The following is a 72,089-nucleotide window of genomic DNA, read 5'->3' on the forward strand; positions in this document are numbered from 1 at the left end:
GGTAATAACTATCAGAAAATGTCTACACTTTTCTGAATCCCTCTGTAGTCACTACCTAAATGGGATATCAACAAAGAGAATGTTTGCATTGCTACCTCATACACAACAATTGATTTACAAACTGTAGTGATATTTTTGTTTCATTTCAAACTTAAGAAGAAGCACTACAGTTGAGGTTTCTATGATTCATAAAAGTCCCAGTTTTTATGGGGTGTGCTGTATACTCTAATTTTTTTGGAGATTTTTTGTAGAAATGGTGTATCTTATATTCAGGCCAGTATGGTACCCGTTTCCATCCTGTTTTAAGTCTTAATTCAAAATATTTATCTTTCTTTTTCCAATACCTGATCAATTTGAGAGAGATATTTAAAACAAAAAATAAGCACTAGCAAGTATGTTAATTTGCTATTGTTAAAACTTTATCTTGTGCATGTTCTCTACAATTTTGATATGACACCACCTGCACTCTTATCTTGTTGCCAGTAAAAAGTGAGTAAGTAGGTCATTAAACTCTCTCTCTCTCTCTCTCTCTCTCTCTTTGTGCCCTCCCCCAGCTGTGTGGTAGCGTCCTCTGTGTTGCTCTGTTGTTTCAATTTTTGATGGTCCTGTGCTGTGAAAAGTTGAGGTGAAGTGTTCATTCTTAAATAAATAGTGTGTATCAGCTATTTTCTCCTAGGATCAGGTTGTCATTGCTGTGTTCATTGATGTAAAATGACACTTTTTTAACAGTTCCTAAAAGGTGCACCACTTCATTGACACTTTTGCTCAGGTGTAGAGCATATTGGCCAGACTAATTTACATGTTTCAGCTTTACACTGTATGGTATCCTCTTTTTTAAAGGCCTATTATCTTTCTTGTGTGTGACTTGTCCAGAGATTGAAAATGTTTTATTTTGTAAGTTACCAATCCAGAACAGGTTTCTGTCAATTTAATTCTTCAGGTTTTTCCAGAAGTTTGCTGAAATTCTCGAGTTGTCCTTTGCACAGTCAGACATCATTGTCTTACTCGCGTATTTCGGTGACATTAGTTGTTGCTTTTACAAAGTGCTACTTGAGACTGATCATCAGATGGAGCAGGTCTGTAATTTGTTCCCTCTGCCTTCATGCTTCATCTGCAATCTGCTCTGACAGACACCATCCTCGGGTATCCGTGTTGCGTGATATTTCGAGTGTCATCTACACTCACGGGCACGATTCTTGTGTGTTATGTTTTCAGTCCAAGCTGGTTGGTAGAATTCTGTTTGCAGGCTGTCCCCGTTTGGGGACAAGGATCGGCAGGGCATGAAACCCTAATCTTTCATCTTTCAGTTAACTCAAGTGTCGAGTGTCACTTTTTTCATGTACTGCGGTTACAAATATAAGAAAATACAAAATGAAAATTTCTCAACATAGTCATGTTTCTTTTCAGTATGTTTCTCAGATCAGTACACTGCAATGTAAATATTCCATTAAAAGAATATATTTTTGATTGCTTCTTCAGTCAAAGATGCATTGCCTTTTTGAGTTAACAATCAATGTCAAATCATTGTCCCTCAAACAATCATGCAAGGGTTTGACAACGTGAGACCATGGCTTTATGGAGGATCACCTAGAATTAGCTGCCGTCTTTTCTGACATGATTTTAAATCAATGCTATCATCACCGTTTCTTTTGCTTAGGGTTTTGAGTCTAGGAATGATGCAAACAATCAGCAGTTTATTTCTTTCTTATGTGATCTTGTTTTCTCCTCCCTAGCCCCCTATCTTCTTTGATTTGGTAGCCTTGAGCAAATTGAATATTCCTGATTTTGTTTGTATTTATTAATCTGTTTGTGCCTCTAATTCTTAAAAGACTTCATTATGACAGTAATACTCTGAAGCAGCAAATTTGGGGAAAAAGAGCTGCATTCTTTTATGCTGTTGTAAAATGGAGGAACTGGTTGTAGTTGGAAAAAAAATCTGCCTTTTACAGCTGCAGATATTTGTCATTTATTTTACGTAGCCCACCCATGATCTACAATCAGGTCTTCCTTTTTATGTTGTATTTTTTATAAGAATGTTGAAACATAGATGATTGTTATGCATCTTTGCAGCACCTAAACTTGAATATTGTACTTAAAAATGTTATTGTTGTCTTTTTTAAATTAAATTGTTATGTTTAAGAAGTGAATTAAATAATTGTTACCTGTGACATAATTTTGTAGCAGCTAAAATTAAATGCTGGTCTTCAATATTTTAATTGTTATAGTTTGGGGTATGATTGTTGTAATTAGAAAATGAATGTGTGCCTTGTGCACTATGTTGTTACAGTAATTTGGAGTTTATTTTGTACATCATCTGGTGTAAATTATAAGAATTTAAGCAAAAACTTCTGTCTCTCAACAGCTTTCTTAATAACACTATTCCAGTAACTGGATATGCATATTGAAATATCTGTGTTGTATATTAGATTCTATGACCTGTACTGAGGCAATATTTTGCGGTTGCAAATTTTCTTGACTATTATTAAGTGTGTGTGTGTGTGTGTTGCTTATGCCCTACATACGAGTCCTCCAAGCTACTGATGATCTGACCAATGTACGACATGCCAAAATGCTACGGCTGCATGGGGAGATACAATTAAATCCCATCCCCCCCCCCCCCCCACCTCTCTCTCTCTCTCTCTCTCTCTCTCTCTCTCTCTCTCTCTCTCTCTCTCAAAGATCGGCAGGTTCAGGAATCTAACACAGAAAGAATTTAATCACGGTTTCTTTTTCATCTCTATCATACAATGTAGTCCAATTTTTTGCTTATACAGAAATAACATTTTGTGATTTATGTTGTGTACTCTTCAAAAGATCTAATGATGTCCTCATTCCTTTCTTATAAACAAAACAAGAAGAAACTGACAATAATTGTCATTAAAATAAAACACAGAACAGTGTCTCCATAGCATCAATGAGCACATCCTTTCAGCACCTTTGACCCAGGCACTGAACACAGCAGCGGTCAGTCTATGACTTGCAGCAGGTGAATCCCAGTCAGCTGCATTGCTCATACACCCCACGTAAATAATAATAAACAAAATCTAACAATACACATAACCAAGGCTTGATTTGTGACAGTATACCGCTGATGACGAAAAAAATTACACCCAAAGATTTTGAGATGTGGTACAATAGAACTTTTGCTCTAGTTGAAGCGGTAAGACACAAATGTTGTATTCACACTGTTAAAAAGCTCAGAAAAGTGTTATAACTTTTTCAGAAGTCTAAATCAAACTATGGAAACTCTCGGTAGGAACTTAGAAATATAGGAAATGATAGATTGCTACTTACCATAAATACATGTTAAGAAGTCTATTTTTTTTTCTTTTAACAAATCTAGCACTGCATATTACTGCCAAATTAGTCATTACCTATGATTGCCCCAGTGGCAGAAGTATGTGTAATAATGTCAAAACTTTTGTGACACTACACACTAGGAGAAGCTCAAGTTTCAGAAACATGTTGATTGCATTCTTGATGATGCTATCTACATGTTCATCCACACTCTGCAAACCACTATGAAGAGTATGACAGAGGGTACATCTCACTGTACCAGATATTAAAGCTTGTTCATGTTTCCTTTCCTCCATCTTGTACTTCAACTTTTCTTCCTTAAACTTATCCTGTTTCTAACTACTCTGATTTGCTTTTGTGGTTAGTGTGAATTTAAACTCAGTTGCCATAAATATCTAATATGTTTTATTGAACAGTGAATGGATTATTTTATATTTCATCTAATGCTGTTCTGCTCTTTGTTATGGCACAAATGGTGTTCCCTACTTTTGTGCAATTTTCACGCAACTTGAAAAAATGGTGAGATAAACAACTAGCTTCATGATTTATTTATGTTTTGAATGTACCACAAATGTTTTGAATGTAACCAAAAATGCTTGTTGTTGTAAAATATACTTTCAACTTGCCTCCTTCACTAGCTGAAAACCTTTTTAGTTTTTTCATGTTACCCCTGATGTCTTCTTTTTGGTTGATTCATTTATGATAACATTTTACTGTCCTGAGTAGTACCTGTGTATAAATATAATTTTATTTTTATTTTTAGTGATGTGCGTTTTTATGTGCGTATTTTTCAGTCCTGTGTAATGTGATTCTCTGTTTAATGGTATGGTTATGTTGTCTTCAGACTTAAAGAATTGATGTAGAAATTTATAGTTTTCAGCATGTGGTTCAACAGATCCTTATTGTGTTCCTAAATTGGAAAAGTCCTAAAAACAGAAACTATAAAATAACTGTATAGAAATTTTGGACCACCATTGGTTAAATATTTTATTACCAACCCAAGAAATAAATTGGGAACAATGTGCAGCATCTTATTCAGTGTAAAAGAAAACTCAAATTTAGTTAAAAGTGGACCACTTGAGTTTGCTAAAGGCATAGAATCGTGTGTTTCTAGTGTTCTTAAATGCATTCAAAACCCTCGAAAAGAACAAAAAAGTAAGAGAATATAATATTGAACTTACAGGCCTAAGTCTGAAAACAACATTATAATTGTGTGTATTTGGTTTTGTTTCTATGCTGTTGACATCCTGTACTGTTGATTTTAAATTATATGTGAGAGTTGATGTTTGGAAGCTAAGTGCAGGAAAGAAGACCATGAAGTGAAATCCACCCTTTATGTTCTCAGTTGGCGAAGAATGTGGGCAAAGAACTGGAAATCTTTGAGGTACCAAATGGTCAAGGGCTGTGATATTGCCCTTTTAACGTCACTTAAAGTAGACATAGTTCTCTTAGTCCCAAGTGTAAGACAACATTTTTGGTACCTTACACTTTCAGTGGTTTCCATTTACAATTTCTGTTTACAGTGCTCATCATCAAATGTTTTGCTGTTGTTATTTGATTTCATATAAATAACATAGAGGTAGTTATTTCACATACTATTATGTTTCTGATAGCTTTTTCTCACAAAGCATACTTTAGGCTCATATTTTATTGTAAAATATTTAAACTGACAGACATATAGACTTACATTTTCTGCATGTCTTCTGTCACCAGTTTCGCCTCTAATATTGACTGCAAAGCAGAAGTGATCAGCATAGAAAATGATGGAGTGAGGGCGGCGAGGGGGAGGGGGGGGGGGGGGGGGGGGAGAAATGTAATATTGAAACTAAAATCAAGAAAGAGAGCAGTCAATTGAGGATACAATGAAACATTTGGGACCTCATTAACTGCAGGATCATTGTAGTAGAATAGAATTGTATAAAAGATTACTGCCAAAGAGAAGTGTTAGAACTTCAAGTTTAGCACATATATTTAGGAACAACACAACAACACATATAAGTCACTGAGTAAGTTGACCTGTGTACAAGTCGGCATTCGATTCAACACTGAGTTTCAGTCTAGCGGCCGCTGCTCAGCTGGCTGCTTTGGTGGTGCAGCTGCTGCATGGCTGGCAGACAGTGCCGCACGTAGAGGACGTGTGTAATTGCGCGGCAGCACTTTGAATAATCGGTGAGTCACAACACTTTTCCCCCCTTTGAAATTGTTGCACTGGTCTTGATGGAGGTGTCCTGGAGATGGCTAACGTCCATAGGCGTTGTTTGACTCACCGTAAAGTCTCGAGGAGTAGGCGTCCCGTACGGACGGAAGTGTCCCCGATGATAACAGGTTGAGATGACAGGAGACGTGGGCGATGTGTCGGCGTCCGTTGGAGGAGGAGGCGAGTAGATGTACTCTGACAGAGGATGATCCTCCGGTTCCTGCATGGGCACGTCTCCTGGTGGCGTCCGTTCTGGTGCTGGCATCGCGATGACGGTGAGAGGGCTGCGTTGTGAGTATTGAGAGATGCCAAGATCCCGAGCATCAGGTAGAGCCAAAGGTGGTGTGGCGGCATTGGGAACAGGCATTGCTGGCACCCGAGACCGAAGCTGGTCCGAATGACGCACTGCAACACCCGTGTCCGTCTGGATTTCATACAGGCGTCTGCCACAGTGTCGTAAGATGTGGCTCGGGCTCCTTTTTGGCCGCCTGCCATATCCCCGTAACCAGACGACATCGTCGGCGGTGAACCGGCCAAGGGAAGGCACCCTCGGCCGTGAGGAGGGAGGCCGCAGAAGATGAAGTAGCGTGCGGGGCTGTCGCCATGTAAGAGCTCAGCCGGGCTGTGATCGCCCATGGGGGTGAAACGGTAAGACACCAGGAACAGGAGAAGCGCATCATCAGCAGCAGATGAAGTCAGAAGTTTCCGCATCTGAGCCTTAAATGTGCGGACCAGCCATTCAGCCCCACCGTAGGATTGTGGATGGAATGGCGGGGCCGTGACATGAGTAACGCCGTGATGAGCACAAAAATCTGCAAAGTCGGAAGAGGCAAATTGCGGACCATTATCAGTAACAAGAGTAGAGGGGAGGCCTTCCAAAGAAAAAATGCGGGCGAGAGCACTGGTGGTTGCCGCGGTGGTAGGTGACGTGCAACGGACAATGAAAGGAAAGTTAGAGTAGGCGTCAATTACAAGGAGCCAATAAGTACCTAAAAAAGGTCCCGCAAAGTCAGCATGAATGCGCTGCCAGGGCTTCTCAGGCGAATGCCTAGGTGACAAAGACGACTTCGGGGCAGCGGCCTGTGACGCACAAGGGCCTCAGGCAGCGACCATGTGTGCAATTTCAGAGTCGGCGGCAGGCCAGTACACATGACGGTGCGCTAGAGATTTTGTGCGAGACACACCCCAGTGCCCCTGGTGAAGGAGGCGCAAGACCGCAACACGCAAAGCTGCAGGTACCACAACACGCGGCGAAGCATTGTCAGTGGAGAGGAGGATAACACCATCCCTAGCCGTGAGGCGGTAGCGCAAAGTGTAGCAGTTCCGCAACGGATCAGAAGTCTTAGCGGATGGGCGATCTGGCCAACCCTCCTGAATACAGCGTAAAACCAGGGAGAGGGTAGGGTCAGAACCCGTAGCAGCTGCCAGCCTGTACCCAGTGATGGGGAACCCGTCCACAACCCGCTGCTCGGCAACATCCAGGTGGAAACACAAAAGTTCGTCCCTATTGAATGCCTGATTAGGACCCATGGGAAGGCGAGACATAGCATCAGCATTCGCATGTTGAGCCGTTGGCTGGAAATGAATCTCATAATTGAAACGGGACAAGTAAAGAACCCAACGCTGGAGGCGGTGTGCAGCCTTGTCGGGAAGTGACGTTGATGGATGGAACAAGGAAACAAGTGGTTTGTGATCCATAACAAGATGAAATTTTGAACCATAGAGAAAAACACCAAACTTATGAAGAGCATAAATAATGGCCAAAGCTTCTTTCTCAATTTGAGAATACCTTTGTTGGGCATCCGTGAGCGTTTTGGAGGCATAAGCGATGGGTTGTTCCGAACCGTCAGAAAAATGGTGTGCAAGGACTGCACCGACCCCGTATTGAGAGGCGTCTGAGGCAAGAACAAGATGTTGGCCAGGTCGATAAGTAGCCAGGCATAGTCTTTAATTTCCGGAAAGCCGCGTCACATGACGCGGACCAGTGAAAAGGCACGTTTTTATGCAACAGGGGATGCAACGGCTGAGCCACCGACGCCACAGATGGTAAAAACTTGTGATAGTATGCTATTTTCCCCAAGAAGGCCTGCAGTTCCTTAACAGACGTAGGGCAAGGAAGATCACAGCGACAGTGTGTTGAAGCAGACGAATACCATCGCGAGAGAGTTGGAACCCAAAGTACGTGATAGATGCCTGAAAAAATTGTGATTTCTGAAGATTACACTTAAGACTGGCAGTCTGTAAGACATTAAAAAGTGTGCGGAGATTTTGAAGATGTTCGTCAGTGGTGGAGGCAGTGACAACAATGTCGTCCATGTAATTGATACACCCAGGGACAGGGAGCAATAATTGTTCCAAGAATCGCTGAAAGAGGGCAGGGGCGCTAGCAACCCCGAATGGCAAGCGTTGGTATTGATAGAGGCCGAAAGACGTGTTAAGGACCAGAAACTGCCAGGAAGCAGCGTCAAGAGGAAGTTGATGATAAGCTTCTGACAGGCCAATTTTAGAAAAATACTGTCCTCCAGCGAGTTTAGTGAACAGTTCTTCAGGACGGGGCATAGGGTAAGTGTCGATGAGGCATTGAGCATTTACAGTGGCTTTGAAATTGCCACAGAGACAAATATCACCATTGGGCTTAGCAACTACAACAACAGGAGAGGACCACTCACTGGAAGTGACAGGAAGTAAGACCCCTGATGCAGTGAGACGATCCAACTCCCGTTTAACCCGATCTCGAAGGGCCACAGGAATGGGCAGAGCCCAAAAAAACTTAGGCCGAGCAGTGGGTTTGAGCGTGATATGAGCTTCAAAGTCGTTCACACGGCCTAAACTGGGAGAAAAAAGGGACGAAAATGTAGTCGACAAGGAATCCAGTTGAGCATAAGGAATAGCGTCAGAGACAATATTGACAGAGTCATCTATGGAGAACCCAAAAACGCGAAAGGCATCGAAACCAAAAAGATTTTCTGCGTTGGCAGAACTCCAGAGATGGGAACTTGCCCTTCAGTATATCCTCTCTTCTCGTTATCCGCCAGGCCTCAACCTCTGCTAATTTCAAGTTGCCGCTACTCATAGCTCACCTGTATTTCAACAACATCTTTGCCTCTGTACTTCTGCCTCGACTGACATCTCTGCCGAATCTCTTTGCCTTTACAAATGTCTGCTTGTGTCTGTGTATGTGTGGTTGGATATGGGTGTGTGTGCAAGTGTATACCTGTTCTTTTTTCCCCCTAAGGTAAGTCTTTCCGCTCCTGGAATTGGAATGACTCCTTACCCTCTCCCTTAAAACCCACATCCTTTCGTCTTTCCCTCTTTCCTGATGAAGCAACCGTTGGTTGCGAAAGCTAGAATTTTGTGTGTATGATTGTGTTTGTTTGTGTGTCTATCGACCTGCCAGCGCTTTCGTATGGTAAGTCACATCATTTTTGTTTTTAGATATATTTTCCTGCTTGGAATGTTTCCCTCTTATTATGCGTTCAGTTAACTAAGTAGAAATCAGTAATATCTTATCTCAGTGAGGAACTTGAAACTTTCAGCACAGGTCAGGAGCATGTAGAGGTGCTCTTCCTCTACTTGAAAAGAACAGTTGACCACGCACTGAGTAGATAGGTTCCTAGTAGAACAGTTCATAATGGGATGGAACCTCCATGGTATACAGTCACTGTAAAGAAAACTTCTAAAGGAACAGAGATTACAGCATAATAGGTGTAAAACAAAGTGTAGGATTATAGATTGAGAGACGCTGGATGAAACATGTTTGGCTGTCAAGAGAGCAATGCATGAAGCCTTCAATGACTACTGTAGCAGAATATCGTCAAATGACATTTCACAAAATCCAAATAAATTCTGGTCATATTTGAGGGCTGTTAGTGGCACAAAAGTTGGTGTCCAGTCCCTAGCAAGTGAGACAGGAACTGAAATTGAGGGTAGCAAAGTAAAAGCTGAAATTCTGAACTCGATTTTCAAATGTTCCTTTGCAAATAAAAACCCAGGAGAACTGCCCCAATTCAATCCTCGTACACTGAAAAAATGAACGAAATAGGTATTAGTGTCAGTTGTGTTGAGAAACAGTTGAAATCATTAAACAAAGCTCCAGACCCCGATGGAATTGCAGTCAGATTCTATATTGAATTTGTGGCTCTTCTCACTGTAATCTATCCAAAAAACCTTACCTAGTTTTTGGAAAAAGTTACAGATCACACCCGTCTACAAGAAGGGTTGTAGGAGTGACAAAACTACCATCCAGTAGCCTTGACATCAATTTGTTGTAGATTCTTAGAAAATATTTTGAGCTCAAACATAATGAGGTATCTCGAACGGAACTACCTTCTCGAATCAACCAGCATGGTTTTCAAAAACATAGATGATATGAAATCCAACTCTCACTTTTCTCACATAACTTGCTGAAAGCGTTGGATCAAGGCAACAGGTAGATAGTGTTTCTTGATTTCCTAACAGTATTTGATTCTGTTCCACACCTACACTTACTGTGAAAAGTACGATCATATGGGGTATCAAGTGAAATTCGTGACTGGATTGAGGACTTTTTGATAAGAAGGACACAGCATGTTACCTTGGATGGAGAGTCATCATCAGATGTAGAAGTAACTTCAGGTGTGCCCCAGGAAAGTGTGTTGGGGCCCTTGCAGTTCTTGTCCATTAATGACCTTGCTGTAAATCAGGATTTTTGCAGATGATGCAGCTATCTGTAATGAAGTGCTATTTCAGAGAAGCTGCATAAATATTCATTCAGATCTTGATGAGATTTCAACATGGTGCAGTGATTGGCAACTTGCTCTGAATGTTTAGAAATGTATAAACTTAATATCCTGTGACTATAATATTGGTGAGTCACTGTCGGAATCTGCCAACTCGTACAAATACCTGTGTGTAACACTTTGTAGGAATATGAAATGGCATGATCACATAGGTTCAGTTGTGGGTAAAGCAGGTTGTAGACCTTGGTTTATTGGTATAATAATGGGGAAATGCAATCAGTCTACTAAAGATATGCTTACAAGTCATTCGTGTGACACCCCCCCACCACCCATAGACTATTGCTAAAGTGTGTGGGACTTGTACCAGATGAGACTAGCAGGAGACATTGAATGTATACAAAGAAAGGCAGCATGGTCAAAGGTTGCTTAATCCATGGGAGAGTGTCACAGAGATACTGAAGGAACTGAAATGGCAGACTGTTGAAGACAGGTGTAAACTATCCCAAGAAAGTGTATTAGCAAAGTTTCAAGAACTGTCTTTAAATGATTACTCTACGGATATACCACCCCCCCCCCCCCCCATATTGCTCTCACAGGGGTCGTGAAGATAAGATTAGAATGATTACTGCTCACACAGAGGCATTCAGACAAATTCAGACAATCATTCTTCCATGCTCCATACACGAATGAAACAGCAAGAAACCCTGATAACTGGTACAATGGGACTTACCCTGTACCATGCACCTCCTGGTGGATTGCAGATTATAAACGTAGATGTGAACTGAAAGTCTCTTACATGTGCATGAGGGAAACATCTAATCACCTTTATTTTACCAAGACAAAAATTATGATTTACTAAAGTTTCAAACCTTGACAGGAAATAATGGATTAGGCTGCCCATAAATTATAAACTAACATTATTGTGATGATGGAAAATCTCATATAAAGACGTGAAACAAATACTAACAAAGAGATAGAGGGGCTGGCCAGTACAGCCAATAGATACACAAAACATAACAGAAAATTTCCGTATCCTAGCTTTTGGAACTTTGTTTCTTCATCAGGGAGGAGAGAGAGGAAAGAAGGGGAAGAAGAGAAAGTGGATTCAGTTACTCACAACACAGGTTATGAAGCAACAGGGTAGAGGTAAACAGGGAGGGTAGCAAAGATGGAGGCATGGGTGTATACTCTACAGTATGTCAACATGTTGCCTTGACCTGTTTGATCACCAGGTCTGGCTCCAATTCAGTGCACACGGGACATCATCGAACAACTCCAGTGTCTCCCAAAAACAGCATTAACCATCCCTGTTTTGATGACAATGTGAAACAGGCATGGAACTTCATCCCACAAACTCATATCCAGCACAATGCATGCACGTTTGCATGCTTACATTCGGGCAGTTACACTGGATTTCAATGTATTAGTGTATCACATTTGCAATGGTGTATCTCGCACTTATATTATCCTGTGATCTTGCAACGTTAATCACTTAAATAAGTTACTTAGACATATATGTTCCTGAAATTTCATAACTCTACATTAATTACTTTTTGGTGTTGCAAATTTTTTTTTTTTTTTCAGTGTACATGATGACTACAATAATACATTATAATGTTTCTCCAGTGGTTTCAACATTAACTTTTTAACAGAAAAGATTTTGCTTACAGTTCATTTTTAAGTTAACATTTCTAAACTTTTTAACAATCCATATTAAAGCTAGCAATAGTAACTATATTAGTAATTGCTACTGTAAACAGTTACACATATGGACATCAGTTTTGAATAATGGGTTTTGAGTGTAAATAATGTTTTATGTAAGTGTTTGCATTGATACTTAAAATTAAATGTCATGTATGGAATGTCCACTGTTTTGTTGGATCAAGTTATTTACGAACGCGATGTACTGTGTTCTTCCATTAGAGAATCAGACTGTATTGTTTATCGGTTTCATTACAAAATGCTAATAAGCTTTTAGTTAGAAAACCTTCTATAACTAGAATTATTAATATGAGAAAAATAGGAACAATGAAGGAACGGAAGATCAGTTGCAGAAACAAGAGTAGCTCTGAGTTGCAAGAGTGGTCGCTTTTCCCATACATGTAATTAAGTGGCATTATCAATACTATTAACGTCCCCATGTCCTGCCCTTCTGTTCCCCCTTCCTATTAGACCATATATGCCTCTGTTACTGTAATCGATATGTAAGCAATATTTATCACATGACCTTTTTTTGTTACAGGTTGTAATAGTTGACATTGCAGCTTTTGAAAATGGAGCAAGATGTTGTGCCCTCTTTCCTATTGGAGTGTTTCTCTGTGATCAGAATTGGAGGCAGACAATTCACTTGAACTTCCATTGCTGTTGTTGATGTCTTTGAATCATGTTGTTTCTTTGTGATTAATAAAAAAATTATACAATCCAATGGTTTCTTCACCTTGTCTTTAAAAATTCCAGACCTAGTGTTCAAACACATATTTTGAGAGTTATGCATCTGAGCATTTTTGTGGAAAGTGCGTTTCACACATACTTTCAAGATAAATTGAATAATGACCCCCATTTTGTGTGTTGGGGAAGATAATTTGATACAGCTAAATGCATATTCAGGTACACACATTTGCTCGTGCCTGAGACAAAGTGATAGTGATTCAAAGGAAGAATCCACTACTTTTTACCTACTTTCTGAATAACTCGTACTTTCGTCAGAAATGTCACAATGCAAAGTTGATTAGATAAAGCGACAAAAATGAGAGCAAAATATAATTTGAATATCAGAAAAAATAACCAATTAGTGTTTGTGTAATACTTTACGGCAAGCCTAAAATTAATTTTTAAGCATTGGCAAATCTGGGATGGAATAACAATAATATGGAATTGGATAGCTTTCTGCTCCCCACCTAGAGGAGACACTGAGTGGCAGACTGGCACATTGAAGGAAGATTTTTAGATATTAGAGAGTATGGGGCAGTCCTCATCTAGCAGGTGTGGTGGTGTGAGGCCGGGGTGGGAGCAGGTAAAGGCCTAGATATGTGAGACAGAGAGACTAGCAAAGGTTTAGGTAACGGAGTTTACGGGAGTGAAGAATATGTCGCAGCTAGAGTTTCTAGGCTTCATTCCTGTGGCCCCACACCTCAATGCCCTCCCCTGCTCCCATTCCAACCTCACACACTATTACGTCCCCCTAGTACACCTCTCTCTGTCTTTCCACCTCCACACTCCCAACCAGCAGAGACTCCCTATGCTGAGGTGGGCTCTGTCCATTAGATTACACTCGTAAGATAAAAATAAACATTATGCAGCATGAAAGAATTATCTGTGTGGGATGGAAATATGTAGATGTGATGTACGTGCACAGACAAAAAAAAAAAAAAAAAAATACAATGTCAGAAAAATTGAATGATTTATTCAAGAGAAAGAGCTTTACAAATTGAGCAAGTTGGTCCACCTCTGACTCTTGAGCAAGTTTGGCATTGATAGATTTGTTGGATGTCCTACTGAGGGACATCAAGCCAAATTCTATCCAAGTGGCGCATTGTATTGTCTAAATCATGAGCTGGTTGGGTGGCCCTGCCCATAATGCCCCAGACATACTCAGCTGGGGAGAGATCCCGTGACCTAGCTGGTGAAGATAAGGTGTGGCAAGTATGAAGACAAATTGTGTGTGGGCAGGCATTATCTTGCTGAAATGTAAGCAAATGATGGCTTGTCATGACGAGAAACAAAATGGGGTTTATAATATCATCAACAGATGTCTGTGTTGTAATGGTGACACAGATGACAACCAAAGAGGTCCTGTTATGAAAAGAAATGGCACAGTAGACCATCAGTCCTCGTTGGGCTGTATGGCAGCCAGCAGCCGGGTTGGTATCGCACTGCTATCTGGTGTGTCCCCAGGCACGTCCCTGGTCTGGAATTGCATTGACTGGAATATAATTGGCTTCAGTGATGAATCCCACTATGAACTGAGCCCCAATGATCAGCACAGATGTGTCTGAAGACGCCCCAGACGGTGGGATACCACCGTGAATGTCACATCCCATACGGTCCAACTACCAGGACTGATGATCTGGGGTGCGATTTCTTTTCATAACAGATCCCTTTTGGTCAACAGACGACTATGCTGTAGGGGTGACATGGATGTCACCCCTACAGCATAGTCGTCTGTTGACAATACTGTACATCCTATTTTGTTTCCCTTCTTGGCAAGCCATACATTGCTTACATTTCACCAAGATAATGCCTGTCCGCACACAGCTTGTCCTCGTGCTTGCCAAACCCTACCTTGGCCAGCAAAGTTGCTGGATCTCTCCCCAATTGAGAATGTAAGGAGCATTATGGGCAGGGCCGTTAGACCACCTCGGGATTTTGACTATCTACAGTGACATTTGAATAGAATTTGGCATGATGTCCCTCTGTTGGACATCCAACAACTCTATCAGCCAGAGCCAAGCTTGTATAAGGGCCAGAGGTGGACCATCTCATCCAATTTGTGATGCTCTTTCTCTTGAATAAATCATCCAGTTTTTTCTGAAACTGTAATTATTTTTCTGTCTTCACATGTATGTCACATTTACTGATTTCAGCCCTATTTGGTATTTCGATAATTCCTTCAGTACCTAAGTGTTTTTTTGAGTATATAGTATCTGACAGTTTCTTTTTTTTCAGTATGCTTGTCTGCTGCCCATTGCCTGCTCTAACTGGTGAGTAGCAATCTGTCCTATTTCATATTGTTAGAATTAACTTTTGACACTTGATATTTATGATGCAAGCAAACTGTTATTGCCACTTGACATGATGGTGAATGGTACTCTGTTAGCCATTGGCACAAATGGATTGACATGATAAAACAAGGCTCCACAGCTTTTACAAACTTTTTGAATGTGATAAATACAGCTTACTGCTGTCAATACTTCTGTTAATTACAATTTTGATCGTTTGTTATTTTCAAGCATACATGTCAGGTGCTACGACACCTTTGAATTACTGCAAATGGACAAAGATGACCAGACTCATTTCTCTTCAGTAGAAACAACTATCGACAAGAGAAGAAACTTAATGTCATTCAAATCTACTTTTTCATTGGTAGAGATCTTTCACTCATGGGATTAGCAGCAGAGATTAAAAAGAAGCAGCGGCAAACAGATCCAAGGCATCCATTGTTTGGAACTCATGTTCTTCCATCACAACTCCTTATAATAGTATCAGCTCTGGAGAACTAAGTCCCGATTCATTTTCTTGTAACAAAATAGACTGGCATTACCTTGCAGTTAAAAATGGGAAGATATACATGAATGTCCTACATGCAGTTTTTTTATACTTGTGCTCTTTGAGTTCCTGTCCTAGAATACATTAAAATATTAAAAAATGTGTAAATTAATCTTTGAAACAATCCAAACCTTTCAATGGAAACCAGGAAAGATTTAGAAACATTATCATTTAAAAAAAAAAAAAAAAAAATCAAGGAAAGGTAATGTAAGGAACAATCAGGGAAAGTCTGCTGTACCCTTCCTGTTGTGTATTGTGTTATTGTTATTCTTAATTTTTTAAAATTTGATAATGGCCATTAAAGACCACGCAGAATAGCAATTGCACATTACTAGAAGCTGCCTTTGCATTCTTCCTCCAACAGCCCGTTGTATTTGCTCAGCGTAGAAGCCTTTAAAGTTGTAACTCTGGTCGGTCTGAGACGCCGCCTAGATTTAATCCAGCCTGTCAAAGATCCCTTTGTCATTCCCCTGAACTACGTCAGAAACTTTAGGGTTGTTTCCAAGAGTATTAAAAATATGTTTTGTCAACCTGACCTTAAAACTTTCGTCTTCCTGACTCGACAGGTGCAGGCAGTATTTCTCGATTTCTGAACAGCTTTTGACTTAGTGCCAGATCGATGCTTATTATCAAAATTGCTACCGTGAGGGGTATCAAGTGAAATTTGTCACTGGAATTGAGGATATTTTGGTAGGAATGACTTACATGTTATCTTGGCTTGGGAGTCATCATCTGATGTAGAAGTAACCTCAGATGTGTCATAGAGAGGTATGTTGTGACCATTGCTGTTCATGTTCATGTACATTAATGACTTTGCAGACAATATTAATAGTAAAGCACTCTTTTCACAGATAGTGCATTTATCTAGAATAAAGTACAGTCTGAAAGAAATTGTACAAACATTCGTCAGATCTTGATAATTTCAAACTTTCTTTTAAATGTTCAGACATGTAATATCGTGCATTTTGCAAAATGAAGAAAACGCAGTGTGGTATGACTACAGTATCAGGGTGTCTTGCTTGGATTAAGTCTATTCATACAATTACCTGGGTGGAGCACTTTGTAGGGATATGAAATGGGACAGTCATATAGGCCCACTCAGGGGTAAGGCAGGTGAAAGAGTTATATTTTTTTTTGGTAGAATACCATAGAAATGCAGTCATTCTACAAATTGTTTGTATGATCCATCCTAGAATATTGCTCAAATGTGTGGGACCCGTATCAAAATGGATTAATGGGTGATTTGAATGCATGCAGAGAAGGGCAGATCAAATGGTCACAGGTTTGTTTGACCCAAGGGAGAGTGTCACAGAGATGCTGAAATAACTGAATTGGCAGACGCTTCAAGATAAGATGTACACTATCCTAAGAAAGTATGCTTACCAAAAGACGACTCTAGGAATATGTTACAACCTTGTAACTATTGCTCCCATAGGGACTGTGAGGACAATATTAGATTAATTACAGCATGCAGAGAAAGATTTAAATGGTCTTGAAACATGAACAAGCTTTAATATCTGGTACAGTGAGATGTACCCTCTGTCGTTCTCTTCATAGTGGTTTGCAGAGTGTGGATGAACATGTAGATAGCCTCATCAAGAACGCAATCAACATGTATCTGAAACTTGAGCTTCTCCTAGTGTGTAGTGTCACAAACATTTTGACATTATTATACATACAAGACTGCAAAGTGGAAAGTGTACATTCCAAGATTGTTTCACACTATGAATGAGGACAACCTGAATCGAAGGATGGAGCACTACGAGTGGTCTGAAGGCATGCTTCACGAAGATGAATGGTTTGCAGGGAAGGTTATCTGGCCTAATGAGGCACAATTCAACCTGAATGGTAATGTAAACTGTCATAGCTGCGTGTATTGGGCTGCTGAAAATCCTCATGTTCACGTGGACAAACATGTTACTTCACTTGGTGTTAATGTGTGGTGTGGTCCGTCATAGTATTGTTTCTCTGACCCATTCTTCTTTGAAGGTACATAACTGGTGAGGTGTATCATATGCTGCAAACATTGATTTTATTAGCCATCCAAGAGGTGTTTGGAAACAAAAGATTTTTACCTACAAGACTGTACTCCGCCTCACCACCACAGAGATATCAGATTCTACTTGATGAAAATCTACCTGGACGACGGATAAGTCGAAGAGGAGCTGTCAAGTGCCCACCAAGGTCACGGGACCTTACAATTCTCAACTTCTACCAATGGGGGACCTCGACAAACAAAGTTTACCAACAGAACCCAGCTACACTGAATGAGATATGAGAGACCATCAAGACATCCTGTGCAGCTACCACACTGGCAACACTGACAGCTGTACTTCAGTCAACAATTCAGCAAAATTGATGTTGCTTGGCTGCTAACAGGTGTCACTTTGAACACACAAAATTATCTCCCTCCCATGCAAGAATTTTGACACTATGCCATTTTGTTCCATCAATATTGACTATCAAAGAGAGTGTACATTTTTCTGGACCCCTCTGTATTACCACTCTCACAGTTTCACTATTTTAGACAATGGGACAGGCACAGTTTTTCCCTAACTAAAGAATATAATTTATTCTTCACCAATGAAGCACAACATTGAGAGAAAATTTTGGAATTCGGTACAGTTACGTTGCAAATTTCAAACTCACAGTTATTCATCTAACAGATGTGCTTTTTAAAGGTACGGTTCATGAAATGCTGCACATGCAATGCCCGGGATTGTAGCAACGGCACTGTACTTTGGGAGGAGAGTGACAAAATACTGACAGTGACAAAACAATGAATGTTAGTGAAGTTAAGAGTGTCTTACATGAAAACTGCAACTGAAAGCTTTGTTTTTGTGTGTAATTTATCTACAGTGTACTACAAAAAAAGTGGTTAAGGGTAAATCACATTTTGAAAAGCTTTTGTAAATGGGCAACTTGACAAATTATTTTTAATTGAGTTTCTCTCTTTTTCGAAATTAAAGGTGCAACTTATATTCAGGCCAAGTTGATGTGTTTATAATTTATGATAACTATGAACAGACTTTGAAATTTGCCTACATCACACCAGGTATACTTAACTTAATTCACTGACCCACACAGATGCTCATGTCCGGTGGAAGTCTCCTCTAGTTCCCCCACTTTTGGCCAGAAGCATTATTTCAGATATCACAATGTCATGACTCACAGCTTTGCACATATCGTACACTGTTAAGGCAGACACCGATACAGCAGTGAGAGCTTCCATCTCCACGCCCGTCTGCCCTCTACACTTTGCCATGCCAGTTATAATCACACAGTTGAGAGCAGAGTCCAGTTCAATGTCCACAGCCACAGAGGATACAGATATGTTATGACACAGAGAGATAAGGCTGGACGTCTGCTTGGCCCCCACAATTCCCGCCAGGCGAGCAACGCTAAGTATGTCACCTTTCTTCAGGCCATTTTCTCGTACGAGTTTCATCAGTTCGGGTCCCACAAAAACCTTTGCTCGTGCTGTAGCAGTACGTTCTGTCACCAGCTTCGAACCCACGTCGACCATTTTCACCCTGCCGGTCCGGTCAACATGAGTCAGACTTCCGGACTGTGCTCCCAAACTGCAGAAACGGCAAGAGAAGACAGAGGGCTGTGCTCTGTGTGTTTGTCTTGTTAGGAGTCCTGCATTGCACATAATGCTTCGGGTACAGGGAAGCAAAAGAAACAGTTTTCTAGATTCAGTCACTACACTCAAATTATGTGACAACAACTGAGACATCTGTGTATCCGACACAAACAGGGGCGAAATATTGGTATCTGAGAAGAAGTACTTTCGAAAATCTTGTTTCTGAAGGTTTAACAACTTCCAACTTTGTGCCTTCACGACATCACTACAGCCATCAACTTCAGTGCCACCTGGAACAAAAATACAAGCTGTAACAAAGAACACTTCATAATCTGAAAATAGGTTAACTACAAAAGAATTTTTAAGCATTCGTGTTGAAACACCCCCGATTAATTCCTTTACTGGATTTTGGGTAATTTACCGAAGCCACCCAACAGTTAATTATTATGATATATGACCGTGTGCTTACTGGATGAAAGGCTATTGGTTGTTCTGCGTTGTTCTGCTGTGGTTTCGGGAGTATTTCAACCGAATGCGGCTGTTCTGAGACGGAATAGCTAATGATTGAAAGTTTGTCTATTGTTAAGTATCACAAAGGTTGCGATGTACAACTGATATATATTTCCTACTAACACACAAATTCTGAGGCAGTTGCTACCTTTGCCTTACACGTCTAATTGCGGTTATCTCTTTTTATTGATTGCTGATTCTCAGTACTTTGTCACACGCCTTGCTGATGGTTAACATTCACAACAATCCTCACTGCAATCCATGGTTGTTGCTGGCTGATGCGGTTGACACGAAACACGTAATTTGGCACTTGTCACTTTCTGTTTCATATCACTCGCGAATCGGCATTAGTGAGAGCCAACCCCACGACGATCAGGGGGGCGTGCTCACTCGTCATACTCCAGTGAATTTTACCGTTTACAACTCACTAGACCACCATTCTTGCCTGTCCTTCCCGCACTACTTCTCACTCGACACTCTGCCATACTACTGCGCACTCAGCACTAGTCTCACTGCCTACTGCAGCGCTCGACAATCTACTCCTGTTGGCTATCGACCTGGGTGTCAGATACTAGCATCTATGTTTGTGGGATCACAGATCCCTTACAGTGTTCAAGACAAGTTCTTTGAACCTTAATGATCTGTGATGATTCTTTTCTTTCGTAAGGTAAGGTCGAAAATCTGTTTTGTCTGCAGAAGTGTGCAATATGAATATTACACAAAGTTGATAGGAACATCTCACATAAATCTCCTCAGTGGCTGTAGATTTCACAATCTTGCAGGAGTGGATACAAGGGGAGGTCATAGCAATGATGATAACTACCACCCACTTCCCAAACAACATATTATACTGGGGTGCCGTTAAGAAGGCAGCAGTGTGGTGCATTCTGTGCAGAAAGAGATGGGGAATGCTATATGGTGCTGTCTGTGTGTTCTCTCTCTCTCTCTCTTTCTCTCTGTCCCATGACTCACATTTCAGCCTCTTCCAACCCTCGTATTTGGCACAGGCCACTGTGTCTGCTTCTGACTCTGCCTAGTAGAATTTATGTGGTCGGAAAGCTATCGCTGTTGCTTTCTAATGTAATACTTGTCATGTTTCCTTTATGCCAGCCATTGTGAACACTAATGGCTAAGTAACCTCACCATACCTAAATGCCTTGTATCGTACACGCACCCCAAAATGCACACTACAGACAGATGTGGCAGAATGACACGATGTCTTTATATTTTTTACTTCACCAATTTCCAAATGCACACATAACTTTTGGAGAAGGAGGTAGCGTGGAAACAGAAGTGTGTCAAAAATGCCAAGGTCTTCCAGCAATGACAAGCTACATGTAATAAAGGACACTTTTCAGTTGCTCGTGCTAGGGTCTGCCCACAAGGACATGCTTTTGGTCTGATTGACAACATTCCAGCCGGGTAAAGCTGCACACCACTGGGTTGAACATACCAGCTGTCAACAACAGATCCGATACAACAACAACAGAAAGAATGACTTCCCGAACACAGTTGGAAATCACTGATAGAAACATTATTCCCCTCATTCACATGTGTTTACAGACCTCTGTTCAGTCATAATGTTTATTGAAATAACGATGGTGAGCACACAGTCTGACAGAGGTCAACTTGGTTGTTACATGATTGTTCAGGTTTTTCCTTCTTTCCTCCTCCCTTTTCTCTTCCCAAAATCTTTTCATTCTTTGACTGTGTTCTTGTTTCCTTTGATATGTACATATTTTCTCTGTTTTCTTCATTCCCTTTACTTCAAGTTTTATGTTCATAATTTTGTTTCTGAATTTGTCTCTTTCATTCATCATTTCCATTCTGATGCCTGAACGTTTTAGCCTTCTTCTATTTCTTGAAACCAACTGGTTTTTTTGGTTAAGGCATTTACTACATCCTAAATCCCTTTGTGAATCTGTCACTGTTCATTGTGTGTATGTGTCCACAGAATGTTAGTCGGTGTTTTCTGATTGTGACTGAGTCTGTCTCTGTGTTCTTATAATTCTCTGGTTGATCTCTTCATCCATATACCATCTCTCTGCACTGCTCCAAAAAATTTTCTGAGGATTTTGCATTGTATTCTTTCTGCTTTGTGGTGCCTGGTCCTCAGATTGTGGTCATTTCTGATGCGAAGAGTGCTTCTGATAATATAACTGTATTGTAGCGCATGTGTTTGCCTTGTACTGAAATGTTTGTTTTATTATAGTGTGTCCATGTCAGTTTGTACACTTTCTGAAGTTCTTTTGTTTGTTCTATGTTTTCTTCCTTCTTTGATCCACCTATTTGTATTGTTGCTATTATATTGAATAATTTAATATATTTTTGTGTGTTTATTATTGTTATTAAAATTGTAGATGTCTGTCGTATGCTAACAGTGAGGTTGCTAGCGAGTTGCATTTTTGAGGGAAGCTTGGTGAGGGGGGTGGAAACAATAACAAACCATCACTCCACCCCCTCCGCAAATAACCAAACCCTGGATGCCAACACATTTGCTCTGTATAGGTGTTTGTGTCCAGAAGTAAGAGTCAATTTAGCAAAAAAAAGCAAAGGAAAGCTTCATGTTCTGGGCCACATCAAAACCAGATGACCAACCATAGTGTAATCCTCTGCAATGGCATCACTGAAAGCAGTATTTTGGCGGGGGGGGGGGGGGGTGAGTCAGCACACCCTGTTCTGGTCACTGCCAGCTTTCTTGACCTCATAGTCACTACGCCTCAGTCCAACAGTTCCTCAATGGGCATCACAAGGCTTGGTGCACCTCGTTCCAGTCCTCCCACCAAGGAAAACCACGGGCAGTACTACGGGTGAGTCACAGCTGAGCAGCTGCCTTCCCCCTGTACCTGCAGTAGCTGCGAGAGGATATTTGTGTTACACATACGCTAAAACTGGCGTAGATGCCACAGGACACTCTTTGGAGTGTCACTAACAAGCACACGCTGCTACACACTTGACAGTGCTAGGTGGCCAAGAGTTCTGGCTCAAAGTTCCTGCAACTGTGGTTGGAACTTCCCCAGTGTGACTCTCCCATTCTTTAATAGGGTATTTCAGTGTCTGGGGCACGTTCACATTGGACAACACTGTCCAGTACAGGCTGCTGTCTTCCACCCGTGCTCTCTTGCACTGTGCATTGCATCTTTCACAAGTGAGTAATAAGGACTCCCCTCTTCCGTATGTACACTAAAAAAGCAAAATTGTCTTTTCACACGAAAAAGTAAAATTGTCTCATATCCACATTCAATGCTTAAAAGTATCCTTATGTCTGGGAGACGGCAGATCCACTGAGCAGATCCCACCCGACGACCCGTAGCAAGACTGCAGCACAAGAGGCAGGAGTGCCATCTGTTCCCTTCAATGTTTCTGTTTTGCTTTGCCACCTATCAGTAAGTGATGAACCAGCTAAATCTGGACTTTGCTGCCACAAATCAAGAAGCAATGGCTCGGAGACACCATGAGCTCATTGTCCAACTGACGGCTGGAAGCAAAGCAACAGCAACAGCAACACCAACACCAGTCACACCACCAGTGAATATACTAGAGAGGCCCTCAATATCACCGCAGTAGTCCTCGAGCTTGAAGTGACAGCTCCGTGGAACAAAGATGGACCTTGGAAGCTGGTGGGTCCAAAATGCAATCAGCAGCATCATACACGAACAACTGAGCCTACTGACTCACACGGCAAATGCAGCGTGCTTTTACCAACACCAGTTCTGAGCATCGGTAATATGAGGGACCATACAAACAATTCTGCAGCAACTCAACTACACAACACTACCCCAGCCGCTATGCAGAACACTACACCGACTGGCTTCCCACTGGTCATAATACACAATTACACTTGGCTCGGCAAGCTAAACAAGACATTTGTAGAATGTCACTCCCCACCATATACCAAACACAAAACTCACAAGGGACCATGTATCACTGTATGTATCCAACAAAACAGATTGCACAAATCTCCTGAAATTCGTCAAAGCTGGGGGAATTGAGTATCATAAATATAGCACCCAAGGGGGGAAAACTCGAATGTACATCGTGAAAGGAGTTGACACCACAACCCTCAATGACATTCTTCATGGTATAATCACAGCTCTCAGCTGGGATTGTGAGAGCATGAGATAAATTCTTGGATTTGTGACACACAGATTGCAGCCAAACTATTTAGTGGAGTTGGACGACACAGCTTACTCCTGCAACTTTCTGACGCAGATGCTCCTGCTTCACATGGTCGTAGTAGAAATATACACACCTCCGTGTGTCCCCCAACAGTGCCACCACTGCCAGCAGTTTGGCCGTGCGGCACCCAATGTGATCTGGCACACGGTGCCGCAAATGCACTGGTAACCGTGTAGCACGACACTTTAAACTTGGTACAACTATCAAATGTACCAAATGTGGAGGGGTCCATGTGCAAACTACAGATGGTGTGCAGCATACAAAGAAGCTCTAAGGTGCAAAAGTACCAAAGACAGACAAGTGGTAACCAGAACAGCTCCAAGACACTCCCCACACCCCAACCAGTAAGGTGTGTAATCTCTTTTACTGGCATTGTCAGTGGAAGTGGATGAACTGAGGATGCACAGAGCACCACAAACTCATGGCACACTCCCACAACAACAGAACCACAACCCACACCTGCAATGCTAGAAACTGCCCCTGTACTGATGACAACACTGCTGGTCCCAGACAACACCAACTCAACTCTGTCTAGGCCAGATTGTGACACTCGCGAGATCACAGAAGACACACCCAAACTAGGGCAACCACAAACACACGAAATGAAACGGAGGTACCCAAAAAACAAAAGAGGGGACACTATCACACCACAACAAATACACCAACAACAGACCAGACAAACATAGGAACACATTCAAAGGAACAATGTAACTGTAGCTCACACTCTTGCCCCCCTCACCACAGCAATAACACAGGTGACCCCAGATGAAATACGAACCATGAATAACACACAAGCCAGCCCATCCAGTACACCAACATAAGGACCACCAGCCACCAACACCACCGCCAACACTTTGGCTGACATAACAAACATTCTCACCACAATCAGAGGCATAGTGGAGACACTATTCCCCACTCATGTGGCTTAAGATCCTCTTGACGCTCTTCATCGTAACACATGCACAAACTCATGACGGCTACACACAGCCAGTGCATGGCTGCTATACAAACTGCTATCACCACACTGCCCACACACTTCCATAGATAATACACCACAAAACACAAACAACAGTACTTTGACCCAGATGCTATTCTGGAATGCAGATGGGATTGGCAACAAAAGGGCAGAGCTAGCTGCATTTATGGAGGAGAAGGGAATCTGGATTGCTCTCATGAACGAAGCTGAGCTCCAGTCACACAATCAACTACTCTTCCCAAGATATTACATCTACTGTACTGACCACCTGAAGGCACAACTGTGGGTGGAACAGCAATCATCATATATTGAGACAAAGAATACACAAATATTAAGATCCCTGAACCTGAAAGACTAGAAGTCACAGCTGTTAGGGTCAAGTCAACTGAGTGAACACTACATTGATATCGATATACAATTGATCTGGTAATATCATAAAAAGCGATATCAGCACAATACTCAACATAGCATAGTGACTAATAGCCACTGGTGATCTTAATGCTAAACACCCTGCTTGGAACTAGCAAAGATCAAACACCAATAGCAAAAAAACTATGCGAACATGCACTGCGCCCAAACTACATTACACTAGTGCCAGCTGAGGTGACACTTAAAACGGGGAACAGAGACTAAATGTGATAGACATTAGATGTGATAGGCATTATAGTCACAATCAACATTGAAATTATACATGATTTGGCCTCACCAAACACCTGTAATACTTTACTTGGAAGAAACACAGCAGTATAATGAATCTCACAGGATACTGAGCTACAAGCATGTGAATTGGGCATTGTTCAAGGAAATGCTTGAAAAGTCATATCCCACAAATTCCCAAAATTACACAAAGCAGGAAACTTGTTGAAGCTGTCAAAGCCCTTACCACCGCCTTACAGACCAGCATACTCCATGGAGGAGAAGCATGAGCTGATGACCAGAACACTAGCAACATCCTTCACACTGAATCTGGCTCCTTCCAATCCAGCACTGCTACTTGAAATGAACCAGGAGGTTACATGGCTTGTAACCCAGCCCAAGTGCAATGTAACAATACATACTGCTACACATGAAATTACACAGGTTATTAAGCACAAAACAGCTAGAAAAGCTCCTGGTCCCAATCACTTTCAAAACCGTGTCACCCAGGAGTTCACGAATAAAGCTATAGAGCATCTCACACATATGACGAATACCATTCTACACCATCAAGACTTCCCTGTCCTGATGTTCAGGAAGCCAGTGAAATACCACTCCCTACCACAAAATTACGGAGCCATCAGCCTGCTGAGCTCCCTGAATAAGATTGTTGAGGAGATGATTCTCAAACATCTTACTATGCACTGCAACACCAATGACTCGCTGAGACTGGAGCAATTTGGATTCAGCAATCACCACTCCACAACACAACAACTCCTCGGTGTAGTAGAACATATTACACACACCCCCAACACCAACAAAGCTACAGGAGCGCTGTTCCTGGTCTTCAGTCATCTACGGCACAATCGTCTCATTCGCAAAGTCTGCACTGCTAGTCTCTCCGACGAGCTCATACATCTTACACACTCATATCTCACCCACAGAAGCTTCAACACCGACGTTCAGGGCAAACAGTCAACACAACACAGTATACAAGTGGGAGTACCCCAAGGCAGCATCCAAGGGCCCCTCTTGTTTAATCTCTACGTCACTGACTTTCCAACTGAACAAAACACAATGGCAACCATCTACGCAGATGACACTACCATCCTAGTGCAAGACTGGAAACCATCAGGCATAATTCGCAACTGCAAACAAAACTGCCTAGCTGGAACGACAGTGTGTTAAAGCAAATGCTGACAAGTGTGAAGCAGTTCTGTTCACTGACAAACCATAACAACTGCACAAACATTAAGTGTTCTGGCACACCCACAAGCTCTGGAATGAAAATTAAGATCGCAAGAGCTAAGAAGGCAGTGAACACACCGTCAGCCAATAGCCCACTGCCAAGGACCACACCACGACGGGAGCAGGCCCCTAGACAAAGAGAATATAAGTGCCGCTCCTGCCAGCCTCGGCCACTCAGTATTTGGACAGGATTAGGACAGTATACGGACAGGCCTAGCACTGAATGCTACAATAACAGTTATTAGTGATCCACAAACTGTGTGTCAAACTTGCACGAACATTGTATATAGCAAAGGACTCGGATTTACACTGCATGTCGCCTATTGCTTGCGACACCATTGTAAATTCCACATTAAGCATTGTCAAGCTTCTTATTTGTAATAAAAACTATTAATGTTATTTGCTTGAATTGTTGTATAGCATTTTGAGAATGCAGCATCCTTTACGCACCCTATACGAGATGAGTGGGCAGGACCCCACATTAAGACTGCAGACAAATAACACTACACACACGCCCAATACGTTTCAGTGTGAAAGTCAAATACTTCAGTGACAGGCCAACTGAGCATATGCAAGGCTCAAACAATGTTACTCTAAGCTCAACAGGTAAAGCACACTGAATAGGAGGGTATCGAGGTCCGTGTACATGATACTGATTAGACCCATGATGATAATTGCAGCTGCAGTCTGGGGTTACGTGGCTCTGACCGCCTGTGCCGCCTACAGGTGATACAGAACGAAGTGCACCACAGTCCACACACACTGTCGACCTTCACAGAGAATACTGCCTTGAGACTCACACACAGATATTCAAAAAACTCACCATACGACTGTAAAGGAACTTGAGACACTCTGACAATTACTTCATTCTTAACCTGGGAAACTACGACCACAACCACGAGTGAAAACACAACTGCTGAAAAACACTTCTATCTAGGGACAATTAATCACCTGTGGACAGCACAAGCTCACAGACAAAATAAACACTGGTGAATCCCTGCATTGCAGCAAAACTAAATGGCATTGCCAGCTGCAAATATCTAGCTGACCAACTGGCAATACAGGAAAGCAGTATTGCACACTAAACATAAACATATCCAACCAAACCACTTTATGGCCAATTGACCACTCGTATAATGACCTTGGCATGTTACAAGTACAGATGCTGCAGGTGGCCCAGGAGACACTCAGGTGCACAGCCCAGGAGTACCCCTCCTCAATAGGACTGACACTCGTAAAGAGTGTTTTAAGCTGCGACAATGGTATCGAGCATCGCACGATACCCAAAACTAACGACAACCTCACCCTTGCATACAGAAAGAAACTGTTACTGCTCTTACTATCTGTCCAGACTATTGCAGAAGTTCTTTTCCTTTGGTGCTTGCCTCGGCACTTTTCTCCCGCTGCCCTTAAAACTGCTACCTTCTGCTCACTTCTCGACCACTTCTATCGCCTCAAAGTGCCTGTATTAGTGGGTAATCCTGCGGACAACATCATGACCCCACATCCTGTGCACTTCTCAATTGTAACGAAGCAAATGGAGGTGATGGTAGAACTTTGGTGATGGTCACCATGTCAGTGTGGGTGTGGAGTAGCTTCACCCTTAAAAAAAAAAGGCATTACCACGAATTGGACCTGGATCCTCCACATAGCAGCAAGATATGCTGACCTCTGAGCTGCTCAAATGGACAAGAGAGAATTTAGCATTAATTGCAAAGTTTGCAACCATAACAATCACAATATAAATAATTTCCATAGAGAATATGCATTGAAACTTAGGGTTAAGAAAACTGTTTTATATTCAGGTGCAACACCCTTTTAACATCTGCCAGCCAACATTAGGAGCAATCTGGAAATCCCCAAATATTCAAAATTAAAGTAAAAAATGTTTTATTAGCCAGTCCACCAATAATTTACCTGGATATGTGAATTTACCTACCTGTCCCACCTCAGATACACAACGCACAAACACTTTCTAACAGAAAACCATATTTAGCCATGCAACATATTCTCTAGGAGCAGACAGGAATGCCTTTTGAAGTGGTGATTCCATCATAATAATAGCCTATGTGTTGGTTCTCCACGGAACAGAAACTACTGTACCGGTCCCAATGTGGCATTGACAGCATAAAGGGCATTGCACAGGAAGGAAGTATATGAATTTATCAGAATAAGTTTAGATGACAGTGTCCTGTGTAAAATTAAATGCCCATTTAGCATGAAGTATTAAATCAAAATAGTGGCAGAGCAGTTTAAGTAGCAGAGCATTGGCTTTTTTTAAGTAGTTGCTCCTCTGTATATTTATAAAAATAAAATGATGTAGAACTGATCCCCTTGAATAATGATTAATGTGAGCAGATTAGTAGTAGATGAAAATGGTTATTAGTAGTTCAGTGGCACTTCTCACTTACTCGTTTTACACCCCTGAAGGCTCTCATCGGTGATGGAGCTGTTGGAATATTACATTTGAATGAATGGCTGAACTCGATAATTTTCAAGGTATTCAATATTCTTGTACAGTGCATTCAAAACAAAGTTATATAAAAATGAAGAGGGATGTGTACTTCATAAACTGGCTTGACAACAAGCACACAATGAAGCAGTATGATGTAGCTTACTCAAGCACCTCAGTTTCGCAGGAGACCATGAGGCAACAAGTACACACATCATGTTTGCTCTCTGTTTTTTATTGCCTGTGCTCGAGCACAGTATGAAATGTATTAATTTTTATGGAGTCAGCTATCCGTCCAATTTCCTTCTCCAGTCTGGGGCTGCTTCCCATCTCTAATTAATTTGTCGTTAACAGGATGTTAATTGTAATATTCTCTTTAATGAACTCATTTTCAGCAAATTGCTAAGCTGGTAATCTTCCTTTCTGTATTGAATAATAATAGTAACTCTGACACTTACATGAAGAGGCATATCAGCAGCAGCGGTTAGCTGTCTTTTAAACTTCATTTGATGCATCCAGAACATTGGAGATATACTGCAACGTCAGTAGGACATATTTACTGAGAAAAATGATACACGACACACTTGCCTCCACTGAACGCATCCACACCCATTAATGTACAGGCAAAAATCCACAAAACCTAACATTCTAGAAGTGGAACAAAATGAATAATATTTTTCAAATACAGTGCTTAAAAAAGTTTCACACTGCCCCCACAGCTTGCATACTTTGTTTTTAACCCATTTGTGGGCACATTTTTTGTAGCAGCCCTGTAAAGTTAATTGTTTTGGTATTATTTTAGAAGTTTCAACTACATTTAATTTTTGATTATTTTATTTTTGTTGTTTAGCATATTATCACAAAAGGTCAACCACATCCAGAGGAGGTACAACATTTTCCCAAGAGCATAGTAAAACAACTAAATTAGTGGTAAGTATGGTCAGTTGGTGGTAAGTATCTTTTCTGCAGTCCAAAAAAGAAATTAATTTTGTGGTAAGTATATTCCCCTTGTATCATGGAAAAATTACTTTGGTAGTAAGCATACTTCCCAGTTTCCTTCAAACCAACATTATTTGGTGGCACATATATTTGCAACTGCTTCTGAAAGGAACAAGTGACATTTAATGACAATTAAAAGCTACATTTCATAACAGACAGAAAGTTCAGCTGGTGCAGCAAACTAACATCAGGTGCCAGGTGCATACAGAGCTCGTATGATGTGTTCTCAGGAATACAGTAAAGAAATACAGTTGATGGTAAGTACACTTCCCACATCCTGTGAAATGGTTAAATCAGGAACTTCTCTCAAAGTATATCGAGCGAGGTGGCACAGTGGCGAGCTCACTGGACTCACATTCAGGGCAACTAACAGTTAAAGTCCATGCATTACTCTCCTGTGGCAACCTGTTCATCTCAGAGTAGCCCTTTCAACCTACAGCCTCAATTATCTGCTGGATGTATTCCAATCTCTGTTTTCCTCTACAGTTTTTGCTCTCTACAGCTCCATCTAGTCCAACCAGACTTAGGTTTCCTGAGCTTTCTCTAAATCAGTACAGGCAAATGCCGAGATGGTTTCTCTGAAAGGGCACAATAAATTGCCTTCCCATCCTTGAAACAATCAGAGTTTGTGCTCAGACACTAAAGACCTCAATGTTTATGGGACATTAAACACTTATCTTCCTTCATTTCTCCTTTCTCAATATTCTTTTGTCTACCAGAAATCACTAAGTACAACTGACTGTGTAATGTAGGTGAAAGCGAACCTGCACTCTCATTTACTTTAGCAGAGTGCACTGTGTCTCCATTTGTTAATGGGACAGTGTGACTCACATGGGCTGTACAGTCTGTCGACCTGCTGCAAAGAGTCACTTAAGGCTTTTACTGGTCATGAGAGATATACTTAGCAGTAGCTGTGTTTCTTTACTGCATTTATGGGAATACATTGAATCACTTCTGCATGCTCCTGGCATCCAGTGATAGTCCGCTGCACCAGTTTACTTTCTTTTTGTTATGAAATATAGCTTTTAGGGCTGTGAGAAGTATACAGCCCACCAAATAACAGTGTTTTAATGGCTCTTGGAAAATATGCTTTCCATCAAAATAGTTTCTCAAAATGGTTTGGGAAGTACACTTACTGTATTTACCCGAATCTATGCCGCACTCGAATCTAAGCCACACCTGAAAAATGAGACTCGAAATCAAGGAAAAACAATTTTCCCGAATCTAAGCCGCACTTGAAATTTGTGACTCGAAATTCAAGGGGGAGAAACGTTTTAGACCACATCTCCAGACCGAAACAAAGTTGGTCCATTGTAATATGAGACAATTTAGGTCGAATGAATGACGATACAGCTACAGTAGTTTGGTGTGTGTGTTAAACATAGCAGTTAAGCTTTACCACGTAGTCATTGCTATGCGTCAAGCTCTCCGTCCGTATTTATACTAGAGAGCCTTTTTCACGTGCTTCGTCTGGTTTGAATTGATTGCTTATTTTTCTTTGATCTGATAAGTGCTGTTCTCTTTGTTATAGGTGTTTCCATCACTCTAAGCTCAAAATGCATTATAGTACTGTGCCATGCATTGTTTGTCGCATTCTGATTATGCGTGTTTACGGCCTGTCGCCGCTCGCGGGATGGCTTGCTTTTGCACACGCTACCGCCGCTTACAATTAAAAAAAAAACAAAAAAAAGAGAGAGGAATCCTCTCATCAGTGAAACAATGGCAAGCGACTGCTATTTGTTGTTACTTACACTGCCGCTTTCTTTGATAATGATCAACAAAAACCATATAATAGACTGCATATTATAGATGTTCCAAACGAAAGTTTAGCGAAAAACTTTCTCCGTTTGAAAATTTTTGCAGACGCCTCTTTAGTGCATTACATTCTGCACAGAAATTAGAGCCATCTTAGGTTTAAAAATCTAGTCAGTTGCCGTGCTTCATTTCTGACTGTATCACTATTCAGCATAGGAATAATACAAATATAAACATGACATGATAATATATTCTTCCGCGTTTGCTGTTGTCTCACTCTAGTTTCGTAGTTTATTAGGAAGACAGGATTTAAATGAGATAGCAGGAAACACGTAGGAATACATGGCAAAATGTTTACATTCGTATTATTCTTATGGTGAAGAGAATACTGCATGTGATTCATAATTCATAAAAGTTGCTATTAACAACCATCTCTTGTGACAGGTAGGACAAAAATTCAGAACGTAGACTTGGCCATATTGACAAACATCCCAAACAGTCTTCTAGTCGGATTTTCATAGTACATTGAAAGGCTGCAACATTCAGAAATGAAGAATATGGAATTTGTATTTACTTTGTTGGATAAAGTATGAAAATGCAGTGGTCGAAACTCGGGGCAGAGAAAAAAGCTCGTCTTCCACCCCCCACCCCCCCGCCCTCCACCATTTTTTTTAATTTGTTTACTGACGCAGAGGTTTTGGCGCCTGTATTTTATCTTTGTGCCTGCAAAGCATGCCTGTGTAGTGCTACATATATTCGACGGCAGAAGTTAGTTGTGGCGGCACCTACCAACATTTTTCAGAACTTCCGCTTACTTTGCACTTGATTCTAAGCTGCAGGCGGTGTTTTGGATTACAAAAACCGGAAAAAAGTGCAGCTTAGATTTGAGTAAATACGGTATTACACAATTATGTCTTTTGTGAATCTCGGGAAGCATACTTGCCAACCACTTAGTGGTTTTACAAAGCTTTTGGGAATATATATTACCATCTGTAGATGTACCTGGTATCTTGTGATAGTACACTGTACCAGATGCATAAAAATTGCTACAACAAACAATTTTTGTTTGTTGTCAGATCACTACTATCGTCACTTGTGTAGTTGGAAAAAAAAAATTGCCTCATTTTCACAGAGGAAAATAGCAGCTCACAAAAGGGCTCTAGGAGAAATACACTACCACTACAGTTTTTGTCCTAAACCACAAAAATAAAATTACAAAAATAAATAAATAAACAAACTGATCACATGTCCAATACAACATTAAAAAATTTGACTTTGCAAAGGGATTATAGCGTTAATGCTTAAAGACTGCCCAAGCATTGTTACTTTACAGTAAGAATGTTTGTCATCATGGAAATTTACCACACAATTGGCAAATGCTACAGCGACGTCATATGAACATTCCACAGCCTTTGCAGTAACAAAATGTTAAAAATCGGCACTACAGAGATTGCTCAGAGCCAACAACAACTGACGACTGCTAACTTCAAATTATAGCTGACAGGTAGTACCTCAGGAACTTACTGTAACTGCACTGTGACTTTTTTTGCAGATAATGGGGAGAGCTGTGTTGACTCACACGGTACACAACCATCTCGACACATTCAGTGGGGTCTCTAGGTGTCCATTATGTACTACAGTACAAACCCCCGGGGAATGTAGTGCACAAAGAATCGTGGTGTACTTGGAAACCGGTGGATGGAAAGCGACATTCTTTTTGAGGAGCACTAGTGAGAAAATTTAGAGAAATAGCTGTTGACACTGACTGCAGAACAATCTACTGATGATGTACATTCCATGTAAGGGCCATGAAGACAAGTTTAGAGAGATTAGGGCTCATTCAGAGGCATATAGACAAGTCATTTTGCCCTCACTCTGTTTGTGGTGCAACAGGAAAGGAAATTACTAGTGGTGATACAGGGTGTCCTCCAGCGGAACTTGGATCAGTGATATTGTATTCCTTTCACAATAAGTGAAGCATTTCTTTGATACCTGATGATCCTTGTAGAAGGGTGCGGAAATGGCCAGGTACCAATGCATGTCTCAAATGTTAAGACCCACAGATTCAGCACATAGTTGAGTCAGTCTGGTTTCGGTCTGGTGTCACCTATGGATATCAAATGCCTCTAATAACTAGTAAGTATAATTTGAGAGCTGTGCACTATCAGAACTGAATCCTCCAACCTACTGTCTAGCCAACATAATGTCAAAATTTCAGCAATGGGTCTCTCGACAAATAGTGCACTATGGCATAGGTCCTGTTCTTAGCATGAATTTTATTGTAATTTCCTGCTTAATGCAAAATCCTAAGCAATTGGGAAAAAGCACAGTAATTCCTGTATATAAGAAGAGTAAAAAAATGGACCCACAACATTACAAACCAATATCCTTAACATTGGTTTGCTGCAGAATTCGTGAATGTATTTTCACTTTGATTTCCACGAGACAGAAAAGCTTCTGTTCACAAATCAGCACAGATTTAGAAATCATCGTTTGTGTGAAACTCGACTTGCCCCTTTCTCACTAGATATCCTGCGAATCAGCGATGAAGGGAACAGGCAGATTCCACATTGCTATTTCCAGAAAGTGTTTGCCACAGTGCGCCACTGCAGACTGTTGATGAAGGTCTGAAATTACAGATTAGGTTTCAAGATATGTGAATGGCTCGAGATGACTTCTCGTGTAGTAGAAGCCAGAATGTCGTCCTTGATGGTGAGTGTTCATCAGAGGCAGGGGTATTGGAGTTATTCTCAGGAGTGCCCCGGGGAAGTATGATAGGACCACTCTCATTCTCTATACAGGGTGTTACAAAAAGGTACGGCCAAACTTTCAGGAAACATTCTTCACACACAAATAAAGAAAATACGTTACGTGGACATGTGTCCGGAAATGCTTAATTTCCATGTTAGAGCTCATTTTAGTTTCGTCAGTATGTACTGTACTTCCTCGATTCACAGCCAGTTGGCCCAATTGAAGGAAGGTAATGTTGACTTCGGTGCTTGTGTTGACATGCGACTCATTGTTCTACAGTAATAGCATCAAGCACATCAATACGTAGCATCAACAGGTTAGTGTTCGTCAGGAACGTGGTTTTGCAGTCAGTGCAATGTTTACAAATGCAGAGTTGGCGGATGCCCATTTGATGTATGGATTAGCACTGGGCAATAGCCATGGCGCGGTACGTTTGTATCAAGACAAATTTCCAGAACGAAGGTGTCCCGACAGGAGGACGTTCGAAGAAATTGATCGGCGTCTTAGGGAGCACGGAACATTCCAGCCTATGACTAAGCGACTGGGGAGACCTAGAACGACGAGGACACCTGCACTGGACAAGGCAATTCTTCGTCCAGTTGACGATAACCCTAAGGTCAGCATCAGAGAAGTTGCTGCTGTACAAGGTAACGTTGACCACGTCACTGTATGGAGAGTGCTACGGGAGAACCAGTTGTTTCCATACCATGTACAGCGTGTGCAGGCACTATCAGCAGCTGATTGGCCTCTACAGGCACACTTCTGCGAATGGTTCTCCAACATTGTGTCAATCCTCATTTCAATGCAAATGTTCTCTTTATGGATGAGGCTTCATTACAACGTGAACAAATTGTAAATTTTCACAGTCAACATGAGTGGGCTGACGAGAATCCGCACGCATTTGTGCAATCACATCATCGACACATATTTTCTATGATCGTTTGGGCAGGCATTGATGGTGATGTGTTGATTGGGCCCCATGTTCTTCCACCGACGCTGTATGAAGCATGTTATCATGATTTCATACCTGTGCTGCTAGAACATGTGCCTTTACAAGTACAACGCAACATGTGGTTCATGCACAATGGAGCTCCTGCACATTTCAGTCGAAGTGATCGTATGCTTCTCAACAACAGATTCGGTGACCGATGGATTGGTAGAGGCAGACCAATTCCATGGCCTCCACACTCTCCTGACCTCAACCCTCTTGACTTTCATTTATGGGGGCATTTGAATGCTCTTGTCTACGCAACCCCGGTACCAAATGTAGAGACTCTTCGTGCTCATATTGTGGATGGCTGTGATACAATACGCCATTCTCCAGGGCTGCAGCAGCGCATCAGGGATTCCATGTGATGGAGGGTGGATGCATGTATCCTCGCTAACGGAGGACATTTTGAACATTTCCTCTAACAAAGTGTTTGAAGTCATGCTGGTACATTCTGTTGCTGTGTGTTTCCATTCCATGATTAATGTGATTTGAAGAAAAGTAATAAAATAAGCTCTAACATGGAAAGTAAGCGTTTTCGGACACATGTCCACATAACATATTTTCTTTCTTTGTGTGTGAGGAATGTTTCCTGAAAGTTTGGCAGTACCTTTTTGTAACATCCTGTATAGACTGGTGGTCCAAAACATTATGACCTGCTTAATAGCTTATTTGTCCATCTTTGGGACAAAATACATCACTGATTCTGCGTATCAGGGATCAGACAGCTTGTTGTTACGTTTGAGGAGGTATGAAGCATTAGATGTCTACACACAGGTCTTGTAATTGACGTAAATAACATATCACTGATTTGCATACGTGGTAATGATGCTCGATAGTGATCCAGATGGGTTCTTTAGGATTACATCAGGCAAATTTGGCCACCAAGACATCAACGTGACGTCACTATAATGCTTTTCAAACCTCTGTAGCATGATTCTGGCTCTGAGATACAAACATTTACACTGCTGAAAGATGACATCGCTGTCGGGGAAGACATCAAGCATGAATGGACACAGGTGATTCACAGCTGTCGGCATGTCTTTGATTACTACATGCAAGTGCAGGAGAATGTCTCCCAAGCATAATGCTGCTCCCACCAGCCAGCATCCGTGGTGTGCTGCACATTTGGAGCTGCCATTCACCTCAATGATGGTTTTTGTGGAGACACCTATCAACCTAGTGTAGCAAAAATGGGATTCACCCAAAGAGCCAAAATTTCCATTGATTGATGGTTTAATCCGAATGGTCCTGTGCCCACTGCAGTCACAACTGATGATGTTGTTGGGTAGACATGTGAACATGTAGGAGTGGTCTGTTGCGGAGCTCTGTGTTCCAGAATTTACAATGAACAGTGTGCTATGGAACACTTGTGCGTGCACCAGCATTGTGCTCTTTCAGCAGAGTTGCTACAAATCACCGTCTATCCTACATTGCAGCCAGACATGCCACCAAACCCCAAGTACTGTGAAGAGTCATGGATGTCTAACCATTTAGCACCTAGTGATAGATAGCACATGAACATTTGACCAGCATTGCCGCTTTTGAGATGTGTGTCACAGGCTCAGCATAATAATAATCTGCCATTTATCAAAATCACTTATCTCAACTGATTTCCCCATTTGCAGCCCATATCTTCCCTAAAGTGAGCCCCCATCTGTGTCTGTTCTATTTACATATTTTTGTTACTGCATCACATGCCTGCAATGCCACCAGGCAGCATCCAACTCGCAGTGGGCAGTGGTCATAATGTTTTGGCTAATAAGTGTACATTAAGGATCTGACAGCCAACGTGGCCAGCACTATGAGGCTGTTTGCTGATGACGCTATTGTGTATGAGCAAATGTCGCCATTGAGTGACTATAGGAGGATATAAGATGACTTAGACAAAATTTGTGATTGATGAGATGAATGGAAGCTTACTGTAAATATTAAAAAAATGTAGGTTAATGCAGATGAGAAGGAAAAAAAATCCCATGATGTTTGAATACAGCATCAGTAGTATGCTGCTTGACAGTCACGTCAATTAAATACCTAGGCATAATGTTGCAAAGCAGTAAGACATGAAACAAGCAAAATTGGTTGTAGGGAAGGCAAATGGCCAAATAGGTTTATTGCAAGAATTTTAGGAAAGTATAGCTTATCTGTAAAGGACACAACACTAGTGTGACCCATTCTTTAGCATTGCTTGAGTGTTTGGGATCTGCATGACACTGGATTAAAGGAAGACATTGAACCAATTCAGAGATTTGTCACCAGTAAGTTTGACCAGCACATAAGTATTATAGAGATGCTTCATGAACTCAAATAGTAACCCCTGGAGGGAAGATGATATTCTTTTCACAAAACATTATTAAACTATTTAGGTACCTCGTACTTGAAGCTGACTTTAGGTCGATCCTACAGCGACCAATTTACAATTCATGTAAAGCTACAAAGACAAGAGAAATTAGGGCTTGTACAGAGGCATATAGACTATCATTTTTCCTAGCACTATTTGTCAGTGGAACAGGGCAAGAAATTACTAAGGTGGCTTGTGGGGTATGTACGTAATTTTAATCAGCATGATAGATACATTTTTGTACATGTTTACTTTCAAGGAACTTTGTTGTGCTGTTCTTTTTTAATAAAAACAAATACAAAGCTCATGTGGGGTATGTACATAATTTTAATCAGCATGATGGATACATTTTTGTACATGTTTACTTTCAAGGAACTTTGTTGTGCTGTTCTTTTTTAATAAAAACAAATACGAAGCTCATGCTTATTCACTCCATTCCTGGCTGATGAAAGTATCTATTGTAATTATCATCTTTCTCATGTTTGCAGTACCTCGGAAACCCTCTGTCAATTGTATTTCTTTTTATTTGGCATTTATGGTGTGGACATCTTGGAATTCACGAGCATCTATTCTGTTATCAGAAACATTACATTCTCTTCAGACCATTCTGCTGCTCACAGATCTTGAGTTGAAGACAAAAGTTCACTGATGAAACACCAGAATTTAGCTCTTTCTCTCCTGCTCTCACCAATGCAGAGATGATGGAGACTTCGTTTGACAGTTCATCGAAAGACTGATAATGGGCAGAACATGAGTGAACACCTGTCAATGCTTACCAAATGCAACATAATGGTGTCTGCTTGTGCTCAGCTACTGTTCAGAGCCACAGAGAATTCTTGTTCATTTGTGTCCGCTCCAGTGAAAAATGAGTTTCAGACCTGCAGTCCAGTCTTTTAAGTTTAGCAGGCAGATGGATCAGTCATGTTTTGGGCCAGTATGGTATACAGATGTCAGACATATCTCATTTCTAGTGAGGCTATTTGAGGGCTGTGAAATATGATGATAGGATCCTCGAACCTACTGTCCTGTCATATAGTCGACATTTAGATGATCATTGGTTGTGTTTCAAGATGACAATGCACAAGTACACCATGGGATATGAATGATGGAGGAAATCAAAGTCAAAATGAGGGCAGCTCAGCCTGTATTATTGTAAAATATTAGGAGAGAGAGAGTCACGGACATGATATGCGAGTTGAGATGGTAATCACAAAAAGAAATACTTTTTTGCTGTGGCAAGAACTTTTCACAAAATTCCAGTCTCCAACTTCATCCTCCAAATGCAAAAACATTTTCATTTTCATAGCACTCATCTTCATAGGGAAAAATGATCATTATAACAAAACACAACAAATCAGAGATCACACAGAGCAATTTAAGTGTTACTTTTCCCCACACATTGTTCAAGAGTGGAACGGTAGAGAAACAGTATGAAAGTGGTTTGATAAATCCTCTGTCAGGCACTGAGCTGTGAAATTCAGAGTAGTCATATAGATGCAGACATTTCATATCCCATAAGCATGGTGGTTGTGGAGGTCTAGTGGGTAGTGCACTAGACTCCAATCAGGAGGTCCTGGGCTCGATTCCCCATAAAACATAAAAGGTGGGGATTTTTCCTTGTTCCAGTGACTGCAGGATGGCCCCAGGTGACGCCAACCTGCTATCAGGTGACTCCTGGGGATATTTCCCAGGGGTAAAACGAAGCTGGGGCGATAGGCCATAACCCTCTCCCTCCTAGTGCCACGGTGAACAAAGGCTGCACCCTACCTGCTGTCAGGACAACATCCCAGTCACTGCCTGCCATCATAGACCTTACTTTAACATTTATGTTGTATGCGTCTGAAAAATTACTTTAACACAGAACAAATACGGAAATGAACAAGACCAGAATAATTAACATATTCTGTTGGATTTTCTGTTGCGGCTATATCATAAATTAAACAACAACAGAAAGACATCTTCAATCAATTTTCTAAAATTTATGACATAAAAATACTGTATAAATCATTAAAACTCTACTGTACTCTATCGAAATTGTAATACCCCTGGGTAGATGCCAACGTTAGCATGCAGCTAGAGCCAGTGTTGACATGGTTTTTAGGCTGTTGTACACATGCGACAAGATGAATAGCAGACTGGTATGCACACCCCACATCAGTTACATGATCCTCAAACATTTTGAAAACGTTCTCACACTTTCACACACGATAATATTAGATACATACAGATACAGGGTACATAACTTTCACCCTGGTGTGGGTTGGAAGGGGGGGTGGGGGGGGGGGGGAGGTGGCATGGAAAGGGCATCTGGCCACAATTTACCACTAATACTGCCAAATACACAATAACATGCTGAGACTGTGATAGCAGGGGATAAAGACTAAGAAAAAGAAAAAGTAAAATGTATCAAAGTTGTGAGGTAAAAGTCTGTGCCCACTGCCAGAAGAAAATTCACTCTAGATTTAATGTTGCAACAGTGCATATGGAGTACATGAAATGATCACATTTACAGATCAATACTGCAAATGCTTCTCAGCTAGCATGTATCGACCCGTGCCAAAACAAACACATTAGTACGTGGTGTAGCACTCACTGGTGACAATGCAGGCACTGACTATGGCATTCAGTCGATAGTACAGATGACAAAAACTGTCCTGAGATAAATTATGTCACACATGCTCAATCTGTTCACATAGTTATGTAAGAGTTGTTGGTTGACAAGTTGCACGAATCACTTCTCATCCCATGTTCCCACATGTGCTCGGTTGGAGACAAACTCGTAGAACATGCTGGACCGGGAAGTCACTGCTCATCTTTCAGAGAACACTGAGTTTTGTGGGCAGCGTGTGGGTCCGCACTATACTGTTGGAACAGTACATTACCTTCCAGTTGCAAGAATGCAAAAATAACGGGTGTAACATCATTCTGCATGTACCAAGTGCAGAAACACCACAGATGAATGAGAGATGTAGTTTATCGCACCCCAGACCGTAAGGCCTGGGGTGGGGCCACTGTATCTTGGACAAATGCACTCTACAAGAGAGTGCTCACCAGATTTATGTCATTTGCTGATACAACCATCACTTGTGTGCGAGCGGAATCTGCTTTCATCACTTACAACCATGGTGTGCCATGCCATCCTCAAAGAGATCCTCTGATGGCACCACTCGAGCCATGCATGTCAGTGCTGAGGCACGATTGGAAGACGGGATAGATGTGTGCACGTCCGTAACGCAACTGGCAATAACTGCTTTGCAACAGTTTGTGTTGACACATCTGGGGCTCACAAGACCTTTTATCTGTGCTGTGGTAGCCGTACGATCTGCAACTGCTGCCCTTTCAGTACAACAATCCTAGTGAGCATCTGTGCTGTGTGGATGTCCAGAACCTCGACTAAGTGTGTGAGAATGTTCACGTGACTACTGATACTAGCAACGTTGCATAACTGACGCAGCACATTCAACTTGTGTGGAAATTCCCCCGAAAGGACCATCCTGTCACTCGGAAGCCCACAATTTGACCCCTTTTTAAACTCACTCGTTGGCTATAAGAATCACGAGTGTGCCTTCCTGGCATGGTTGCCTGCTTGCTTCACATGTCTGCATCACACTGGCTGTGAGCATTTCCTATTAAAGGGTAGACACACATAGCATTCTGATAGCTATGCCATTACACTATCTGTTGGCGGATGACACTGAAACCATTGCCAGTACATCTACTATTCCCAGGTGACATGTGTTGTCATCAGAACAAAATTGACATTGTATTTCCAGGTGTACAATATAAGCTGTATCAGCAGAAACATGTGACTAAAAAGATGCTAGCCTTACATTATTCTTGCACATTATCATTATCTTTGATGTTAATATGACAAGAAACATGAAAAATGCAATATCGAAAGTGAAGTTCATGGGAGACATCTATGAACCGTTCAAAGTAAAGACAGGAGTGAGGCATGAGGATGGCCATCACCTACTCTATTTAACTCAGTTTTGGAGAAAATAATCAGGACATGGGACAAAAGAGACAGATGGGTGAAGACTGAACCGTCGCCCTCCAAGTGCCGTGCTAAACAAAGAAAGTTGATGATTGAAATTTTAAGAACCTGCTCCAGCAAAATGCTTTTGCTTTAATGACTGCCACCCCAATTCACATGCGATATCTGTGGCATGCACTTTCCTGTTTGCCAATTATACAAAATGAGGTGCCCTTCTTTGAACTTTTTAATGATGTCTCCTGTCAGTCCTATCTGGTAAGGATCCCACACCATGCGGAATACTCCAAAAGAGGACTGACTAGTATAGTTGTAGATAGTCTCTTTAGTAATCCTAATCTTCTAAATGTTTTACTATTAAATCACAGTCTTTTGTTTGCTTTCCCACCGCATTATCTATGTGAGCATTCCAATTTAAGTTATTTGTAAATGTAATTCCTAAGTATTCAGTAGACTTCACAGCCTTTAGATCTGCGTGAATTATCATGTAACCAAAATTTAGTAGATGCCTTTTACTACTCATGCGGATGACATAACAATTTTTATGCAGTTCATTTTGATCATCTGATCACTTTACAAGACAGTAAATGATTTGCAAGACTGTAAATGATAGCATCATCTAAGAGGACTGCTCAGATTCTCTCTTAAATTGTTAATGTAGATCGGCAACAGCAGGTGGTCTATAACACTTCCTTGAGGAATGTCAGATATCACTTCTGTTTTACTTGACGATTTTCCATCAATTACTATGAACTGTGACCTTTCTGACAGGAAACCACACATCCAGTTGCACAACTGAGACAATACGCCATAGGCACACAATATGATTAGAAAATGCTTGTGAGGAACTGTTTCAAAAAGTCTTCTGGAAATCTACAAATATGGAATCAATTTGAGATCCCCAGTCGACAGCACTTATTACTTTGTGTGACTAAAGAGCTAGCTGTGTTTTAAAAGGTCAATATTTCTGAATCTATCTTGGCTATTTATCAATGAATCATTATCTTTGAGATAATTCATAATATTCAAACACAATATATGTTCCAAAATCCTAATGCAAATCAACATTAGTGATATGAGTCTGTTATTTAGCAGATTACTCTTCTTTTCTTTCTTGAGCATTGGTGTGACCTGAGCAACTTTTCAGTCTCTAGGTATGGATCTTTATCAAATGAGTGGCTATATATGATTTCTAATGGAGCTATTGTATCAGCATTCTCTGAAAGAAACATAACTGCTTTATTACACTGAGGAGGGCTACTACTAAGTTACTCACAGTTGCAGTTGTTCTTGATTTGAATACTGTAATATTTACTTTGTTGTCTTTGGTGAAGAAATTTCAGAAATCCGTGTTTAGTAACCCTGCTTTAGTAGCACTGTCATCAGTAACATTACCACAACTATTGCACAGAGAAGGTATTGGTTGTGTCTTGCCATTGGTGTACTACACATTCAACCTGAACCTCTTTGGATTTTCTTCCAGATTTCAAAACGAAGTTTCACTATGGGAACTATTAAACACATCTTGCACTGAAACCCACCCTAAGTTTCGAGCTTCAGTAAAACATCGCTAATCTTGGAGATTTTGCGTTCTTTTAAATTTTGACATGCTTTTTTTCATTGCTTCTGCAGCTGAGTTTTGACATATTTTGTGCACCACCCTTTTAATTTATTTGGTATCCTTTCAATTTATTTGGTATATATCTCTTAATTGATGTCGATACTATTTCTCTGAATTTAAACCATCTCTGGTCTACACTTACATAGTCATACTTGAAGGAGTAGAGACTTAGCAGAGACCATCTCCTTGGAAGGCATCAAGTTAATTTTTATCTGCTTTCTCATTAAATGCCCTATTGTGTAGGGCTGAAAATTAATAGAGATAAGGCAAACAGAATGTGCAAAGTAAGTGGAAATTACTCGTCTCTTCCCCGATTACAGTGCAATAGAAGATACTACAAGATGTTGGCAGATTGCCATATCTCGGTAGATTTATATGTAATAATGAGGTCACTGGTGCAGAAATCACCAGCAGAACTGGAAAATCGGTCCATATGTCAATTAGGTCTGTAATATGTCAACAAAGCTTTGACTGTACACCTTTATCGTTTATATGTGTGAGACTTGGAAAATGTCAGTAAAATCAGCACACAGTCTCCATATTTTTCACCAACAATGCTAGAGATGAATTCTGAAGATGTTAACCCAACCAAGTTACAAACGATGAAGTGCTGAGAATACGAGGTCTACACAGCATGCACAAAATTATTGTTGAAAGAAGACTGAAGATTGCAGGTTATGTTCTACGCATGTAAGGTGGAAGAATCCCAAAATCAACACTGTTGTGGAAATCAATGGACAGATACAGATGTACAGGAAGACCTTTTAACACCTGGAACTTTTGCAATGAATCTTCAATGCATGGACACAAACTTGGAGGAAGGTGAGAACTTGGCAGCTGATCGAGTGAACTAGTGGAAATCAATTCCTTGTATGGTACACAGTAAATCTGAGTAAGTTAGTAAGTAAGTAAGTAAGTAAGTAAAGTAAGTACAACTGGGGATTTTGCAAAACTGTTGGATGATCAATATTATTGTCTAGATTTGACACTGTTGGACTTCTACCTTTTCCTTGATGAGTATTCTTCAAATTTCGAGTTTTATGAGAAAGCTGATAGGTACTTACCAACCAACCTTCCCTCACATGAACTGACATTGTCTCTTTACAAATTCTACTGTGCTAACAATTATCTACTGAGAATCCTCGACTAGGTCTCCGCAGCTCAAATGAGCCAGTTTCTTTTAAATTTCTGTCTTTGGCTATAATTGTCTTCCAAGTATGGTGACACAACATCCTGTCATGAAACTTTTGCCTTTACACTTGTTTACTTTTCTGGACACTGCCTTTTTCTGCATTTTGCACTAAATACACTATGTGGGTAACGCCCAATCTCCAACAACCAATCGTGAACTGTAAACAGTTGTAAACTCTACCAGGGCACATAACAAACAATTAACATTTGTGTTTTAGTGTTCTAAGCTGTGAGGTCATCAGCGGGCAAATAATTTAGTATCTATTCCTGGACAGCCGGAGTGGCCGTGCGGTTCTAGGCGCTACAGTCTGGAACCGAGTGACCGCTACGTTCGCAGGTTCGAATCCAGCCTCGGGCATGGATGTGTGTGATGTCCTTAGGTTAGTTAGGTTTAATTAGTTCTAAGTTCTAGGCGACTGATGACCTCAGAAGTTAAGTCGCATAGTGCTCAGAGCCATTTGAACCTATTCCTGACGTGCTGTTGTTTGGAACAACAACTGACGTGATCCAAAATATTACTTTCTTTTATTATGGCTTCACTTTTATTTTGTCTAATGATTACTAATTTCAGTATCAAATTCCATCATCAAGCCACTATATGATCAGAAAGCATAGTGTATCGTTAAAATATTGTTTAATAAACAGATTACCATTATATCATCATTCCTTAAAGTAAGGTCCAAAGTGGAAGGACAGATGATTAATATTGAGTGTATACAAAAGTCAGAGTACTGAACCGGATATGAAAGAAGGAAAACCAGAAGGGCAGTGAAGAGACGGGTGCCTTCTATCACCTTACTTCCTTAATATGTTCATCAAGGAAGTAATAACAACAACAGGTAATTTCTGGAATATGCCAAGGAAATGTGATAGGACCATTACATTTACAATGTATATAAATGATCCAGTAGAAAGTGTCAGAGGCTCCTTAATATTGTTCACAGGTACTACACTTGTCCATCAGAAAGTAGCAACAACAGGTGGCAGTATCAATTTGCACAATGACCTGCAGAGGATTGGTGAATGATGCAGGCTCTGGCAGTTTGACCCTGCACATAAATAAATGTAACATATCACACACACACACACACACACACACACACACACACACACACACACACACACACACACACAGGAAAAGAAATCCAATACTGTACAACTACACTATTAATGACAAATTGCTGGAAACAGAATCTACAATAAAATATCTAGAAGTAACTATCCAGAGCAACAAAGTGGAATGACCACATAAAACAGCAATAGAAAAGCAGATGCCAGACTAAGATTCACAGGAAGAATCTTAAGTGAATGTAAATTACCCCTGTGTCCTTACCCAGTAGGACTGACAGAAGAGAGAAAGAAGATCCAATGAAGTGCGGAGTGTTTTGTCACAGGATCATTTAGTCACTGTGAGATCATTACAGAGATGCTCAGCAACTCCAGTGGTAGATGCCATAAGAGAGCAGTTGTGCATCACGGAAAGATTTACTACCCAAATTTTGAGAGAGTAATTTCCGAGAAGAGTCTGACAACGTAATAGTTTCTCTCATATACAATTCACAAAATGATCACGAGAAGAAAATTTGAGAAGTTAGAGATAATACAGAAGCGTACTGACAGTCATTCTTCCCAAGCACTGTTCACAAGTGGAACAAGGCAGAGGGGATCAGTTGGTGGCATGAGACGTACCCCCTGCCATACACAGTTAGGTGGTTTTTGGAGCATGATGTCGATTTGGAAACTTAATTGCATGCATATACACTGCAGATTGATGACATCGCAATAGTAAATCAGAGTAGGAACTAAATAAAATATTTCAGGCCTTAAATCAAGAAGTGGTAAAAGTAAAGCTAAAAATGAATACAAAGAAGACAAAAGTTATGGCTACGGACAAGACAGGAGGTGGAGGTAGAACTGACACAAGAACAGGCAATGAGCAACTCAAGAAAGGAACTGAAATTCAATATCTCAGTAGCATTTTGCAAGAAAACAATCAATATTTCAAGGCATTCAAGAAAAGAATAGCACAGGTGAAGAGTTCCTTCCAAAATAAGAAGAAGCTGCAACTGAATAAACATATCAGCTTCCACATTAAGAAAATATTTGTAAGGACCTTTGTGTGGAGTGTTCTGACACACAGATGCAAAATCTGTACATTAGAAAAGCCAAAGGAAGCTCGCCTCAAACCTGCTGAAATGTGGTTCTGGAGGAGAAGTACAAGAACTAGCTGCATTGACAGAAAAATTAAAGGAAATAGGACAGAAGAAAGAACCACTGAAAGTTATAGGCCAGGGCAAAGCAAAATACACTGGACACTTAACTGGAGACGATAATCTTTTAAAAAAATTTCTGAAGGCAAGATCGTAGGTAAGAAAACAAGGGGATGACTGAGAACATCCTACTTAAACAATATGATAAATGAATGGGATTTTCTTCACACATGGAAATGAAGACAACTGCTGGAGAGAGGAAGCTGTGGCTGCAGAGACAAGGTTTAACCTTTTGGAAGCGTAAGGACAAACTAATACAAAATATGAGTCTGCATGGTAGCTACATATGGAATAAATGACAACTTCTTGTGTGCAGTCATCAAGTCACTTACCCCAGTAGGTGTCATATCTACTAAAAGTAAAGGTCACTGTTGTGCTTTCAATAGATGTGAACTGCACCCTGAAAATGGTATGTCTAGTTTGCAGTTGTACAGAAGCTTTTTATTTTGCAAAATGATTCAAATGGCTCTAAGCACTATGGGACTTAACATCTGAGGTCATCAGTCTCCCAGACTTAGAACTACTTAAACCTAACTAACCTAAGGACATCCCTGCCTGAGGCAGGATTCGAACCCGCGACCGTGGCAGCAGCACGGTTCCGGACTGAAGTGCCTAGAACCGCTTGGCCACAGTGGTCAGCTTTTATTTTGCAAAGAAATTTTTGATAATAAGATGAACTGATGCTGGTACTTGCTACTGAAACCAGTAGTACTTAGACACAACAAAAATGTGACTACAGAATTAAGAATAATTTTTCCAAACAGTGGAGTATTTTTTTCAAAACAACACCACAATAGAGGAAACTTATTTTAAACTAAAGAAACAAAAGAAAAAAAGAGAAATTGTAAAGATCTTGAGTCTCATAAGACTCTCTTGGGAGGAAAATATAAGATATTTAATTGGTAAACTTGCAAGGCATACTTTTTTATGTTGTATAAACTACGAAACTGTTAGCATCATTTACTTCCTCTGTCTTAATATACCTTCCTTCACTTACAGCTGCAGTGTGGAGACAGGGGTGAGGGTGGGAGCAGGGATGGGGGTGAGGGTGAGGGCGTACTGCTTTAAAATGGTGATTATTGTATTGATATTCTTAACAACAGATTTATATCTTTTGCTTATGAAAGTCTGCATGCGATGACAGCTGCACTAGTAATACCTTCACAGGGTCGTATTCAAGTTGCAAGGCTAGATCCATGCCAGCCATGACACGCTCCCAGCCTTTCCTCCTCGTGATCTGGTTGTAGCGTTGGGACTGCAGGGTGTCTAAGCTGATGTTCAGACCGTCAAACCCTGCCCTCTGCAAGGCAACCAGCTGTCTTGTCAACATGAGGCCATCGGTTGTCATTAAGACACATTCGAGATCTTTTATTTTCTTCAAGGCACCTGTGAAACAGCAAATTATTCTAAAGAAACTGAAACAAATAATTTGTAACATTGCTGCTGCATATGAAACAAAACTCCAGTTGAAAAATTGAAAATACAAATTCCTTAAAAGTTAACTGTACATTTGCCCTAATACCAAGAGATATGAAGGGTTAATAAACTGAATTGAAGAATGCAAGTTAAGATAGCAATGAAAAAATAATTAAAGGCATAAGATCACCTACTGCAACAGGGAAAAGGGAATCAATATGAACCATTACCCAGCTACTGTCAACTGATTCCATGTCTCCATGCACACTGTATGAACCACTGTGGGTTGTACGACAAAGTACATTCTTGTACCATACATTACGGGTTTTCCCCATTCAATGCTCATGTGGAGTATGGGAAGAATGATTCTTTAAATGGTTCTGTGCATGCTGTAATTAATCGTGCCTTCATGGTCCCTATAGGAGTGATACATATGCGGTTATTGTATAATCCCTAAATACCTCACTTAATACAGGTTCCTGAAATTTCATAAGTTAGGTTTTGTCATATATTTGGCATCTATCTTCACTTGTCTGGCATTTCCAATTTTTAGTAGCTTCTTGATGCTCTCCCATGCATCAAATAAATCTATGATCAATCATGCTACACTATTTTGTATGCATTCAATGTCTGCCATTAGCCTTATTTGTTATGGGTCATACTTAAGCAATATTCTAGAATGGGCCACACAAGTATTTTGTAAGCAATGTCCTCTATAGACTGATTGCATTTTCCAGTATCTTACCAACGAATTGAAGTCTGCATTCTGCTTTGCCTACAAGTGAGTCTATGTCACCATTTCATTTCATCCAGATATTTGTATGAGTTGACCAATTAAAACTGTGATTATTTGATAATGTAGTCATACAATACTGTCTTTTTTTTGTTTTGTGATGTGCTCCAATTTACATTTCTGAAAACTTAAACTCAGTTGCCTATCTTTGGACCAAATTGAAATGTTATGATCTGACTCAAATTTGTGCAGATTTTTTTCAGGCAATAATTCATTATAGACAACTCTATCATCCAGGAAAAGTATGAGGTTCCTTATAATATCGTCTTCCAGAACATTAAGGTACAACATTAATGTAATGGTATAAATTACTATAATTGTATAAATAAGTTTATAAGTGTGTAAAATACATTGAGCAATTTGTTACAACAAAACATTTTACTGGTATACTCAGCAAGATGTTAAATCAGCAGATAGCTACATTTTATGTTCAACATTTTGTGTACAGCATATATGCTGGAAAGGATTTACACCCAAATTAAATAAATCTGAAGAAATGGTAGTGTGTGTCTGGAAAAAAAATCCATAAAAACTCATACAGTCCAATTTGCTATTATGTCACTGTTACTGAAATATAATACAAAGTAACTGAATTCGATGAACATTCTCAGAGTGCAATATGCCTCAGAGTGAAATGCACAGCAATTTCAACATTATTTTTCAAGACTATGTTTGTGAAAATGGATGAAAGCAAACCACACATTTTGTTCTCAATCTGCGGAAGCATTATGCACTGTGAAACACTGTACTGCTGTTCTACATAAAAGCTGTCTCATTGCCAACATCTTTCCCCTGCTGGCTGTTCTACACTTCTCATCACTGATTCAACATGTTGTAAGATATTTTATGCTGTATGACACCACAGTCCAGTCTGGTTAGGACAGCATAAAAATAATATATGAATTTCAGTATTGAAACTGGAACAGCAGAACAGCTCTCATCACACTGGATATCAAATCGAGGTTGGATTACAGCCATGGGTACATCATTTCATGCTACTCAACTGTATGTCATATGTCAGAGTTCTTCAACTGTAGTGGCTGGCGACTGGTGGCTGGCGACTGGTGGCATACCCATCTCTTGGCATCCTGTGAACAGACATTCTCCACAGGTGACAGATTTGAAGAAAATGCTGGATACTGCAACAAAGGAACACTCTCTGTATCGAGGTAGCTCAGTACAGCTCAGGTGATGTGTAGTCTTGCATTATCCTGTTAAAAGATAACATCACGGAGCCCTTGAAAATAGGGCACAGTGATAGGCCTTAACAAAACACAAATGCAATGGCTGCTGTCCAAATTACTGGCTATGTGAACCAGAGGTTGTGACATGTATCCAGTTGCACCCCATACCATCACATCACATGCTGGACCCACATGAGAATGACAGGTACAATCTGGCCAGGTCTGTTGGCATCAGAGCCTCCACAGACAAGTACATCAATTGTGACGATGTTGCAGAACCGAGACTCATCTGATACGATGACACAGTGCCATTCCTGTGTCTGGCATTGTTGTCAGTTGCCCCACTGTCAGTTCAACTCTCTCTAGAGCTGCATTAAGGGCTTGACAGTCTGTGCTGCTCCAGATGCCATCACATTGTCTGTGTGGATACTTGTCTCACTGTATACAAGCCCACTTCCTGACTAAATGTACACAACTTCACTGCAGGATCACGTACACTTGAGCGAACACTTGTCTGCCCTCGCAGGTGCTAGTTGGGTAGCACTACTGAGGCCCTCAAGGCATTTAGCATGGCCCTCCTGAACCTACCAATTCTATGTTCGCACAAAATGAGATTCTAAGCAATGCAAGCAGCAATATAGTGAAACAATAAACCAGAGTCCCACCAGACCATGAGCCTGCCACTGCCAAATCTGGAATGCTGATAAACATTTCTCCTTCTTCCATTATGCTTAACATGGTCTTCGTGTAAACAACCAACACTGAAATAGAATTTCTAAATGAGAAACCTGCTTTCTTGCATACAGAATATGCATGGGAGTGCTGAAAAGTAATGCCTCTGAATTTTTTATTCTGTTCTCAATATCGGTCGAGGTATGACACATCACGCATATTACTTGGTCAACTTTCCCACTTCACTGACTCGTGGCACACCCCCCCCTCCCGCAAACAGATGGAGTCGCAATAGGCAGCCCACTCTGACCAGAGATTGTGAATATGTTTACGGTGCACTTCGAGGAAGAGGCCCTGATGTCATCCAAATGGAAATCCATCTTCTTCTTCTTCTTCTGTTATGTGGATAACACACTTGTCATCTGGCCTCATGGAAGAGACAAACTTCTTGACTTCTTTGTACATCTGAACTTCACACGCCACAAAATCAAATTCACTATGGAGACCAAAGAAGATGGAAGACTACCATTCCTGGACATCATAGTCAGGAGAATAACGGATAGCACCCTGTGCCACAGCGTATATCTGACTCTATAAAACACATAAACGCAGTTCTCCCTATGGCACTGTGAATAATTTCAATAACAAAAAGTGTGATGAATGTTGCAGCGTACATTTAATTTCCACTTTGGCTTTGCATTCAAAATCAGTCTTACCTGAGAGTGCAACATTACATCTTTGGTTAATTTAATTATATGTTAATTACATTTCGGTTATAAGGCACGTCTTGCTGCCTAATGTTTCATCTCCAAATACTGGAAACAATCCATGGAGGAAGAGGAGTATGTAAGACATTGGTGGACCAGGTTGGAAGAATCTGTGAATTTCAATACTCTGTAGAAGAGCTCAATCATTTGAAAATAACTTTCAGACCTTGTGGCTATTCTAACAGATATACATAGGGCACTACGTTCTAAAATATTTGCATCTTTCACTGATAAACAAGCAACTAGAGGAAAAGTTCTCTTGCCATTTGTAAAAACAGTCGCAGATGGCAACCTCCGAGTGCTATGAAGAGAAGGTATTGACGCAGTGCTTAAACCAAACTGAAGACCACAACAGCAGTCATACTCAAGCAAATTGCTATGCAGTAGTTTCAGTGAATTTGACAATGATGTGGCTGCTTTCATGGTGGCCCAGTCATATTGTGGGGTAGGGAATGCCAGTGACTGGGCTGGATTTGTAGGTGACAGATGGATTTTTGGCAAAGCCTTGTATCAATACCTCCTTAATTATTGAGCTGAAAAACTGTAAAAAACATTCATACAGTAAAATCACACAAAAAAATTTCCTATTTCTGCAGGTATTGTGCCTTCTGTTTCTTTTTCATTACAAAAACATATTGATTCAAGTTTATTAAGTCACAACTATGTCACTGTGATTTGTGTAACACACATTCTGGAACATGTTCCAGGAATGTCATGAAACAGACAGCTTTAAATACTTACTCTAGCTCATCTTTCAAGACTTGCATGCCAACAACAACACCATCTATCCAATCTGTTTTTATTTCACTTTCATGTAAAGATTTCTCCACAAAGGATGTCATCTGCCATGTAGGCAGTGCAAGAGGAAATTCCACACTCACATTTGGGTAATCAAGTGGATTCTGTGTCTTGTCAGAACCAAGTACAATCAACCCAATATCACCTTTTCCACTGGTAAATATCTGGAAACATATTAAATGGTAAAAATAAGTTTTGTTTATAGCAAGTTGTATACCAATTGAAACATCACACACAGATACTCTTTATAAAATTATTTAATTGGACAGATAAAAAATCTACTCACCAAGCAGTTTCAGAACACACACATAAAAGACTGTTGTGATAGGCAAGCATTTGGATCCAGTGACTCCTTCTTCAGGCTGAATGCTTGCAGGGGAAGCAAGAAGGGTGAAGGAAAAGGACTGGAGAGGTCTAAGAAAAGGGGTAGATTTTGGGAAAGTTACCCAGAACCATGGCTCATGGGTGACTGACCTTACAGGATGAGAAGGAAAGACTAATTGTTGGGGACTGCATCGGGCAAGATTCGGAAACCTGAGAGCTTAAAGGTGGAAGACAGGGTAATATGCAAGACAGAGATTACTACTAAAACTGTACATGAGTTAATAAGAGTGAGAACCTAAGTGTATTGTATGCAACAGCTGTGGGAGGGGGCAGTGAAAATAGATGGGAAAGACAATGAAAGATGTAGAAAGCTAAAACGGAGTGAAGCAAAGAGTAATTACAGTGAAGAAAAGCTGAGACAGGAGAAATTAACGTAAATTGAGGCGAGGTGGGTGGTGAGAACCAAGGACAAGTTGTAGTTCTAGTTCCCACCTGCGGAGTTCTGAGAAACTGGTGTCTGGCGGAAGAATCCAGGTGGCATGTGTGGTGAAACAAGTGCCGAGGTCATGTATGCCATGTTGTAGAGCATGCTCTGCAACAGGATATTGTGAGTTTCCGGGATATACACTATGACTATGCCCATTTATCCTAACTGATTATTTGGTGGTAGTCATGCAGATGTAGAAACCTGAACAGTGTTTACATAATAGCTGGTATATGACATGTGTCGTTTCTATTTCTCGCCTGATCCCCAGTTCTGTGTGACTTTCCCAAAATCCACACCTTTCCCTGGAACTCTCCAGGCCTTTTGCTTTACCCTTCTTCCTTCCCCTTCAACGCTTCTGTCTGGAAGAGCCACTGTCTTTTATGTGTATGTTCTGCTGCCGCTTGGTGAGTAGATTTTTTATCTATTCAATTAAATAATTTTATCAATAATTTATTGTTTTTGTTATTATAGTTACTCTTTATAACCTACTTAAAATACATCACGTACCCTCCTCTCCACAATTCTTCGAACACATAGTTTTGCCTTTTGTAAAAAATCACTGCGTTTCTGTATAACATACTTGGAGTCAAAGTGTCCAACATCTGTTACAATTATAAACAGAAGAAAGAAAGTCATTGTATTTATTGGCAGTATTACACAATCAAATATTTTGTAAGAGTTCCAGTGGTATAAATTTACAATATCTTACAATTAAATATATACGTTTATTCTTTAAATCATTCAGGTGCGACCTACATGTCTGCTTTAGTTGGCAAAGACGGGGAAGCCATGTCAACTAGGCATCAAAGACCAATCCTAAAAAACACAATGACAGAGATGCATATCGTAGGTCATGGCAGCCAAAAAATGGATGCTATGAGTGAAAGCCCAGGATTGTGCTTGGTGTATTGCTCCCTGCATTCTGCCTCCAGCAATAGCCGTCGCGGACGAACAGAAAAGATGGATACACCATATGTCATGCAGCTGCCGCCAGATCATTGATAGCCACAAAAAGGAGAGTGACACTCAAAACAGAACCTTGTGCAAGCCCCTTCTCCTGCAGGGGGGGATGCTACAGGAGGCACCAACCTGTACCCAAAAAGTGTGACATGGAAGAATGTTCTGGATAAAAATCAGGAGTGGGCCTTGGAGGCCCCACTCCTTTAAGGTGGCAAGGATATTATGGCACCATGTTGTATCATAAGATATATATGCAGATCAATGAAAACTGCAAGAAGGAACTAATGCTGAGGAAAAGCTGTTCAGATAGCACACTTCAAGTGGACTAAATTATCTTCAGTAGAGCGCCCTTGGCGAAAAGCACCCTGGATCGAAGCCAAAAGATCCGGAGATTCAAGGACACAATACAGCCTTCGACTAACCATATTTTCAAGTAACTTGCAGGACACTGAGTAAACAATGCGGACGACAGCTGTCCGTTTGAAGATGCAATTTATCTGATTTCAAAATTGGAATAACGGCATTTTCTCGCTATTGGGAAGAGAATTCTGCATTGCACCAGGGATGGTTAAAGAAAGGCCAGGTACACTGACGGAAAAATTTGCAACACCAAAAAATAATTAACGTAGAGTAATGAAATACCAGGAATATGTGGTGTCACCGCCAGACACCACACTTGCTAGGTGGTAGCTTTAAATCGGCCGCGGTCCATTAGTACATGTTGGGCCCGCGTGTTGCCACTGTCAGGGATCGCAGACCGAGCGCCACCACAAGGCAGGTCTCGAGATATGGACTAGCACTCGCCCCAGTTGTATGGACGACGTAGCTAGCGACTAGCAAGTGTGGTGTCTGGCAGTGATACCACATTAAGAAGCTCTGGCTCTCGTGTTTGGTGTCACTAAGTTCCATGATTTCTTGTATGGTCGTCACTTTACCATCATCACCGACGCACAAACAGTTTGTAAATATTGCTGAAACAATGCAGGGGCGGATGCACACCCAAATGGCAGTCTTTTGAATCGGTACAAACCAAGATGTGTGTTAATGACCAAGACGCGCTGGGATTCGGCTTCCACTGGGATTTGCAAGTACGCATCTGCTAGGTCCAACTTCGAAAAGTATTTACCCAGTCCGCCGGGCGCGCTGCATGGCCCAGTAAACTGCCCTTGCACGCGTCCGCGCAGCTGCCGCCTCGCTCTAAACCAGGTGTGGCGCGACAGCATACAACTGCAGTGAAATCATGCCCGCGGTGTGCTACTAGACATTCATGTGAAAATTGCCCGTCATGCCAAGCTATTTGTTTTTACTGTAATAAGAAAGGACATGTTCAAAGTGTTTGCCAGAAAAAGCTCAGATCAGACACTCTTAATCATTCCAGGCCCTTTGCTTCATGCCGGAATCGAACCAAGAATACTCAGGCTCGTGCACCTTCGCCCATGGACATTCATGTAGTTAATTCCACTTCGTCCAGTGCCACTGTCTCTAACAGTGACTGTGTTCTTCCCACAAATACTGTGCGTCGATGTCGCCGGAACTCACGTCAAGTCGCAAGTGCTTCTGTACCAGTGTCAGTTCAAATTGCACGAGACAGTCGCTCTTGTCGTCACCAGGACAATAAACTTTTTGTAGATTTGGACTTAAATGGCAAGGTCATACCATTCCAGCTTGATACCGGAACTGCAGTTTCATTGCTCAATCATGGCACGTACAAACAACTGGGCAAACCTCTGTTGCGTGCCGCAAATGTTAAGTTAAATAGTTATTCAGGTCAGAATATCCCTGTGTTAGGACAGTGCACCCTTCTTGCAACATTCAAGGGACAAAAAAAACTTGTGTCATTTTACGTTCTTCGTTATTCTAATGCAGTGAACTTGTTTGGTTTAGATTTATTTCAGTTGTTTAACATGTCTATAGTAAATCAGGTCCTATCAGTGAACCAGCCTGTACCTCCGTGTACAGCGCAGAAATTCATTCGCTGGTCTATTTTCCTCTCGCAGTACCGCTACGATATCTTGTATCGGTCCACTGCTAAGCATGGAAACGCCGATGCGTTGTCCCGTTTGCCTGTTGCTGAGGATAGAGCATTCGACTCTTCCGAACTTGCTCGTATGCTCATTGATTCGGAAACCGATGACGTGGTCAAATTGTTTCCGATTGATTTTCGTCGTGTAGCTACAGCCACAGCTGCTGACCCGGTCCTTGCTACCGTTTTGCGTTTTGTTGCTACGCAATGGCCTTTGTCAAAGTCTCGGATCAAGGATCCATTGGTTCGCCGATTTTTTGCTCACAAGGAGAGACTTTTTGTTCGACGTGGTGTTTTGTTGTTGCGTTCTGATAATGATCAGTCCAGAGTCGTGGTCCCACGTTCGTTACAGTCCTCTGTTTTACGGCTTCTTCACCAAGGGCATTAGGGTATAATGCGAAAGAAACAACTTGCTCGTCAGCACTGTACTTGGTTCGGCATCGATGCTGCGATTACGAATATGTGTTCTTCTTGCATGGCGTGTGCTGAACAACAATCAGCACCGCCGTGGAAAATCTTTGCATGGCCAAAAGCCACTTCCCCTTGGCAACGCTTGCACATCGATTTTGCTGGTCCATTCTGGAATGCTTGGTGGTTTGTTCTGGTAGATGCCTTCAGTAATTTTCCTTTTGTTGTCCGGATGTCTTCCACGACGTCAACTGCCACCATCCAAGCGTTGTCTGCTATCTTTTGCATTGAAGGTCTTCCGCAGACTATTGTTTCCGACAATGGCCGACAATTCATGTCCGCAGAATTTCAGTCATTCTGCCAGGCCAATGGTATTCAACATCTGACATCCGTGCCGTTTTCGCCTGAATCAAACGGTGATGCTGAACGATTGGTCCGGACTTTCAAGTCACAAATGTTGAAGTTGAAAGAGTCGCATTCTCGGGAGGACGCGTTGTTGCTCTTTTTGTCTTCGTATCGCTCTCAGCCCCGAGATGGTCGCTCGCCGGCTGAGTTGCTCCACGGTCGTCCTCATCGAACCTTGATGTCTTTGCTGCACCCGCCACATCAGGTTCCTGTGCAGCGGCAGACTTCTGCTTTTGCTCCAGGCGACGTTGTATTTTATCGCAACTATCGAGGTTCACGGCGTTGGCTCGCAGGGCGCATTCTATGCTGCCTCGGCCGCGCGATTTATTTGGTTTTGGGGGCCGCTGGTGAGGTGCGTCGGCATCTCAATCAGCTGGGCCTCTGTCGTCACACGGGTTCTGCCGCTCCCCGTCTGCTTTCAGCGACGGTGCCATCTGGTCAGCGCCATGGGGACCCATCTACTGGCTCGCCTCATCCCCAGGTGTTACCAACGATGCCTTCCATTTTGCCCCATGGCGACGCGCCGCTGCCGCCTCCGCCGCCGCCGCCTGACCTCCAGCCGGCGCTGCCCGCAGTGGACGCTTCGCTGCAGCCGCCAAGCGCCTCTCTGGGTCACGCGCCGCCGATCGCTTCCCGTGACCAACTGTCCTCCGCCATGGAACTCTTGCCCGCTCCGGACCACATGGCGTCTTCGCGCGTCGATTACCCCAACGCAATGGAGGTCGACCCTTCGGCCCCTCCTGTCTCTTTATGGGCGCATACACCGCATGTTGACGTGCACCCTGGACTAGGTTTTCAGGCGTTTCCTAGATCCCCTCGCACCGAATGGCTGGGTGCGGGTGGCACAGCTTCGCGTGTTGTTAGTTTCCTTACCTCATCGCATACGTCAACATGGGGTAGTCCCCACGGCGGGCAGAAGCCTTATAACATGACCGTTCGCCGATTTGCGGGGGAGGAATGTGGTGTCACCGCCAGACACCACACTTGCTAGGTGGTAGCTTTAAATCGGCCGCGGTCCATTAGTACATGTCGGACCCGCGTGTCGCCACTGTCAGGGATCGCAGACCGAGCGCCACCACAAGGCAGGTCTCGAGATACGGACTAGCACTCGCCCCAGTTGTACGGACGACGTAGCTAGTGACTATACTGACGAAGCCTCGCTCCTTTGTCGAGCCGATACTTAGAATAGCCTTCAGCTAAGTCAATGGCTACGACCTTGCAAGGCGCCATTAGTAACATTGTATGTATCTAAAGAGTCTCACTTGTATCGCCACATTCTCCAGATGTACCAAAAGTATGGATTAAAGTCAAGTATTACAGAAGCTACGTACTTTTCTTTATAGCATTCATTACGTATCCTGTTTCAGATCTCACGCCCATCTGCGTGAGCATAGCGTGTGCCTTTCGGCTTCCTCTCATTGTGTCTAGGCTGTCTTGTCTAGACACAACAGAATATATTTGTTGAGTCAACGTATGTAAAGTGATTAACGTTGCAGGATAGAGATCAATGTGAGTGTGAGATAAGCCACTGCAAATGTAAATGTAAATGCTGGTACACCGTTGTACACTTGTCATGTGTCGGTTTGTGGGATGGAGTTCCATCCTGTTGCACTTGGTTGGCCAATATAAGGACAGTTAATGATGTTTGTGGATGGGTTGAAGCTGTCATCAGATGATGTCCAATATGTGCTCGATTGGAGGTAGAGCTGGTTATCGAGCAAGCCAAGGCAATATGTTGACACACTATAGCATGTTGGCTTACAACAGCAGTATGTGAGCAAGTGTTATCCTGTAGGAAAACACCTCCTGGAATGCTGTTTGTGAATGGCAGCACAACAGGTCAAATAACCAGACGGACATACAAATTTGCAGTCAGCGTTCGTGGGATTCATACAGACAGTTTTGTCAGTGGAAAAGCGAAAGCCATTGTTGATGCTCCAGGAGTAAAGACAATCAAGACATTGCTGAAGATGCCACTAAGTGAGACAGGTTCATAGAGAATTGCAATAGAAGGCAAAATCGTCAAAAAAAAGGGAGCCGGACATGCCCAGTGGGAGACAGGCCACTATAGGGTTAATGGCGATAGCAAAGAGAATGACACTCAGAATGGAACCCTGAGACACACCATTTTCCTGGATAAAGGTGTCGACAAAGCAGACCCTTCATGCACCTTGAAAACTTGGTGTTTTAAAAATGTCTGAAGGAAACAGGGTAGGTGGCCACGCAAGCCACACATGTGAAGAGTATGGAGAGTACTAGCTCTCTAGCAGGTGTCATAGGCCTTTTCCAAATCGAAAAACACGGCGACAATCTGGGATTTCTGCAGAAAACCATTCATGACATGGGTGGGCAAAATAATGAGACGGTCCACTGCAGAATGCCGTGTTGAAAGCCACACTGTGCATTCACCAAAAATTGTGAGACTCGAGCCACCATATCATCCGGGCATGAATCATATGTCCCATCACCTTGCGAACACACTGGTAAGAGAGATGGAGTGGTAGCTAGAAGGAAGAGTGTGTGTGTGTGTGTGTGTGTTTTTGTGTGTGTGTGTGTGTGTGTGTGTGTGTGTCAGAGAGAGAGAGAGAGAGAGAGAGAGAGCTAATTTCGGCAAGAGCTGGATTTCCATCAAAAACTAAGTTGAAGTCTGCTGTTGTGGTCTTCATCCAACTACTGCTTTGGTGCATCTCACCAGCCTATTCCAGCCTTTGTAAGCCTCTTCATCTCTGCATAGTATTTCAACCTAAATCCACTTAGAATGGTGAACCACCATTCAGAGAATAACTTTTTAACAACACAGTTTGACTTCTGTAAAGGCTTCTATACTGAGAATCCAACATAATATCTCACAAATTCAATTCCAGTAGAATTAAATAGTGGAAATTATCCCCTCTGTCATCTTGCCAAAGCCTTTGACTGTTTAGATTAAAAAATTCTGTGAGGGGAAGCTAAAATAGTATGGCATTAAAAGTCTTCCCCTTGCATGGATTGAGTTGTACTTTAACTACTGAAAATGGGAGGTCACATTAACAAATGATAAGACAGGAATAAGATTAAACTCAAAAAGGGAGAACATAAAATATGGTGTGGCACACAGTGTTTGCTGCCAAGTCCACAAAAATGATTTACTTGGGGCACTGGAGGTCTTTGGAAAAACTCTAATGTTTTGCAGTGTCACAAACTTATTGATGCAAGATCTAAACTCATCCATACCAGAAACATCCAGGAGAATAACAGAACAGGCGTGTACTGATCCACAGGTACCAGCTTAATGCCTAAAAACTTGTATTGTGCAGTTCTAAAGAAATAAAAGTGACTTACAGATAAGAACATCAAAAGTAGGGATAGATGGGCAATTAGGCTCCTGTGTTCTAAGTGCCTGGGTATGCAGATACCACTCACATGTGAGACCAGCATGTGAGTCAGTTAACCGAAAAGCTCAGTTCTGCCCAATTTGTGCTTAGAAATCTCTTACTGAATTAAACTGGACAAAGGATTGCTAACACACTTTCACTCAGTTTACTCATGTGGCATAATCTTCTGAGGTACTTCAGCTAAGCGGAAAAAAATATTTATTCTACATCTTGAAAAAGCTTCTTCAGGGACCCATGGATTCTCACACTTACATGTCTGTAGAAGTTATATTCCCTAATGGTATTTGTGATTAATAACAAGAGTTAGTTTAAGATGAACTCAGCAATTCAGAACTGCAATACTAGAAGCAACAATAATTTCCATATATAAAAACCTAAAATCAGGGTTGCTACAAGTTTCTCCAAGTGAAATTCCCTGATATTTCTCTGATTCCACAGACACATTTTAGAATTTTTCCCCAACAAATTTTGAGTCTCAAGGGGAGGTAAAGACATAAGTCGACAAAAGAATGTAAGGGCTTTGTATTTCTCCCCCATTTTGTTTCAGGGCGCAAAAACAACTAGGGTCATATGTGTCCATGCCAAAACTGTGAAACACAAAGATGAAGAGAGGAGTTGAAAATGATTACATGTCAACGTTTAATGACAGAAGAGAGGACAGCTACAAACAGGGGGCATGGAGAAAGGCACTCGGCAGCTGCCGAGGTGACACGCCTTCCTATTGTCCTCATCGTGACTGTCCTCCGATGGAACTTTTGCAGACTTTGATCCAACAAAGAGGATTTATGACTGCTTTTAGAATCGCAGCTTCTACTTGTACTCTGCCTTCAGGAAACAAAATTGCATCCTCACGACTGCTTTGAGCTTTTGCATTTCTTCCTGGTCTGTTTTGACCTTCCGCTCGAGGTTGGCATTCTGTCTCATGGGGGAGTCATGCTGCTCATATGGGATGACATTCATAGTCAGCCCATCCATCTCCCTGACTACATGTCATCAAGCTGTTGCAGTTTGTCTTTTCCTTCCTCACTTGAACTTTTCCCTTTCTACCATTTACATCCCTCCGTCATTCGATGTCACCAGGTTCGACTTCCTCCAGCTTATTGGACAGCTTCCTCGCCGATTTCTGCTGCTTGGGAACTTTAATGCACACCATCCCATTTGGGGCTCTTCCAGAACCTATCCGAGAGGTGCCCTCTTCGCTGGCATTCTTAATCTACTTAACCTTTTCTTCTTTAACACAGAAGCACCCATGTTGCTTTCAGACTCATCACACACCTATTCCCATTTGGACCTTTCCTTCTTCACTGCCCATCCTGCACATCATCTTGAACGGTCCATTCTTTCTGACACCTACTCGAGCGACCATTTCCTGTGTGCTATCCATTTGCTGACTCCTACCCCACCTCTGTGCACATCGAAATGGCAGCTCACTAAGGCTGACTGGAGACTTTACTCCTCCCTGGCAACCTTCAACGAACACGATTTCCGCAGTTGTCATGACCAGGTGGAATTTCTTACAAACATTATCCTTACCGTCGCAGAACATTCCATTCCTCACACTTCCTCTTTACCATGCTGTGTCCCAGTCCTTTGGTGGACTGAAGCCTGCTGCGATGCAATTCGCATTCTTCGGGATAACCAAAAAGGTAGCTGAACTTCATTCACTAGTTCTTTTAACAGTTTCACCCCCCTTTTCCATCATGTGCACCAACTTCCGACAGTTCTCTGGGAGCAAGATCCATTCCCCAATTTTCAGCCTGACAGTAGCAGACAATATCATCGTGTACCCTATTGCTATCTACAACACCTTGGGTCGCCATTTTGCAGAAATTTTGAGCTCCTCCCACTATCATCCTGCCTACCTCTATTGGAAATGAGCACAGAAGACTCGCTCAATACCCTTCTCTTATCAGAATTGTGAGTGTTACTGTGCTGCCTTTACTATGAGGAAGCTAGATCACTTTCTCACTTCATCTCAATCCTCCGCCCTGGACCAGACACTGTTAACTTTCAAATGTTGCAGCACCTTTCTCTTGTGGGCAAGCACTTTTTGCTTAATACGTACAACCGGACCTGGGCAGAAGGCATGATTTCCAGCCACTGTCGTGAAGCCACTGTCATACCCACACCTAAGCCCGGTAAGGACAAACAACTTCCTTCTGGCTATCACCCACTTTGTTTACCCATTTCATGAATGGTTTTCTGTGGAAATCCCAGACTGGCTGTGTTTTTCAATTTGGAGAAAGCCTATGACATTTGTTGGAGGACTAGTATCGTTTGTACTCTCTACACATGGGGCCAACTGCCCCATCTCCTTGAGGAATTTTTAAAAGATGAGTTTTCGAAGTACGTATGGGGTGTGCCTCCTCAGACACCTTTATCCAGGAGAATGGTGTACCTCAGGGTTCTGTCCTGAGTGTCGTTGTCTTTGCTGTCGCCATTAACCCTACAATGGCCTGTCTCCTGCCAGGCATCTCTGGTTCTCTTTTTGTTGCCAATTTTGCTATCTACTGCTGCTCTTCATGAACCTGTCTCATTGAGTGGTGTCTTCAGGAATGTCTCGATCATCTTTACTCATGGAGCATCGACAGTGGCTTTCGTTTTTCTACTGACAATACCATTTGTATGAATTTCTGGCAGCACAGCTGGTTTCTTCCACCATTTTTACATCTTGGGCCTGTTGCTCTTCCATTCATTGAAACTACAAAATTCCTGAGGCTCCTGCTTTATACAAAACTATATTGGTCCTCCCACTTCATGCTCGCTGCAGCTTTTTTGATGGGTGTGAACCCTTCACCATCTTGGCTTCGTGCGGCAGCCCATCTTCACCTTGACCTTCATTCACTTTCTAAAGACACTGCACCAGGCTCGCTCAATTGCCTTCGGTTTCATGACCTATGCATGGATTTTCGCAACAGTATCTTTGTGTACACTGATGGCTCTTGGACTGACCATGGTGTCAGGTGTGCCTTCAACGTCAACCAACATTTTTTGGTACTGACTTCCTGCACATTGCTCAGTATTTACAGCAGAGCTCTTCACCCTGTATCAGATCATGGAGTACATCTGGTGACATACTCTATTCAACTGTGTCACTGCTCAGACTCTCTCGGCACCCTTCAAAGCCCCTGTGCACTGTAGACTGTCCATCCCTTAGTGCACCGGTTCCAGGAAAGCTTTCACTTGCTCACTTTTTATGGAGCCACTGTGATGTTTACGTCGGTTCCAGGTCATATCAGTCCAAGAGGATGCTGACACTGCTGCCAAAGCTGCATTCCTCGTGCTTCAGCGCAATAATTCTTGCATTCCCTCTGATGATCTCTTGTTGCTTTCTGTCAGGAGGTGGTGTCACTTTGGCATTGCCACTGGTCCTCCATTCATAGGAATAAGCTCTGGGTTATTAAGCCCCTTCCAGTGGCTTGGACAACCACCTCTCAGTCCTCCTGCTGCGAGGAGGTCATTTTAACTAGGTTCCATAATGGGCACTGCCTTTTAGCCATCACTATTTGTTAAGTGGTGCTCCCCCACTACTTTGTGTACATTGCACCCAACTTTTAACTGTCTGCTCTTTCCTGAGGGGATGCCCTTTTTTTTTACCATTTACGTTCCCGTTTGGGTTTGCCGTCTGAGTTATTGGCCGTTTTAGTGAACAAAGCGTGGGCTGTCGACCTTGTTTTACTTTTTATCAGTTGTAGCAATATGGTGAAGGCCATTTAATTTTTAGTTCTGGGCCTCCATTTCCCTATTGCGTACTTCATAGACCTTTCTCCATGTCCCTGTTTGTAGCTGTCCTCTCTTCTGTCATTAAACGTTGATATGTAATCATTTTCAACTCCTCTCTTCATCTTTGTGTTTCACAGTTTTGGCATGGACACATATGACCCTAGTTGTTTTTGCGCCCTGAAACAAAATGGGGGAGAAATACAAAGCCCTTACATTCTTTTGTCGACTTATGTCTTTACCTCCCCTTGAGACTCAAAATTTGTTGGGGAAAAATTCTAAAATGTGTCTGTGGAATCAGAGAAATATCAGGGAATTTCACTTGGAGAAACTTGTAGCAACCCTGATTTTAGGTTTTTATATATGGAAATTATTGTTGCTTCTAGTATTGCAGTTCTGAATTGCTGAGTTCATCTTAAACTAACTCTTGTTATTAATCACAAATACCATTAGGGAATATAACTTCTACAGACATGTAAGTGTGAGAATCCATGGGTCCCTGAAGAAGCTTTTTCAAGATGTAGAATAAATATTTTTTTCCGCTTAGCTGAAGTACCTCAGAAGATTATGCCACATGAGTAAACTGAGTGAAAGTGTGTTAGCAATCCTTTGTCCAGTTTAATTCAGTAAGAGATTTCTAAGCACAAATTGGGCAGAACTGAGCTTTTCGGTTAACTGACTCACATGCTGGTCTCACATGTGAGTGGTATCTGCATACCCAGGCACTTAGAACACAGGAGCCTAATTGCCCATCTATCCCTACTTTTGATATTCTTATCTGTAAGTCACTTTTATTTCTTTAGAACTGCACAATACAAGTTTTTAGGCATTAAGCTGGTACCTGTGGATCAGTACACGCCTGTTCTGTTATTCTCCTGGATGTTTCTGGTATGGATGAGTTTAGATCTTGCATCAATAAGTTTGTGACACTGCAAAACATTAGAGTTTTTCCAAAGACCTCCAGTGCCCCAAGTAAATCATTTTTGTGGAGTTGGCAGCAAACACTGTGTGCCACACCATATTTTATGTTCTCCCTTTTTGAGTTTAATCTTATTCCTGTCTTATCATTTGTTAATGTGACCTCCCATTTTCAGTAGTTAAAGTACAACTCAATCCATGCAAGGGGAAGACTTTTAATGCCATACTATTTTAGCTTCCCCTCACAGAATTTTTTAATCTAAACAGTCAAAGGCTTTGGCAAGATGACAGAGGGGATAATTTCCACTATTTAATTCTACTGGAATTGAATTTGTGAGATATTATGTTGGATTCTCAGTATAGAAGCCTTTACAGAAGTCAAACTGTGTTGTTAAAAAGTTATTCTCTGAATGGTGGTTCACCATTCTAAGTGGATTTAGGTTGAAATACTATGCAGAGATGAAGAGGCTTACAAAGGCTGGAATAGGCTGGTGAGATGCACCAAAGCAGTAGTTGGATGAAGACCACAACAGCAGACTTCAACTTAGTTTTTGATGGAAATCCAGCTCTTACCGAAATTAGCTCTCTCTCTCTCTCTCTCTCTCTCTCTCTCTCTCTCTCTCTCTCTCTCTCTCTCTCTGACACACACACACACACACACACACACACACACAAAAACACACACACACACACACACACACTCTTCCTTCTAGCTACCACTCCATCTCTCTTACCAGTGTGTTCGCAAGGTGATGGGACATATGATTCATGCCCGGATGATATGGTGGCTCGAGTCTCACAATTTTTGGTGAATGCACAGTGTGGCTTTCAACACGGCATTCTGCAGTGGACCGTCTCATTATTTTGCCCACCCATGTCATGAATGGTTTTCTGCAGAAATCCCAGATTGTCGCCGTGTTTTTCGATTTGGAAAAGGCCTATGACACCTGCTAGAGAGCTAGTACCCTCCATACTCTTCACATGTGGGGCTTCTGTGGCCACGTACCCTGTTTCCTTCAGATATTTTTAAAAGACCGAGTTTTCGAGGTGCATGAAGGGTCTGCCTTGTCGGACACCTTTATCCAGGAAAATGGTGTGTCTCAGGGTTCCATTCTGAGTGTCATTCTCTTTGCTATCGCCATTAACCCTATAGTGGCCTGTCTCCCACTGGGCATCTCCGGCTCCCTTTTTTTTTGACGATTTTGCCTTCTATTGCAGTTCTCTATGAACCTGTCTCACTTAGTGGCGTCTTCAGCAATGTCTTGATTGTCTTTACTCCTGGAGCATCAACAATGGCTCTCGCTTTTCCACTGACAAAACTGTCTGTATGAATCCCACGAACGCTGACTGCAAATTTGTTTGTCTGTCTGGTTATTTGACCTGTTGTGCTGCCATTCACAAACAGCATTCCAGGAGGTGTTTTCCTACAGGATAACACTTGCTCACATACTTCTGTTGTAAGCCAACATGCTATAGTGTGTCAACATATTGCCTTGGCTTGCTCGATAACCAGCTCTACCTCCAATCGAGCACATATTGGACATCATCTGATGACAGCTTCAACCCATCCACAAACATCATTAACTGTCCTTATATTGGCCAACCAAGTGCAACAGGCATGGAACTTCATCCCACAAACTCACACATGACACATGTACAACAGCGTACCAGCATTTACATTTACATTTGCAGTGGCTTATCTCACACTCACATTGATCTCTGATCCCGCAACGTTAATCACTTTACATACGTTGTCTCAACAAATATATTCCTGGTATTTCATTACTCTACATTAATTATTTTTTGGTGTTGCAAATTTTTCCGTCAGTGTACCTGGCCTTTCTTTAACCATCCCTGGTCCAATGCAGAATTCTCTTCCCAGTAGCGAGAAAATGCCGTTATTCCAAATTTGAAATCAGATAAATTGCCTCTTCAAATGGACAGCTGTCGTCCAGATTGTTTACTCAGTGTCCTGCAAGTTACTTGAACATATGGTTAGTCGAAGGCTGTATTGTGTCCTTGAATCCCCGAATCTTTTGGCTTCGATCCAGGGTTCTTTTCGCCAAGGGCGCTCTACTGAAGATAATTTAGTCCACTTGAAGTGTGCTATCTGAACAGCTTTTGCTCAGCATCAGTTCCTTGTTGCAGTTTTCATTGATCTGCGTATATATCTTATGATACCACATGGTGCCATAACATCCTTGCCACCTTAAAGGAGTGGGGCCTCCATGGCCCACTCCTGATTTTTATCCAGAACTTTGTTCCATGTCACTCTTTTTGGGTACAGGTTGGTGCCTCCTGTAGCATCCCCCCCTGCAGGAGAAGGGGCTTGCACAAGGTTCTGTTTTGAGTGCCACTCTCCTTTTTGTGGCTATCAATGATCTGGCAGCAGCTGCATGACATATGGTGTCCCCATCTTTTCTGTTCATCCACGACGGCTATTGCTGGAGGCAGAATGCAGGGAGCAATACACCAAGCACAATCCTGGGCTTTCACTCATAGCATCCATTTTTTGGCTGCCATGACCTACGATATGCATTTCTGTCATTGTGTTTTTTAGGATTGGTCTTTGATGCCTAGTTGACATGGCTTCCCCATCTTTGTCAACTAAAGCAGACATGTAGGTCGCACCTGAATGCTCTTCTATGCCTCAGCGACACTGACCACGGTGTGGTCCACTCTACTTTGATATGGCTGTATGCAGCATTGGTGCAGTCACTCCTAGATTACAGGAATCTCTCATATGACTTTTCATCAGCTTCGACATTACGTCTGGATTCGATACACTATTGTGGGGTAAGACTGGTAACAGGTGCCTTTGGACTAGGCAGCAGTTCCACTATTGTGGGTTCTGCACTATCAAAAATTGATGGCAGCTGCTCGCCCATAGTACCCTAACTGTCATCTCCTCTTTCCAGATACGAGATCTACCTCCCAAAACGGCAACACAGGTCTGGGGTTAAGATCGCCAAGTTTGAGTCTTGGTCCAGCACACAGTTTTAATGTGCCAGGAAGTTTCATATCAGTGCACACTATGCTGCAGAGTGAAAATCTCATTCTAGAAAACTCTTTATCTGTAATCCTCTTTACATATTGGCTATATCCTTCACATATGGGGGACATGGTCTCATCTGAAAAGTGAAAGCAAGCCTGTAAATGAAAGGGGGGGGGGGCAGTTCTCAATTCTTGAGCGGAGCGACCCTCTGTTTTTTTTTTTTTTTTTTTTTTTTTTTTTAAACCTTTGCAATTTGGGTGAGTTTACGTTCAATCCTTGCACCCAATTTACTCTTTCATGTACCTACTTTTTTTCTCATCAAGCAGAACGATATTTATGCCCATTGCTTAATACCTGTTTGTGTAACTTACAATGCTGGTATTTATGAATTTTTTAGCATTTGACTCCGGAGAGACCATTTTTCTTTGTAGTGAGGTCTTGCCAACAGCAAATTTTCTGGATGGAAAGTCGCTCAATCTGCTCGAATACTTTAAAATTTAAAAGTAAATCTAGCAATGCTAGAATGTATACAAAATACTGATATACCCTTTTTCAAGTCGTTGTTTAAAGATTCGCGACTTTTAAAACTTACGTAGATTATCTTTTTGATGGTAGAACTTTACATAAGAAATTATTAAGAACATTGCGAATATCATCATGTGATGAACAATTGAATGACTAAAGCAATGTTATCAACCCTCATTCATTGACACATGTAATAAATTCATCGAAGTAGTGAAGTTCAGAGCTGTTGTAAAAATTTCTGAAATTAAAAGTATATATTGCCTAATGAATGTATTATTTTGGGGTGAAAGAACACAATAATTATTATTTTTGGAATGTAATTGTGGTGTCATCGCCAGACACCACACTTGCTAGGTGGTAGCTTAAATCGGCCGCGGTCCATTTAGTACATGTCGGACCCGCGTGTCGCCACTGTGTAATCGCAGACCTAGCGCCACCACCAAGGCAGGTCTCGTGATACGAGAGAGCACTCGCCCCAGTTGTACGAGAACCTAGCTACCGACCAGATGTACGAAGCCTTTCTCTCTCATTAGCCGAGAGACAGAATAGCCATCAGCTAAGTTAATGGCTACGAACTAGCAAGGCGCCATTTGTATCAGTGCCTATAGCTCACGAGTATTCAAGAGAGATGTATTCCAACAACTAATAAAAAGATAAGTAATAAGCATCTACATACTTTTCTTCTTATTCATTTATAAGTTCTCATGTTCCAGACTTCACGCCCGTCTGCGTTAGCCTTGCGTGCCCTATCGGCTACAGCGTTAGTCTAGCTTGCCTTTTCAGCCATCTCAACTTCACGGTGTCGGCCCAGATACCGACACAACATTGGCGACGAGCAAAAGAGTTTGTATCAATTCGTTTGTGTCATGGCTTCGCCACATTCTCCAGATGTACTGTCCGAATTTTATCGCTTGCAGAATCAGCAGACGCAGGCGTTACTGGATGCCCTTGGACAGCTCGTCCAGGGTCAACGTACCATTCAAACCGATGCGGCCGCCGCCGCTTCTTCGCTACCGCTGCCACTAAACGCTGTTGCACCTCCCTTTCGACCATACGTGGCAGCCGATGAGACCTGGCACGAGTGGTCTCGCCAGTTCAACTTTCATCTAGCAGCCTACAGAATTCAAGGTAAAGAGCGGCAGCCGTTTTTGCTTTCTTGTGTCGGTGTGTCCACATACCGTGTGATAGTGAAATTGTTTCCCCGACGCGACATAGCAACTCTGTCCTATGAGGAAATTTTGTCTGCGTTAGATGCCTATTTCAAAGAAACAGTTAATGTGGTTGCAAAACGGTATACGTTTTTTCGTACAAAACGTACGGCCGGTCAAACTAATAGGGAGTGGGTAGCAACATTGCAAGGACTTACTAGGGACTGTGCCTTTGAATGTGACTGTGGTCTTTCTTATTCAGATACAATGGTGCGTGATGCAATTGCACAGAACGTTTCTGATGTTCGCATACGGGAGCAAATTTTGAAACTAGTTAATCCCTCCCTTCAACAAGTGATAGACATATTGGATAGACAGGACACACTTGACTGTGCTCAGGAATCTTTTGAAACTTCGCCAGCCGTGTGTAACATTAACCGGCCCACTGGACGCGCTGCGCGGCCCGGTCACCGGGCCTCGCACACGTCCGCACAACTGCCATCGCACAAACAAACGCAGCTGCCGCCGCGCGCTAAGCCACGTGTGCCGCGCCAGCCCACAAATGTAGTGAAATCATGCCCGCGGTGTGCTACTAGACATTCGCGTGAACATTGCCCGTCACGCCAAGCTATTTGCTTTTTCTGCAATAAGAAAGGACACGTTCAAAGTGTTTGCCAGAAAAAGCTCAGATCAGACAATCACAATCATTCCAGGCCCTTTGCTTCGCGCCGGAATCGAACCAAGGACACTCAGGCTCGTGGACCTTCGCCTATGGACATTCATGTCGTTAATTCCGCTTCGTCCAGTGACACTTTCTCTAACAGTGACTGTGATCGTCCCACAAAAACTGTGCGTCGACGTCGCCGGAAATCACGTCAATTAGCAAGTGATTCTGTACCAGTGTCTGTTCCAATTGCACAAAACAGTCGCTCTTGTCGTCAGCAGGACAATAAACTTTTTGTGGACTTAGACTTTGAAGGCAAAGTGATACCATTCCAGCTCGATACCGGAGCTGCAGTTTCATTGCTCAATCATGACACGTACAAACAACTGGGCACACCTCCGTTGCGTTCTGCAAATGTTAAGCTAAGTACATATTCCGGACAGACAATTCCTGTGTTAGGGCAGTGCAGCCTTCTTGCGACATACAAGGGACAAACAAAACTTGTGTCATTTTACGTTCTTCGTTCTTCTTCTGCAGTGAACTTGTTTGGTCTAGACTTGTTTCAGTTGTTTAACATGTCTATTGTAAATCAGGTCCTATCAGTGAATCAGACTGTGCCTACAGACAGTGTTTCTCGGCTGTGTGACGAATTTGCAGACATTTTTGCACCGGGCTTAGGTTGCGCTAAAAACTATGAAGCACATTTAGAACTGAAGGTAAACGCGCAACCGAAATTTTTCAGGGCCCGCAATGTTCCCCACGCATTGCGTGATGAGGTCGCAAGAACGTTACACGATCTCGAATCACAGGGTGTAATTGAACGTGTGCAAGCTTCTCTCTGGGCCTCACCCTTAGTAATTTTGCCAAAACCTTCCGGAAAATTGAGACTTTGCGTGGACTTCAAGGCCACAGTGAATCCACAGCTAGTGACTGCTACTTTTCCTTTGCCCCGCCCGGAAGATCTTTTTGCTAAACTGTGCCCGGGAAAATATTTTTCAAAGTTGGACCTAGCCGATGCGTACTTGCAAATACCGGTGGACGACGAATCCCAGCGCGTATTGGTGGTTAACACGCATCTTGGATTGTACCGCTTCAAAAGACTGCCATTCGGGTGTGCATCCGCCCCTGCCTTGTTTCAGCAATATTTACAAACTATTTGTGCGTCGGTCCCTACTGCAGCAAACTATCTGGACGATATAGTGATCTCCGGACAGACAGAAGAAGATCATCTTGCGAACTTACGAACATTATTTCAGGTCTTGCGGCAAAATGGTCTTCGCTTGAGGAAGGACAAATGTGTGTTTTTTGCTCGTGACTTACCATACCTGGGACATGTCATTAATGCCCAAGGCATTCATCCGAGTCCAGAGCACCTCCGTGCCATACAAGAATTGCCTTCCCCTCACAATGTGAAACAGCTACAGAGTGTGTTGGGTAAAATTAATTATTACAATAAATTTGTGCGCAATGCCTCTTCCATTTCAGCTCCACTTCATCGCTTACGCCGTAAAGGTGTTCCGTTCGTCTGGACGAC

General features: G+C 41.8%; 1 protein-coding gene across 1 annotated transcript; it reads right to left on the reverse strand.

Annotated features, from left to right (window-relative positions):
* Nucleotides 1-18,555: 18,555 nt before the first annotated feature.
* Nucleotides 18,556-48,258, reverse strand: LOC126412550 (cyclic pyranopterin monophosphate synthase-like). Its single transcript, XM_050082201.1, has 2 exons — nucleotides 48,134-48,258; nucleotides 18,556-19,353 (listed from the first exon to the last, which is right to left on the reverse strand). The coding sequence occupies exon 2, from the start codon at nucleotides 19,214-19,216 to the stop codon at nucleotides 18,569-18,571; it is 648 nt and encodes a 215-aa protein (XP_049938158.1). The 5' UTR covers nucleotides 19,217-19,353; nucleotides 48,134-48,258; the 3' UTR covers nucleotides 18,556-18,568.
* Nucleotides 48,259-72,089: the final 23,831 nt, after the last annotated feature.

This window comes from Schistocerca serialis, chromosome 7 (genome assembly GCF_023864345.2).
Source record: "Schistocerca serialis cubense isolate TAMUIC-IGC-003099 chromosome 7, iqSchSeri2.2, whole genome shotgun sequence".
Taxonomy (NCBI): domain Eukaryota; kingdom Metazoa; phylum Arthropoda; class Insecta; order Orthoptera; family Acrididae; genus Schistocerca; species Schistocerca serialis.

What these genes read in the sequence shown, in the direction of transcription:
- LOC126412550 (XM_050082201.1), bottom strand. Translation starts at nt 19,216, where the DNA reads ATGTCTCAGTTGTTGTCACATAATTTGAGTGTAGTGACTGAATCTAGA.